Source organism: Podarcis raffonei, chromosome 3 (assembly GCF_027172205.1).
Source record: "Podarcis raffonei isolate rPodRaf1 chromosome 3, rPodRaf1.pri, whole genome shotgun sequence".
NCBI classification, from domain to species: Eukaryota; Metazoa; Chordata; class Lepidosauria; order Squamata; family Lacertidae; genus Podarcis; species Podarcis raffonei.
Genome location: NC_070604.1, coordinates 44099720 through 44160667, shown reverse-complemented (window position 1 = coordinate 44160667; position 60948 = coordinate 44099720). Strand labels below are relative to the sequence as shown.

At 41.3% G+C, this 60948-nt stretch overlaps 1 protein-coding gene across 4 annotated transcripts; it reads right to left on the bottom strand.

Moving 5' to 3' along the window:
* Positions 1-840: 840 nt before the first annotated feature.
* Positions 841-23526, bottom strand: LOC128410307 (hormonally up-regulated neu tumor-associated kinase homolog A-like). 4 transcript variants are annotated; one of them, XM_053381394.1, is made up of 9 exons: positions 23211-23526; positions 22166-22458; positions 20244-20299; positions 18702-18840; positions 16829-16956; positions 14049-14184; positions 12739-12916; positions 4715-4937; positions 841-2782 (listed from the first exon to the last, which is right to left on the bottom strand). In XM_053381394.1, the coding sequence occupies exons 1-9, from the start codon at positions 23454-23456 to the stop codon at positions 2016-2018; spliced, it is 2166 nt and encodes a 721-aa protein (XP_053237369.1). In that variant the 5' UTR covers positions 23457-23526; the 3' UTR covers positions 841-2015. The 4 variants fall into 4 exon arrangements, with proteins under 4 accessions (XP_053237369.1, XP_053237370.1, XP_053237371.1 ...); XM_053381395.1 differs by having other exon boundaries at positions 841-2570; positions 4715-4783; XM_053381396.1 differs by having other exon boundaries at positions 2455-2570.
* Between the last annotated feature and the right edge of the window lie 37422 nt (positions 23527-60948).

The following is a 60948-nucleotide window of genomic DNA, read 5'->3' as shown; positions in this document are numbered from 1 at the left end:
CACCCCCTTGGGGCAACACTTGCGTGGGCAACATCCCACATCCCCAATGGTGACGTGCCACCATGCAAGACCCTCCCTCCGCCACTGGTCTTGCTGGGACAGTAGTGCCTTCCTTTGCAGAAGTGTGAAATTTGAAGGGTGGCTGTGGTTTGGTCCTTGTATTGTGTACGGTGTGAATTAGATAGGTTTGACTTTAAATGGGAATTGAATCAGATTTCTCCCTCATTCCTCCTTCATATGAAAGCCCCCAGAGCTCTCTGCAATGAACAAAAAGGAAGAAAGTCCCACTTCTTTTGGCTTTATTAAAACAATTGTGTAAGGCCAAACCATACAGTCCTTACATCTAAGACACTCAATGTGGGAAGCTCATATATTTCCATTGCCTGCCCCCCTTCCTAGGGAATAAAGTCTCTCTTCATTTGTTAATGACAGTGATTATGGTTATTAATGCCACTGTTGACTGCTGTTCACTTTACATGGTTGAAATATTATTCTGATATACCGGTAGTTTATTAAATAGTTTAGTACAACATTTGATTCAGAATATTTTTTTCTTGTTTTCCTCCTCTAAAAACCAGGTGCGTCTTATGGTCAGGTAAGTCTTATGGAGCGAAAAACACGGTATATTATTTTGGGGGTGGGGTGGTGGGAAAATTGGGGGTGACATCCATGTTGACATTTGAAGTCAAAAGTGGGTCCTGGATCAGGAAAGGTTTGAAATCTATGAGTCTCCGTGTTTATGAGTAAAGGGCAGAGGTGACAGAATATGGACATTACTAGTGCATGAAGTGCCAGAGTCCTAGCAGATGTCACAACGAGTAGAACTTTCATTTTTTAATTTTTAAAAACTATTTATTTTTACAAAAAAAAAACACCCAGTGCAACATATGGTGTATTATATATTCTGATTTGACAGAGGTTGTTACAAATAATTTGCTTATGAAACTTTGTTCATCCTCATTCCAAAAAATTGTGCCATGTGTGCCAGTTCACTTGGTTTCTTTCGTCATTAAATAAAGCCACACCACACAAAATCATCTCCCTAGTCCAGCCACCCCAGTATTCAAATTTGTTTAGACTGTTGTCAGCTAGTGAATTATTCTAAACATAGTTAAACCATTCTTGTACCATACACCCACTCTCATGTTTCCAGTGCTTTGCCTTTACCTCTCTTGAAGTTTACAGTATAAAAGGTTAACATCTCTTTAAATGGTATTGTTTGGGGTAATGTTGGCCAGGGAGTTGCAGTTGAAGTCAATTCATGAGTTCTCCAATATGAGCTAAGATTTTATACCCAGGCTCCCAAGTCCAACTCTGGGATTCATCCAAACTGTGAAGGGATAGATCCACATGGCATAGGAGGAACATGAGCAGTGGTATTGCATTCTTGCTATTAAAAAATATATGCCACAGGCTCACGATTACAATGCAAGTTCTCTGTTGGGAAGTATTCATGCATATGACTTAGATAACTTAGGTGTACCAGAAAGTGCTCACCAATAAATTGTTAGTCTACAGGACACATTTTTGATTTTTAACATGAATATGGATTCTCATAATAACAAAGAAAGAAAGAAACAGTGAATTTCAAGTACCTACAGTTGTGTAAACATTTTTTTTAAAAAAATAAAATAACCACATTTAACTATTTGGCACAGGATTCACAAATGAGTTCTGTGAAAATAGGAATAGAAACAAAAAAACTGCCAGCTATTGAATATTCATTTCCTCCTTTGTGGATGTTAGTTGCATTTTGTTCCATTGAAATCAACCTATTGTGGGTCTTGTGGGGTGTGTGTGAGAGAGTTTTATTCTTTTGTTATAATGTGCACAACTAACTTGGACCCATTTGTTCTGTACTCTGTGTTACCACTTACTCCCACTCCATTTCCCTTCTCCTGTCACAATCTTCCTAGCTATTTGCCAAACACTTTGTCTCTTCATTTTTTTGCACTTTTTTGCACATACACACATACACCCCACTGCTACTCATTTAGTATATTGCATTGCAAACATTATGCAAAATCTAGTCTTAAAATCTCAGGTTTTTTCCCTGACCTTGTTTGATATGGTGGAGATAATACTGGAAGATTCAAGTCCACATCCTTAGGTGTGTGTTTGAGTTGTACAAAGTTCCTCTTAACCTTGCCACTGTTGAAGAAGTCTTTTGACTTTTCTTTGGATTGCCTCAAGCTTCTTACCATAAGTGTTTGTTGTGGGGTCATGGGGAAAATTGGCGGTCTTGACCCGTTGACAAAAAATGGAGATGAGCCATTGGGTTGTTGCTGTGATAGTCCCATCAATGAAATCTTTTTAGTGATGGGGTCCCTCAGGGCAACTTGTCTCAGCCTTGGTAAAGGTGAGAGATGTGGTGATTCCATAATCAAGAGAGCTGAGCTTTCTTTTTCCTGGTATTGCCATGGTAGAGATGGAAGATTCTCATCCATTGCTTTCAGAAGATCCTTGACTCTTGTGTCTGGGCAAACCATAGGACTTTGGTCTACCAGTCTGTTTTCAATTGCTGACCTTGGTGTTAGTCTACTTGCACATGACATTAAGGACCTCTGAGCCTGGTGGTTCATAGAATATGCTGGGTTATTTCCTAAAGCAGAAGGTGGCTTCTCAGATAAATATGATTTTCTCTCTTCTGAAAAACCTTTAACATCTTCTATATTTTCCTGTGGGTCCAGTTGTGTGTAATTTAATGGCTCACATGAAAAATATTTATTTGGAGATTTAGGAGGTTCAAAATGAACCAATTCTCTGTCTGCAAACTTGGAAACTAAATGGAATATAGAGTATATGAAATCAGTTTATGTAGAAATTATAGTTGCAGTAAAGAGTAGAGATATCACTATGTGTTATACTTCAAATTTGTGATTGACATTTGGTATGATGATAAGATTTTTGGACGTTGCTCTTTCAAAATGATAATAAAAGGTAAAAAAATTGGTAAAAATAAGAAGGGGTACACTAAGTGTTGGGGGAATACTGTTTAGCTCTATCTTGCCCCCCATGTCATTCAACATCTACATGAAACCATTGAGTAATGCTAGTAAATACAAACTTGCACTTTATATTTTGCAGAGAATATTACACTCTGACTTGTTTTTGCAATGAAATACTCCCTCTTACAAGCATTAAGGGTGCAATGTATGTCCCTTTAAGATATTTAAAAGTGGGAGCTAAAACCTTTCATAGTTGCCACTTCCAATATTTAAAAAGACACGTGCTGAATTGTATACATATGCACCTTCCAGACTTCATGAGAGGCCCAGTTATATCATCTGCTCATCAAGTTCAGATATAAATTTTATGTCATGACTGGCCATGAGTCACAACACATCTGGGTTAATTGTAGGTGAGAAATGACGACAAGTTGGATCGAGGGTTCCTGTGAGAGTATCTCCACTCATGGGACACTTCTCCTGCAGGAAGAAGGAAGCTAAGGTTTGCTGATTTCTCCTTCTCTTAGTATTCCAAAGGTGTTCTGGAAAGTTAGGGGACACTCTGGAACAGTGTGAAAGGTAGGCAAGGGGGCAAAAGGCAAAAGAGGAACTATAAAAAAACCCTCTCCTTCCTCTTCCAGGAGCTCATACTGGCCTATCCTTTCCCTTTAAAACAATAAGCTAAGGTGCTCTGGTGTAAGTTAAGGTTAAAAACAATTAATTCCCCCCCCCCCAAAAAAAAAGAAAATGAAAGAAAGAAAAAATTCTTAGCATGACATAGATAAAACATATATGCTTTACATATCTGCTTTTCAAATACAATATCTATAAAGCACAAAACCAGATTGATAGAAACCCATACTGTATTTTATGATATATCATACTTTTTCTACAATAAAACAAATACCAGTTTTCATTAAATGGGGAACAGTGGAGATAGATATTTCTATTATTGCTTGCTTGTGAGATTTTAGAGGCATCTGACTGGCCACTGTTAGAGCCAGAGTGCTGTGCTTTCAGTCTGATTCAGCAAGGCACTTTAAACATGTGTGACCATATACCTTTGTTTGATTTTTGGACAAAAGAAACCACTACGCTCTTGCAAGTACCTGTATTGGTTCTCTTGTGCCTCTAAATAAAGTGCTGGAAAAAGGGAGGGGAATTGTTTCATCTTTGTTTTCCTTCTTTCATTCCGACACAACGAATCAGCTTTGCTATTAATGCACACTGATATGCTTTAGCTAGCCACTTGCTCATGGAGGGCATTACCTGCAATTCCCAGGTTTTTTGCATGGAGTGCCCCTACAACAGCAGCAGTAACAGTGCTGCCTACCATGTAACTTTGGGGTAAGAAACCTTTTTTTAGTTTGAGGGCCTCATTCCTTTCTGAGGGCCACATTCCAGTACATTGTGGGGCCAGAGGGGAAGGTGTGTAGAGCACCAAATGCAAACTTTACCTTTTTATTGGAGGCCAGTTTCTAAACACACACTCCCCTCTCTATCTTCCATTCAAACAAGCAAGACATTTCCAGAGTTCAAGGAAACATTCTAGCCAGGCAAAAACATTCAGGGTGTGCAGCAGGGTCATTGAAAGGTATGGCCTGGGGAGAATTCTGAGAGCCACATAGAAGCCTGGGCCTGAAATTCCCCGCTCCTGATGTAACTTATCTCCCTTGGTTACCTTAATTTCAATTAAAGTCCCACTCACCCCAGCCTTTGTACAGTTAACCGCATTCCAGGTTATGAAGATAAACAGCACATATTACCTTCTGGTAAAATTCCTTGGTTTTCCAGAGTGATGGCAATTTCATCTTCCTGGATAGCATATGGCATTTCTGAGTTCAGGACAGAAGGAAACACTTTATTCTCACAGCTTTTCAAGTTTTCTGTTGTAACCTGTTCTGTCTTTTGAGAAGCTGGCATATCATCTGCATCTTGGCTTAGGCTCCCAGGAAGTTTAACATCAAACTTTTCTGAGGTACTTTCCTTCTGTAGACATATCAGACACCGGTAATACTACCATACATGGAAAAGCTGAAGTGATAAGAAACTGCAACGTGGTAAGTTCAGGTATCTAGGTGGGATGTAGACTTTGTTACTAGACTAGGGTAGGCTAAGAAGAGGGGTCCAATGTGAAAAGCTAGTCGTGATCAAGTTAAGTCCCTTTGGTTTCAGAGGGAACTAGGTTCAAAAAACCTAGTCTGCAGCTAAACTGGCTGACTCTAAATCTATGAAGACTGGTATTGTGACTGCAAAGACTATGGAATGGGATGTTTACATTTTTTTGCAATAAATAATCTATGTACAATAAAACCAACAGTATAAAAACAAGGGTTGTTATAAGAAATTCCTTTTCTCCAGCTGCACTTGGTATCTGCTGGTAGAGCCATAACCCAAATACAGGGAACCGTCTTATACTGAGCCAGACCATTAGTCCACTGAGCAGAGTATTGTCTATTGTGACTGGCAGCAGCTCTCCAGGCTCTTTGGCACACGTTTTTCACACCACTTACAGCTGCAGGTACCATGGAATGAAGCTGGGATCTTCTGCATGCAAAACATCTCCTCTACCACTTAACTACATGCCTTGTGTCAGGAGCCGGAGTCAGGGGCAGGTCAGTAACAAAACACCTGGTGTCAGTGAAGTTAACTCGTTATTCAAAGAAACCAAAGCAGTGCGGGCCTAGTGATCGCAGCAACACTTCCCAGGAGGTCTAGTCCCAATGAGGCTCCTCCCCGCTCAGGTCCTACCTTAGCAATCTAAGGCAACTTCATCTTGTCTGTCTTTGCTCTGCCGTATTCATTCCTCTCTGTGTTCTGGGAGACCGGGTGGGAGGGGAACTGATCACAGCAAGGGTAGGAGACTCCCTGGATTCTTCAGCAGCCTGTCTCCTGGCCCCCCTCCTCTCCTGCCTCTGAGTCTGTCCAACTCTCTGCCACAGTTCCCTCCTGCTCACGAAATCCTGCTGCCTCTTCAGCTTCCAACACCTCCTTCTCCCACTCTGTTCCCTCTTCTCCCTCTGATCATTCATCATCGTCCCACCACCAAGCCCCTGGCTCTTCTTCCCTTGAGGGTTCCCCAGCTGAGGCCTCCCCCCACGCTTTTGCATCCAGCCAGTCCATGACACCTTGTTGGACACACCTTTTCATGTAGGTATTCGGGTGAGGACTGTAGGTCGGATTTGGCCCTAAGGGCTGAACTTTTGCAATTGGTTGAATGGCTTTTTTAATTGATGTTTTGATTTTATTTGCTATTTTATGTACTTTTGTGCACCACCTGCCAGATCCTTGCGGATGAAGGGCAGTGTAGAAAAACAGCCTATAACTAAATACATAAACAAATCTTCTGAGTAAAAAAAGCCAAAGATAGCAACGTTGATGTATAATGCTGACATGTCTTAATAGATAGTTGGACACTGAATCCAATATAGTACAATATTAAACCTTGACAGCCACCGTTTTAACAGGAAAAGTTTTCCTTGTTAATCTATCTTATAGAAATCTTTATTCGAAGAAAGTAAAATTTATAGGCTGACTGGCTCTCCCAATGCTTGAATGAATTTTGAGCCTTAGTAGAGTACATTAAAAGACTGAGTCTCTTGGAATCTGAAACACTTTGGGAATCTGAAACTCCTGTGGGTTCATCTGTCCCTATCAAATATTTTCAAAACTTGCAGAAATGCGGTTATATCCGTTATCTTCAAGGACTTTCTGTCCTTGAGCAATTTGGGTAAGTTTTTTTTAAAAAAACCAACAACAACTGTACTGCTAAAACCACACTGCCTCAGTGGGGAATAAGAGATGACATAAGTATTTTAGCCAAAGCAATCAAAGCGTCTCTCAGGATTTTGCACACTCCTGGTTAAGAAAACAAATTTTCATCTTAGATTTTGCAAACTGTCACGTTATATACAGTACATCAGAAAACTTGCCATGGCTCGTTTTTATAGCCAGGCCTCTTAAGAGCTAATTGGTTAAGCACCTGGGCAGGAAGCTTTTTGGCAGGAACACTATTTCTGCAAGGCTTAACTATAAAGTTTTGGATGGCAAATTGTAATCATTAGGCTCTCTTTTCTACAACAAAACACATAAAATGCAAACAGGTTGCTTGGAGAAATCACAGTGTGTAAAAGGACAGGCCATGTTTTATGCTTATCCAATAATTTATGGCTCAAGCCTGATCGTGGAAAAAGGGTTTCGGTTGCCTGTAGTCATTTAAAAGCCAAATTTCCAGTAGGTTTTCCCACCAAACAAAATTACTATCATGCCTAAAACTAAATCTTTTGTGACCAGCTGTTTGCAGTCAGGATTTTAGAAAGTGAGAAGTTAAACTTTAATAAATCGAACCTTTAGGGTCTTTCCAGAAAAGAGTTTTATTGGACAACCAAAGCACAGTTATGACTTAGTTGATGAGGGGGTGGGGAATCAAATCTCTTTCCTCGTGTCTACTGTGGGAAATCACATTCTCTCAATACTCAAACAGCATTTTTTTTGGCAATGAGAAAATGTCACACACACCACTCAGTTAGCCTATCTATTAGAACCTGTAGTGTTCTGTGTAGTATATTTACAGTACATCACTTTCATAGGCACCTACTAGCTAGTTCTTGTGACATCACTGGTGTTGAGCAACACCTAACTCCCAACATGTCTGCACAGGCATTTATAGTGTGTGTGGTGTTTTTTTAATTGTTTTTAGGACAATTATTTTACTAGTTTTTAAAAACTTATGCAGAAGCTGACTGCTATATCATGTCAGTACAGTATTGTTCCTCAGCAATGCCCATATGCATTATTATTATTATTATTATTATTATTATTATTATTATTATTTAAATTTATATACCATCCTTCACCAAAAGATCTCAGGGAGTTGTACAACATTAGAAACACATTGCAAAACATCAATGATAAAACATAATAAAAGCATAGTAAAAAGCATACTGAGAGACAGCCTAATAGTAAAATGGCATCTAAAGACATGTAATGATGGCACCAGGTGAGCCTCTCTAAGGAGAGCATTCCACAATCAGGGAGCCACCACAAAAAAGTCCCAATCTCTTGTTGCCACCCTTTGAACCTCTCTGAGAGAGGGGACATAGAGAAGGGCCTCAGATGACAAGCACAAGGTCTGGGTTTGTTCGTATGGGGAGAGGTGGTCCTTAAGGTATTGAGGTCCTGAGCCATGTAAGGCTTTATAGGTCAACACCAGCACTTGGAATTGGGACTGAAAACTAATCGGCAGCCATTGGAGTTGTGCCAGGATTGGTATTATATGCTCAAACCGTAGACCAAATGGCCCCTCTCTTTCCCCTGAACCCACCATTCCCCAGGGTCTCAGGAATGGATTCTGTTGGGGTTTTTTTTAAAATGTGCAAATGGTTAATGGCTTGATGCAATAGTACATAAAATGCAGCAAAATAAACTTTTCCATTCTCCCCCTCCACTGCCCCAAACAGTTCAATAATATTGAGAACAGCCACTCCAAGACATGTTGCTCTCTGAGTCAAAGGAGACAATGGGATGACCCGATTCAGCTTATAGAAGCCCACTGGACTGACAGTTGACTCTTACTTTGACACTGGCAGTAGGACACCATGGTCCTTAATAATTGTGGGCAGTAGGCTGCATGGAACATAAATCTCTGTCCTTCAGCACCTCACCATTGCTCCCTGCCCCTCAGCATTTGCTGTCTGAGATGGTTGCCCCATTCTACCCAATGGCAGAGCCAGCTCTAATGCTGAAGATCAGTGAATGCTGCTGCCCTCTGCTGAACTGTATTATGCCTAAAGCAATGTGAAGTTGTACAAAAGTTCTGCCTGTGGTTTTTATCACTGATGACCATTTCATATATTCAGTCTTAGCCATCAGATTTTGCATTCGCTGAGTGAGGAACAATAGATGTGCGAACTTGCTGCTATCCTGAGAATTTATTGTAAGACTTGTCCATATATCTTGGATAAACAAAAGTCAAGGGGAAAATAAAGTTAGCTAGATGGCTTTCTTGATGAGCCTAAAAGCCGACGTGAGAGAGAAAGTATTTATGGCAATGTAAAAGAAGTACAACTTGGAATGACAGGTGAAATTCACAAGGGAACTGTTTAGAGTTAATATCAGAAGAATTTATGAAGAGAAGACCTTTTGACTTTTTGGTTAGTGCACAAATGGAGTTGAAAGCACTCATGAAGTCCTCACTAAGCACTAGTTAAAGGACCACAGGGAACAGATCTGCTGGGGTAGCGATACAGAGAACATGAGGATAGTAGAAGATTTCAGCCTTGAACTTCCAAGGTTCTGTTTTTTTCTGTCTGATTCAAATGCAGGTCAAGGGATTCTTAAGTTGCTCCATAGTGTCCCCATCGGAGCATTAAGATGCGCCTTGTTTAAATTCATATTGCATTTTATTTTACAACCCAAACAGGAGGCTAGTGAAAGTATCTGGCTTTCTCCGTTATCCATGTCAATAAATCCCAATGATTTTTTTTTTAATGTTCTCCTTTTTATATAGGATGCATAGCTGCTTGTAAAGCATTTATGAAATCCAATCTAGAGGGAAAATATGACTTCAGCATAGGACTTTACTGGAAAGTTATTTAGCTTATTTGAAGCTTTCAGTTATTTATTCAATAGCACTTTGTTGTAAATTATTTGTTTCGAGTGTTCAGATATCAATGGGTTCATTGTGTCTGCACCTCACTCCAGGCATGGCAGAATGTCAAGAGGATATCAAGCAAAAGTGATATCTGGCTTGTGGTCAACATTTAAACACAACAGAATACTGGCATTTGCAATATCTCTTGCAAAAATTAAGATGGTCATACTGATATCTGCCATGTTTCCAACAAATCTGTCTTGCATTCATCTTGCACCAAGGTGTTTTCATGGTTGTCATGTTTACACATTCATATGAATGAAAATTAGGTATTATTATATTGGTGATCACTTTCACAGCATTTCACCCTTTTTGCCAAATCATCTTCTGCAATTGTGCTAAACTCTGCAACGGGGTTTATATCAACCAATGTGATGGCACTGTTATATTGTGAAATCTTACAGTATCAGTTACAGAATGAACTTCGCATGCAAAATGGTAATCTAGCCTTAAGACTACAAAACCCATGATGCTGTACATCCTGGTGTGAAATAAACATGTGCTTGCTGCAACCACCTCCACCCTACAATGTGTCCATGAGCAAAATCGCATGTAGAGAAATCATAGAATTGTAGTATTGGAAGGGACCATGAGGATCATCTAATCCTGCCCCCTGCAATTCCTCCGGCATATTTCACATGTCACTACATGATCCCTTGGTTGTGTTGGAATACAGGAGAACAGGCAACTATCAAGTGAGTCTTTGAAACAGCTTCATTACAAAATGCCCGAAAGTTCCTATGAGCAAGAATTAAAACCCTAACAAGGCCCATCTAATTTTTGAACCACTCTCCACCTGAGCATATGTAGTAACCATTAGGCAGTAAAAAATAATGAAAAGTGTCTAAAATCTTTGGAGAGGCTGCACACAAACCATAAATTAAAGCATATTTCATGCACCTTTAAACCACAAGACTTTCCCCAAAGAATCATGGGAATTAACAGAGCTACAATTCTGAGTACCCTTAGCAACTTACAGCTCCCAGAAGTCTTTAGGGAAAGTTGCTCACATTGTTCCTTTTGTGACAAGAGCTGTTTCTGGAACTACTCCTGTGAGCTGACTTTATGAAGACAAGAAACTATATTTTGGCCATTGGTCCTTCCAGCTTAGTATTGTCTACCAATTGGCAGTGGCTTTCCAGGGCTTCAGACCAAGAGAAATTGAACCACCCTTGCCCCCAACTGAACTTTAGAGGCACCTGAACTTTCCGGGAAGGTTGCAAAATAATTAAGTATGCCAAAGCAATATACTGAAAATTTGCACAGAGCCATAACTTCATGAGTCAAACTTATCAAAACAAGCTTTCGCCCTGGATTGGACATTCTAATGTGTATTCTAAGAAATGTTGGTTTTGGTCAAATATTTCCAAACCATTTACACTTTTAAAGTTAGATTTTGGCTTCCTGTCTACACAGAGCAAGATGTTTATGACTGAGCTGCTAGCCTCTTAAGAGTGATGGTTACCAGTGAGGGAAAACATAAAGATGCCTAAAGTAATTTGGCTCTAAGCAAGTACGAAGATGTCCCCCTGCCTGTTTATTTGTTTAATAAGCCCTGAATCTCTGCATTAAAAACTCAGGGCTAAAATGAAACATGTACTATATGGCCTTGAAACCTCTCAAAGAAAACAATGAGAAATCCTTAAAATGTTTGAGGTTTCCATTGTGATCTGCTTCACACCTTCCCTGACACTGAGATATTATTGTTTTATTCATTATTTCACTCCAACAAGCGGAGCTCAAAAGAGCTTAAAATGTCCAAAACCAGCACCAAAACATACAACTAACACCAACATAACCCAACAAAAATGATAACGTGACAGCAAGGTAAATTGCCAAGGCAAGGCAGAAGCTTGCATAACATACACAAAAACAACTTTTGTGTCAAGCAAGAATGCTTTTCTAGCTACTAGCAAACACAAGTTAATCTGCTCCAGGTCATTTTAAGCACCTCTTTACTTTCCAAGTGGGAAAGCTACTTGCTTTAAACAAAAAAGATACCAATGAACATGCATAGGCTGTGTGTATACCATACATTTAAAGAACATTGTTTTCTACGTAGAATCCTGGGAACTTGAACTCTGTGAGGGGGTAAGCTACAATCCCCAGGATTCTTTGGCAGAAATGATGTGCTTTAAATGTGTGGCGTGTATGCAGTCTTGGTGCTCAGCACTTTCCAAGTACCAAAGGACAGGGCTTGCAAAGCCCCTTGTGCAGTATTTCCCAAGTGTCTGACAAACAGCTGTTTTTCGTGTGCTCAGAAAATGCTGCACAAGAGGATTTGCAAGTCTTATGCTTGGTGACTGGGCACTAAGTTTTTGATCATACTATAATGTCGGATAACTGACTGGTGGGTGGTCCAACTTACCTGTCAAAGTTGGCCCTTGAGGATGGGGAATTTATTGGTTTTTTTTACTTAAAATCATTTATAAACCATACAATATTTTCAAAATCTCTATTGATCTGGGCCACTGGTCGAAAAAGCTTTCCCACTCCTGCTCTAAGTTAAAGTAGTATTCAGTCTAAGAACCATGATTGTTCCCTAGGACAACTCAGATTCCCCCTCCCGCAACCTCTGTCATCTGACAGACAACTCCCTTAGAAACTGCAGAAAGACCATGTCTATTAACAAGCCAGAATATCTATCCTCTGCTTCTGCCAGATGTTGCCCACTCCATCAATGTAGGATCAAGCTGGGCAGGTGCAGTATCCACAATATTTCATCGCCCTCCATTAGAGATGTTTGGCTTGCAGCATCCTTAGCTCTCACCATTGCCCAAACACCAACCCTTCAATACCAGGAAAAGGAATGATAAAATGCAGCCATATTTACTCTCTGGGATCGAGGACCACCAAATGCGCATTGCAAGCATAGCTCCCCAATAGTTCTGCCACCCCCACCCCCTTCTTGGGATGCAGAAATCTAAACCAGGGAAGGAAGATCTAGTAAACCCAAGGAAGGAAGATCTAGAAACTAATAACCTGACTTACAGCTAGCTAGAAATACATTGACTAAAAATCCACTGAGAACTCGCTTCCCAGGAGTTCTAGAAACGATGCAGGCCCCATGTTTTCAGAACTGCAGGCAAGGTGCAGGCAACATGCAATCACTAATCCAGTCATTGATTCATACCTCACCTTCATTGTCCCGTGTTCTTTCTGATATCTAATTAATTTCTTCAATAGCAAGTAGTATGTTGCCATTATATAAGATGGCTTGTTGTTTATCAAGACACTGACAACATCCGAAAGATTGAGCTCCAGTGTTTCTGTCATGTAACTCAAAACAACAGGATTCAGCTCATCAGGGCGAAGTCTGAAAAACAAGATGCTTTGGTAACAGGGATGGAGGGAATTCTTGGGCTCAATCTGGAACTGAGCTCACTCAACAAAATAACCCTTGTTTTCTTCCTCATCCCAATTTCAAAATTTATCTGAACACCTCCTCCAAATCTCCCTTGAGTCCCCCAACCTGCCTATAAGCGCCTAAACCCTGCCTCACCCACCATTTCTCCAATCTTATTGCTGCAGTAGAGCAACAATGGTAATGGGTTGGATCTCTGTAGAGGTCTACGGGTAAACGTACATATTATGTCACTTGTATAATTACTGCCACTCAGTTATATGTTCAGCCAGTAACACTACATCAATGTAAATTTTTTTGGAGAACAACTGTGTAAATCAATGGCAGAGCATCTGCTTTGCATGCAGAAGGTCCTTAGCTCAATCCCTGGCGTCGCCAGGAAAGGCTGGGAATGTCTCTCTCTGAAATGCAGGTAACCCACTGTCACTCACGTATAGAGTCCCCACCAGCAATCTGAAGTGGAACAGCTCAGACAATGGCTGTTGGCCTCAGTCAGTGAAAGTTCTGTATACAGTGGTACCTCGGGTTACATACGCTTCAGGTTACATACGCTTCAGGTTACAGACTCCGCTAACCCAGAAATAGTGCTTCAGGTTAAGAACTTTGCTTCAGGATAAGAAGAGAAATCGTGCTCCGGCAGCGCAGCAGCAGCAGGAGGCCCCATTAGCTAAAGTGGTGCTTCAGGTTAAGAACAGTTTCAGGTTAAGTACGGACCTCTGGAACGAATTAAGTACTTAACCCGAGGTACCACTGTATTAATTTAAAAAACACACGTTTCAGTCCTAAGCTTAGGCGTAGGACATTTCTCCTGTAGGACAATGTTGTCCTAAGAATGCTATTCAAAATAAATTGGACGGAACCAATTTATTCAAATTCTGCCAGGCTTTAAAAATTTTAAGAGGAACCAGAAAGTGCCTTCAACAGGCTTGGATTGGACTTTATATGTGCCCCATTAAAATGACCCAGTTCCAGTTTTGTTTTGTTTTAAAGGAAGGACGAGAATTAATTGCATTGGCCCTAAGCCTAGGAAATGCTATTCAGAAGGCGAAAATGAACAAAGAAGGCAAAATTTGAAAAGAATTACCTATTTTTATATGTACATGGATTCAGTGGTTTCCTGATATTACCGTCATTCAGCCATTTGTCTTTCATTGCCTCTTTAATAGCAGGTCTCTTAGCTGGATCAGGTTCAAGTAAAGAGTGCATAAAATGAACAGCTCCTGGGCAGAAATTCCAACAAAACAATGTTAGCTATAGCAATAGCCTGCATTACAGTTTGTCTTTCTCTGGCCTTAGACCTCGTACTTGCTAAGTTCACATCAGCAGAGACATGCCCTCAGAGGATTTAATCTTGTTAACTATTTGATAAACAGGTGTTTAATGTCCCAAGTTCAATTCCCAGCATCTCCATGTATGACTGGGAAAGAGACTCCCTACCTAAAAACCTGGAGAGTCAGTGCTAGAAAGGTGTGGTTCAAGGGTTCCCAAAGTGTGGTCTGTGGACCAGCAGTAGTCCATGAGCATCATTCAGACTCATGAATTCATGCATCACACAACAAGCTTTATACTTCCATTTGTACTTTATATATATACTTAAGTTCCTTTTAGAACCCATTGTAGGTGGCCTAATTTTTAATGCTTAAAATAGTAAGCTTTGAAGTTATAAACACTGATACCACAGTATAACCAGAATGAGTCATGGGGTGCTTTTGCAACCCACCTAATTTACCTAAGCTGTTGTAGGGACTCCAAAGCTTAAATCAAGCGCTCTGCAGCCTGTTTAACCAAATGAGAATCCCAGGACAACCTTTGTTGAAATATTAGACCTTCTTTCAGGCACATAAGGAAATAGAAGGGAGAACAATAAAATTCCACAGTTAACAGGCAGTATGTAGCCTCTAGATTGACTATGTTTGGCACACACATTATGAACATGACCTTCATCTGGTCAAAAGAGCAGTGAATTCTGCCAGTGCCTCCCGGCCTGGACTTTAGATCTTCCTTAAGTCTACCTTCAGCAAATTACTTCGAGAACCCTGGGGTAGGGAAGCACATTCCACTCCCAGCCTAAATTTGGGTAGAGCTGTCCAAGTTTGGCCTTGTCTGGACCTGACAACTATAATGTTGCAGGGTGGCAGACAACACTTCCAATAACAGTGGTACTCTATTTGACCTGAGCTGCTTGGTAATTCAATAGGTATAGGAGCAGCAGAAGCATAAAGCTGCCTTGGCAGGTCACTGCCCTGTTTTCAAGTCATGATGGGTGACCTCACTACATGTTGGGTTAGCCAGATTGAGATGCATGCAGAATTGCTGTGAACACAGTAGTAGGAGGAGCCGACTGCTGCTTCACAGGTAAGATTCACCTTTTGTTGTGCGGGCAGGACGGTCCCTCCCCTTACCTAGCCAATCCCCTGGCAACTCCTCCCCAGGTGGGATTGGGTGATTGGCTGAGGTAGGCAGAGACCTCCAGGTATGCAGCCTGGGGAGGATGAAGCCAGCCCGAACTACCAGGAGTCACACTGGGATCTGGAGGCTGCGCGCAACCATGCAAAAGGCGCCCCCATTAGATGTGGGACCGGTTATTCTTTGAACCCCACCCATCTGACTAGGTTGCACGCTTCCAGTATTTACAGAAACATAATAAAGCCACAAACATTTTTTTTAAAAAAACTTTGGTTTTGTAACAAAAACCAACCCAAATCTTTTTTGAAAGGAAGTTGTGCATAAATGGCTTTCCTGTTCTCATCAAGTAACATAGTGACCAGCACAACTTGTCTCTCACTGCAGATGGTGTTTCTGAGTTGTCCCATCCACCTAGTCATAATGATTTCATAATCATTGTCATTAATACATTGCCAAAAAGGAGGAGAAACTGCATCAGCATTCTCTTTCACACAAAACTTTATTAGCATAAAATTTAAATAAGCTTATATATTTAAAATTATGGAAAAGCCATGAAGCAGTGGCAGGTCGTTCAAAATGGTACAGGAAGGTGGTGTTTTAGCTGTGGCTCATTTTGCAAGACACCATGAGTAGCATCCAAAGTGGTACTTGTGACACTAGTGATGCTAGCATAGCTTCCATCCTCAGAGAAACATGCACAATAGTTCTCTTTGCTGGACCAAGCATCACTGTCATTTGACAGCTGTCACTGGTGGACTGAGCATTTGCAAATACTGTTTAATGACAATGAATGCCTGCTGGCTGTGGCTGGGTCACCTGGGAGGATTAACAATGTCTGGGCAGTGTGCTCAGGAAATGCCCTGGGAAGATAGATCCAAAGATGCTTGAAAAGAAAAAAGCCACTCATTTCAAAATAAATCACAAACAAGTGCTTCATAGATGTTGTTACTCCTTAACAAGATTGATGGCAGATGAAATCACAACTTATTTGTGTCACATTTTCGATGAACATTAAGCATTACGAGAACAATCCAGCCAAAGTTAAGTTCAGAGAGTTCAACGGGAGTGTTAAGCATGTACCCACATCTTTTCCAAGGAAGACAAGCAGGGCCGGTTCTACCATTAGACAGAGTTTAGTGGGTGGCTCAGGCAGTTTATTTTGGGTGTCCTGAAAAGGCAACAAATGCCTACAATTTATTATACTATGATTGTAATTTGACCACCAGGGAAAGGTATTTGTGCTTTTGAGTTTTTCTGCTCAGGTGCCAAAATAACTTAGCGGGCCTTGGGTAGTATGTCCCTTAATCTGTAGCTAGGGAGTGGGAGGGTGTGGCATTCACAGCTCTGCCTCTGGCAACAAAATGTCTTGGGCTGACCCTGAAGTCAAAGGAACTCAAAAGTGCTTACTTTGGCTGGATCAAACTCCATGTGTATAATACAAAGCCAGGTATGGTTTACCAGTGGAAATGTCGGATGGAATGGGATTCATTTCACCGTTCACCATCTTGAGGTGCAACTGCTTGATATTAAATGGTTCCACAGTGAAGGGCAACGTGCCGGTTAGCATGGCAAACATGCTAACTCCTCTGCCAGGGAGAAAGATAGTAACAGTCACATCAGTGGAGCAAGAAGAGTTTCATAAAATGCATGTGTGATGCTTGGGAATACAGTGGTACCTCGGGTTACATACGCTTCAGGTTAAAGTCTCCGCTAACCCAGAAATATTACCTAGGGTTAAGAATTTTGCTTCAGGGTGAGAACAGAAATCATGCTCCAGTGGCACAGTGAGAGGCCCCATTAGCTAAAGTGGTGCTTCAGGTTAAGAACAGTTTCAGGTTAAGAACGGACCTCCGGAACGAATTAAGTACTTAACCCGAGGTACCACTGTACAGTGATAGATTGATGTGTGTTAGCATTATATACTTTGTCAACCAAGTTGCTACTATCAGCCAAACTTGATGGTTTCTGCTCACATCCATACACGATAGAATAAGCAAGCAATCTACAACAATCTACTCTAGGCCCTTTCCACACAATTGTTCTTTTTTCTGCGTGCCTGGTGCACCTCCACCCCATTACATACTACATGACTATTTAGAAGCAAGCTGTGCATTTAGTGACTCTTAGAATGGAATCTGCCAGTTGTCAATTGTAGAATATGTTTCCTCCCATTCCCCAGCAGTCTTACCTCATCCCACGCTGTACAGGAGCCTCTGGCCATCCAGAGAGCCCCTCAAGGGTGTGCGGTTGGAAAAAAAATATTCCCTAATTTCCTCACATTAACTTAACTTAGGTTCCAAGCCTAAAGGAAACTGCAGCATCAGATTTAAGACGCTTTGGAGGACTGTAATGTGATTAGCTTTCATCCACCATCAGCTGCATTTACAGAACACCTGTTTTATTCCAGTTTTCATGCCCTCGGTTTCAGAGGGATGGAAGAGCTGTAGCATGTGACAGTCAATAAATCCCCATGCTTCATGTCTTGTCTGTTTCCAGTCACAAGTCAACCTCACAACTTATTGTTGCTCCCTATTAACATCTTGTATACTAACGCCTCTCTCACCCTCAAATTTTCCATGCTTTAGGAATTCCACATTCTGGTAGGGTGTTGAAAAGAGGCCTTGGTAGTCCTAAAGGCACTCACTTTCATATATCACCAACACCAAGTAATTTAACATATACAATGATTGCAGTGTAAAAATCTAATGCTATGTGAGTCTAGAGATCAAAGTATTCTTATTTTTACTCTCATTGTAAAAATCAAGAAACCCACTTGCTGTTTTTGAGGTGCATTTAACTTCATTTAGTATACTGATGTCTAAAGCTCCAACTCAGTTTTTCTGTCTCTCTCACACATTTAAAATTAAAATTATCATCTTCAAGGCCCCCATTCTCTTGAACATTGCTGGGATATAATTGATAAATGTAATTCTTGGAGACTGGATGTGACTAGATATTATCAGCAACGTAAAAAGAAATATCTGAACAGACCAACACAGCTACCTACCTGAAAGTAAAAATAAATAGTTTGATTTATAAATATCTGAGTTTGTTTGTTTGCTTATTTATTTAAGATATCTATACCCCACCCTTCTTTATAAAATTCCAGGGCACTGTACAGAATACTTTTCCCTTACAGGTCCAGATAAAGTACATGTTCGAGTATATAATGTGCATGTAAATTTCTTGAATACTTTCTTTGTGGGGGAAGAAGGGGCTGCCAGGGGAATTGTTCAAAATCACAAGCCCATCATTTGCTGGCAGGAACACCACATGACTAGAACTCTGCTAAAGTGCTGCAGGAGCAATAAAATATTCACAATCTACTTACATGGACCAGACATCGACTTTGGGTCCATATTTTTTATGAGCCAGGAGTTCTGGGGCTGCATAGGCTGGACTCCCACATTGAGTGTTTAGCAGTTCTTGAGAAAGGCCCTCAAACTTCATGATGTTACTCAGTCCAAAATCTGAAGAAACAAACACATAGAAAATTATACATTTTCACACACAAACATACATCTTGGGGATATCTTTAATGTTTAGATTGACCAGTTAACCAAAGCAAGCAACATTCTAATCTAAATGAGACTGGTGCAGCCTGTTTTCATATTATATCACTCCCCACTTTCTCCTGGGTGTCACTAGAGATGGATCTTGGAATAAATCCCAGGGCGCAGCAGCCCAGTGTCCACTATATGAGGGTGGCAGGTAATGAGGACAGTGGCAAGTGTGCACCTTTCTAAGTGATGACTCTTCAAAAGTCAACTTGGGCAGCATCTTACCATTCAAAACATGTGAGGAGAAAAAGAGGGGAATGATTGTTTATAAAAAACATGAAAGAATAGGGCTAAGCAGTGTGGGCTGCCCAGTAACAACACTTGGTCACTGGTTTCATTTTTGTGAAACATGAAGTCTAACCCAACTCCTCTGGAGTTTCTATAGACTGAGGTGGACTTTTGCTTAAAGACTTTTGTTAATATAAAATGTGTTATTTTGGGTATGAGCCTAGTCTGCTCAATTAATTTAAACAAGCAGAAAGAGAGTGTGGCAGAATCCTCCCTGGGTACCAGGGGAAATGAGTAATGTATAAACAGGGGGTGGGGAAGGGAAGGCCGCACCAGGGTCTTTGGCTGTTGATCATGGTGTGCAGTGATGAGGCCATTACCTTGCGCCAGGGCCTGATCTAAGCCCAGCCTGGAGTCCAGAAAACTTTCAGATGTTCAGAAGCATATTGAGCAAATTAATCTGTTTATTATGGATTCTTTCTGGGGTGTATTGTTGTGATGGTGGGAGAGATGTCCTTACACTCCTAGGTCCTTCTGTCCAGAGGGCATACATTTATCTCATGTTGAGTATCCTCTGCAGTAGGAGTGGTGATTTTTTTTCCCATCCGCAAGCCTGCATACCCTTGTGGGAAGCTTTCCAGGGGCCACACGACAGTGGTGGCATTGGGTGGGGCCAGAGGCAAAAGTGGAAGTGTTTAGAGGCCCCCCAAAAGAGTGGGTGAAACAAGACCTGTGACTCATATCATTGCATAGTAAGCTATATTCCAGCCATGCAAAAGTCAGAGGTTTCTATGACAGCCACCCATATCTCTCCACCCAGGCAAGGAAGAAGCACAGTTCAAAAACAGGTCTGGGGAGAGAAAGGGGAGGCCAGGGGAGTGGGCATGGCTGGAAAGAGTTCTGAGGTCCTAGCAGAGAGGCCTGTGGAGCCACTCCCAGCCCCCAGCTTTAGGTTCTCCACTCTGGCCATCACAAACCACAGACACCATAGCTGTTTATTTGGCCACTAGTTGTTATGTATAAGTGCAAGGCAACAAAAAACAATCTCTGTTTTATGTTGTATGTCTGCCATACAGTACACCTACCAACGATTCTGATGTTGTTGTTTTCATCCAGAAGAAAATTTTCAATCTTCAGATCTCTAAACAAAGCAGGAGAGAAAGTAAATGTGTTGTGTTGAAATACATGATTGGATCCAGAGTTTCTGTGAGTAAAATTCCATTCATTGGGCATGGTGGGGAGGTGATTTTCATCAGTTCAGCATGCAATTCCCTTGGACACTCCAGACGTATGGCAACCCATGTTGGCAGTGTCGTTTTTGGCAGAAAAGCTCAACAATTTTGGGATTTTCACTTTTTGAAATATGGCAACCCTAGGTTGGCACTGGGGGATGTGGACAGGAAGTGAATTGGTGGAAATCCAGAGCAAATCTGGATCTAGCACATACTATTTTGCTCTGCAAATAATGTTAAACTAACCTTTCTGAGTGTAATAACTTAATTGCACTAGAGCTCCCCAGAGACTTGTTGCCTTATAACAATATTTTCCAGCACAGTATGCAGCTAATGCTGGACCTTGGCACTGAAGTCCAGAAACCTGAAGCCTCTCTCCCTCCCACCCACCCACCAAGAAAAAATTACCACAGACTGACATATTATGGGGCAGTGGGAAGCAGGCCTGGGATCAGTACCTGGGCTGGCACAGGTATGCCAGGCCCTAACAGGGACTGATGATGGCTTTCTCTATGAGGCCAGAATTAGACTACAAAGCTCATGTTCCAGGGGGAAGAGAAAGTGGGAGTTTCAGGAAGGTGCGTTGGGGGGGATAAACCCCCTCAAACTACAAATTGCTAGTGACTTGAACAAACTAATCCCTTCTATCTCTCAACTCCAGTTTAGCACCTGAGGCAAAAAGTTTCTGCTGGTGGTAGCAGAAGTAGCAGCAGCAGCAATAATAATAATGATAATAGCAACAACAACCAGAAATTTGCTTCCTCTTCACGGCAGCCAAAGTCGGTTGTCTGAGGTAACTACCTCACTCTTTCCTTATTGTTAAACTTAATAAAATATTATTATTAAAAAAAAAACAACTACCTCACACTGCCTAACAGAGGCGCTGACCCTGTGCTCCACATATAATGACCCACTTGTCAAAATGATGGACATTTTTGCTCATTCTCCTAATAAATCCCAGTTTGCATTCAAAACCATACTTGTTTACTTTAACACTGTGTGTGTACACTGAGCTAGCCTGAGACATTTCATTACCTGAAGCAGGAAATCCAAATGTTGTGGGGGGTTTTCTCTCTCTCTCTCTTTCCAACAGTAAGGATGTAATAACAAATTAAATGACAAGGTGCCATGCTTTCATCTGTCCCATGAGATATTCACTTCACCCTAATGGTTTCACTGCCTTAAGGCTGCATGGATGCTCTATGTGAGTAAATAATTTGATATTTCTGAAATACAGTGGTACCTCGGTTTAAGAACAGCCCTGTTTACAAACTATTTGGTATACGAACTCTGCAAAACTGGAAGTAGCGTTCTGGTTAGCGAACTTTACCTTGGTCTAAGAACGGAAGCTGAGCAGTGGAAGGGCGCCGGTGGCAGGAGGCCTCACTAGGGAAAACATACCTAAGTTTAAGAACGGTTTCAGTTTAAGAACGGACTTCCGGAACGGATTAAGTTCATAAACCGAGGTACCACTGTATATACCGGGGTGCCCAAACCTTTTTCAAAGAGGGCCAGATTTGATGAAGTGAACATGTGTGAGTTGTTGGGCTTTTTTAAGGATTGAAGTTGCTGAGGGTTTTTAAGGATTTTTTAGTCCCTGAAACGGACTTTGGACATGCCTGGTATATACATATGGCATAATTGATAAAGTTAAGCACTTAATAATCCCACTAATTTGAATGGAAGACTTCAGCAGATACTTTCATGAAACGAGTGGGGCTGAGTTTTATCATGCCCCCTGAAATATAAATCTGAGGGAAGGAAATCTGCTGTACCTGTGGACAATCCCATGATGATGCAAATGTTCTACTGCAGACATTATCTGCCTGGTATATTTCTTGACTTCCCTTTCTTCCAGTTTCTTTTTTTCGCAGATTCTGTCCATGAGATCTCCCCCTAGGCACAGTTCCATCACCATGTAATAGGAGTTTTCCGTCTCCAATGTTTCATAGAGCTGAACAATATTGGGATGTTTAATCATCTGATGTATCCTAGGTTCCCGCTTCATATTTTTTAAAACATAGGAGTCTTGCTTGGCTTTTTTCTTGTCTATGACTTTTATGGCTACCTAAATAACAAAAATGCTGTCAATACTTTTTTTATAATACAGACAACCCACTTTTCTTTAGCAGCACAGTGTCAAAGACAAAAATGTATTTTATAAATATGTATTATTTACCACTGATGGGATCAAGATGCAGTTTTTCTGCTAGTGGTTTGCATGCAATAAGTCATAATATTCAATGTCGGTAGCTTTGTAAGTTTTTGATTTCAGTTAATATATGCTAAAATTAGATCATGATATAATGATGATCTAATAATTTGTTCCAGCAAAAGTGTTCCTTGTGCAACACACAGTGGAATGTCTGCACGTACAGACATACACCGCCTCCCAAATTCTACACTTCTGCTAGATAACTTGAATGTAGAATTTCTCAAGGAAGATAAGCAGTGTATCCATCAACACATTTACAAAAATGTAGGTGCACAGCCACTTCAGATACTCAGAATCAAACAGGAATCAAACAAGTTTCATTGGTATCACAAATAGCAAAACAGTGATTCATAAAAGTTAGGAAAAACATCTAATTATACACAGCACACAACATACCTAACACAGTAATATTAACATATTAGATCTGGTGCAATATTCCAGAGCATGATAGCAGGTAAATATATTACTATTATGGGCATTGCTGCTTCAGCTAAATAAAGCACCAGGTTGCAGATGAAGAAACAAAGCCCTAAACTTCTTCAGCATACATCACCATGAAATTAGCGGCAAACATTCCTCACTCTGTTCTAGCCTTATTCATTTACCTTCTCCCCAGTGGGGATGTGAAAGCCCTCCATCACTTTGGCAAAGGAGCCCTTGTTGATCATTTTGCCCACTAGGTAATTCCCAACTTGCTTGGTATGGGGGAAATTCTTCCTAGACTCTTGGGACATCTTGCTGAAGCAAAGAGGTATATCCCTATGGTTTGTTCCCCACTCTGGTAATATCCTTTCCTGATTTGCTTGATCCATTCCTCTGTCATCTGGAGCAGCTTTGATTGCCGCAGGCATCCCTGGGGGAGTGAGACTGGCTGATGACACCCCAGTTCCCGAAGACTGCTGCTTCCCAGAGGCAACACAGAATGGTGTGTTGTGCCTGTAGGTCTTGAGGTACAATGGCCAAGTCATTGGCCGCGCCGTGTGTGATCATCCTCCCTTGGAGGCTAGTTTTTCATCACTGATCTCTATCTGCCGGCATGCAGGCCTGCTCAAGCAGAACCAAGCTGGAGATTATTAACCTAACCTGATACACGATGTCAATTAATGCCCCAGAACTGACAGCTCCGATGTCACATAATCTCATGGAACAAACCCTTCCCATTTACAGAGGCCAACATTAGCACCAAGGGCTCTGTTCACCAGCCCTGAACACCAATCAGCTAAATTAGAGTGTCGCTCGCTTTACCTGTATTTCCAGAGATAAACAGCGCGTCCATTCCTCGTGTAAAGGCATCAGGGTATCTCAAGTGAACGCAGAGTTTAGTTAAACAGAAGGTGGTGCTAGCATGTGTTCAGAACGGCTTGACCCCAATGTGCTGCTGGTCCTCTGCCCTCATCCACCTCAAGAATCCTCTGGGGAACTGCACTCTCACCTCACGCTGGGTGAGAGATTCATGCTGTTCTCCCGGACGCCCATGAACTCACTAACTGATTCATACCTCTTAGTAATCGCTGGGAACTAACTACACATGATGTTAACTGCATGGCTTGCAATCACATTTCCGCCCCTTTATTCCAGTGGGTTGAACGTCCCATTTTTGTGTGCTTTGTTGACAATGAACATCACATTGCTCACCCCCACAAAGGGGGGTGGGGGTGGAATGACAAAGAGATCGCAAGCAAGACAATTAAACCCTTAGGCCCTATCTGTGCTCTACATTTGTTTGTTTGTTTGTTTGTTTGTTTGTTTGTTTTGAGCATAAAGTAATAGAATTGTAGAGTTGGAAGGGACCACAAGGGTCATCTCGGCCAACCCCTGCAATACAGGAATTGTTTGTCCAATACGGGACTTGAACCCACAACCTTGAGATTAAGAGTCTCATGCGCTACCGACTGAGCTATCCCAGGAGATATTTAAATCAGGGTCATTCTACTTTAAACAAACATGGCTTCCTGGGAACTGGGTGGAGGATAGAGGGGTGTGTGCAAGTGTAGGAACGTAGCCTTCTGTGCAAAGGTCAAATTCGAATCCGGTGCTTCATCCCCCTTTGCCTATGGCTCCACACACCATTAGCAAGTGCTCTCCTCCAGAAGGTTGAAGTGAAGAGAATGTGGCCTTCAGACTCAAAGCTTTCCAATAATAATAATAATAATAATAATAATAATAATAATAATAATAATTTATTATTTATACCCCACCCATCTGGCTGGGTTTCCCCAGCCACTCTGGGCGGCTTCCAACAAAACACTAAAATGCAATACCTTATTAAACATTAAAAGCGTCCCTAAACAGGGCTGCCTTCAGATGTCTTCTAAAAGTTTGGTAGCTATTTTTCTCTTTGACATTTGGTGGGAGGGCGTTCCACAGGGAGGGCGCCACTACCAAGAAGGCCCTCTGCCTGGTTCCCTGTAACTTGGCTTCTCGCAGCGAGAGAACCACCAGAAGGCCCTCGGCACTGGACCTCAGTGTCCGGGCAGAACGATGGAGGTGGAGATGCTCCTTCACCATGGATCTATTCTTGGTGTTTGCACACTCCCCACCATGCTCCCTGGTTTGAGAAACGCTTGGCAGATCCACACCATACATTCAATGTAAAATTCTCCAAGAAATCCTGGGAACTGTCACTTGTCAAGAGTACATGAATGCAGTGTAGTTTTTAGAGGCTCTGTGGGGGCCGAGGCACTGCAGTGCCAGGATTTTTTGAGGGAAGTCATGTGCATTAAATGTATGCTGCGGATCAGTCCATTCTTCAAGCAAAACAATCACTCACAAATGAAAGGACCATGAGGGAGTGGTGGCTTCTTCTACACATTCTTCCACCCCTCCTAGCACCACCTAATCCATTTGCTCCTCTTCTGAAAACCAAAGTAAAAAAGATGGATGGATGTGAATAGTACCAGTCAATAAAGAAGAAAAAGAAACACAGCATGAAATAGAACCCCCCATATTTTTCGACACATTTCAAAAGAAATCCAGGGAGTGGGGTGGAAGCTTCCTTAAACACAGAACAAACTTTAAAACATGATACACAGCTAAACTAACTATTGCTATGTTTGGGGAAGAGCCCAATCTGACACCTGGGAGGGGGGAACCTGACATTGCACACACTGCCAAATATTTTTAAAGCCTTTTTTTTTTGGGGGGGGGGGAGACGAGAGACTTCAAAAGGAACAAATAAAAATGAACAAATATGCCAAAAGCAGCAAAACTCAGCATTGGGGAGTATATTACAGAATGAATACAGACCAGTTAATGAGGAAATGCTACAGAGGAATCATGCAGCTTAAAATCAAATGCAACAATGATCACATTATTCTTAGAGAGGGGCCTCACCAGATTTAAACAGGTACAACAGACACTCCTTCTTCCCAAAGAGTCTTGGAGGTTGTAGTCCTGCAAAGAGAGCTATGGAACCATAACAGGGAATCCTCAGAGAAACATTGACTTTGGTCTAGACTTTGCTCCCAGTGGCTGACTCTCCCACCTGCACCTCCTTTTGCTCTTCAAAAACCTGCTCCACAGGGCAGTGGGGAATCCTCTGGGATATTGAGGTGGGCATCAGAGGGGGAGGGGGAGGGATCATAAAAATTGCCACCTCCCTCCACCCTTCTGCTAGGGGAATCGCTTCACTGGAACCCATGCTTTCCATAGATGGAAGAAAGGAGCTCTTTCATTGGTGGAAATCTAAGTTTGGATCCAACTGGATGGGTGAACCAGTCTGTTTTGGTTTCTCTCAGCTTTTCATTTTTGCAATCTTTAGCTCAGTCCTTCACATTTCTACATTAGTTTGTGTGTTTTTTAAAGAAGTCCTTATGAAAATTCAGTAGCATTTTAGTTTGGATTTCTTCTAATACATTTTTCTATGGAACTTTGTCTAACTTGGGAGTCTAACCCTGAATCACTCCAGAACCCAGCCTAGAGCAATCCAGGGCTGATTCCACCTGACTTTCTCTGGATCCCTCTGAATTGGCTTTTTCAGAGTCCTAGTGGAAAATTCTGTGCAAAGCCTATTGAAAGGAATGGCTGCCATGCAAGAGTACTGCAGATCCCATTCCTTTCAAGGGGTCTTTTGGGACATCCGTAGACTCAGGTGTGTCCACACATCTCCCTGTGTCCACCCGTGGTCTAAAAAGCACAACTTTAGGTAATATGGTGCAACTTTGCATCCAGTCAGTAGCATTCTATATTGCTCATAGCAAGTGTGCATGAAAGAGTTCTCAATGTCATGTACGAAGGAAATCTATTTTGAGGTTGAGATGGTGTTTGCTTTTTATCTCCCATCCCTGTATTAGCTTGCAGTTCTATGGACAATCCTGGCTTCCCAGCTCTTGAAGTTTCCCTTCCTCTCTGGATCAATAAATTCAGCAACACATCAGTCCTAGATAGCAAATGTGCATCTGCAAAAGATGGCAAATTCCTGTGGGTTTCTGCCCTGGCACAAATAAGTGTTTGATCTGTATGTGATGTCATGGCTGACGAGTGATACATTATCCTCATCTGAGATTGTTAGTTCAATAGCAGATGGCCCAGTCCTTAATTTTAACATCAGACCGAACTGTTTTTGATTCACTGAGAAGCTGGCTTTCCAATGTATTATAAAGTGCCCTTATCTTATCTTTTCATTTTTCTTCTTCCAGCTACTTGTTTTGGGATAGCTGTTGTGCTTTTTCCAGCTGAAACAGTGTTGTTCAATCCATTTCGGATGTGAGAATTTGCAATAACAACAACAACAACAAATGTTTGATACCTTTCAGATTCCAGCCTGTGTAATACATAACGTGCCTGGATTTAATGGTGGAGCTAAACATTTCATGGAGCTCTGTATTTTTGTTCTTTTTCTTTTCTATTATGCAGTGTAACAACTGAGGTTGCAGTTGGAAGGATAGAACGAATGTAGTGAAAAAGAGACATCTTTAAAAAATCATTTAAAAACCCTGGAATTACCCATTCGGTGCAGAAAGATCCTGCAACATCACTGCTGTTTAGGTTTACTTTTAAGAAGTCCACTTTCTTTCCTGAAACTTGGCTGGATGTGACTCTAAGTTTGAGAGAGGAATCTTCCGATATTGGATTCAAAAGTGGGCTAAGCTAATTTGATCCAGGTGGATCATGACCTAGATTAGATCATGAGTCCATTTTATATCACGAGTCCAAAACTATCTTTAAAAGCTCCAGATTATGTTATCCAGCTGCCCTCAGCCTGGAACAGCTCCTGCATGTAGCTCCTTGCTGCCAGACTTTTTTTTATTTACAATAGAGTAAGTCCCCCTGGGAGCAACAGGACTTGCCCTATTGGGGCAACCATGTTTTTTTGTGTCCAATTCCCTCTTTGAGTCATGTAACATCATCAAGTCCCACCACTCCCAGAGAACTTGCTTGCCCTCTGGTGCCACCTATGGCTCTGTTATTAGTGGGTATAGCCAATGAAGTTGTCCCATTAATGCAAGAACTTTTACTTGTGCAACACAACTTCCCCATCATCTCCTGCTCCTGCATGTGTCCCCAAATTTGTTTTGAAGTTTCCCACAATGCTCCAGAGCAGATATGTGGTGTGGCAGGGAGCACGGGAATTGGAGAAAGAGAGAAAGCAACAACTTGAAATTTAATACTGTTCCTAATATATTATATGTATTTGGTAAATAACTCTTGATTTTACTTATATGGTTTCATTTTCCTATGAGTTGACCTGGTTCTTCTTTGGGGCAGACCTTTTTCACCATATTTCCCCACAAGATTGAGCAATATTTACCTAAGCAAAGGCACCACTTGCCTATAGAATGGTCACGTGTATTCACACACACAAAGCTAAAGCTCAACTGTACTGGAAAAAGAGTTTTATTTGAGGCAGTGGGAAAATGGATCTCACAGCCCAGCTGAATCTCTTTCAGGCGTATCTATAAAATTAAAAGATAGAATTTATATCCATAGCTAAACTCTAATACAGTCGTTATGACTTGTTTTTTTTAATAAATGGTTCAATGGCTAACACACAATTCTACAAAAATAAAAATTAAGGACCAAAAACCAAACAATCCCAGAAACATACGAGGCCAAAACAACAGCCCTACATCCTAGGCCTTATTCAGTCATTTGACAAGATGCCAAAAGTGGTCTAGATTTGAAATGGATGGGGGGGAAATCCGACCAAACAAAAATCTTTCTTAAAAAGCAACAAAGCATTTTGACATTTCTGAGGAGCTTTATTTGAAAGAAGGACATTACAACTGTATAAAAGCTGTTTGGTTGTGTGTGTTTTTTTATCAGCCTTCGTAAAACCGAGCAGTGCTTATACATGTGTAAACAGAAATCCCCGAGCTGAGCTGGTGATTTGCTTTATAAATCAGATAATTAAGGATGTGGCTGAGGGAGGCTCAGTATTTACCATTGCCTTTTATTTACTATTTAATAGCTAAACGTGTTATGCTGTATAAATCTTGAAACAGCTTGATTGTAAAACATGTTCTCTAAAGTCAATGGGCCTTCCCTACTGAGTCCTAAAACTCGTGAAAAATGGGCAGTATCAATAAACACCAACCTTTGTACCAATAAATATGTTCCCCTCATTACTTGGTGAGCCAGAGGCATGCAGATATTAAAGGCCCCATTCTCCCTTATATAGCAATTACATGTGCAGTGAGGGAAGAAATCCAGTTTAGGGCAACACTTTGCTAAGTTTCCGGTATTAGTTTCTAGGGTGGAGAGAGAAGACATAATCATCCCATACAAAAGAAGCCAAGTGATTTGCCTCCATTTCATAGGTATTTACCAGAAGAAGATGTGGGTCACTGTTTCATCTTCACCCACGCCCATTGTGCCCCTCCATTGCTCCTGCTATCACTATTTTTTCTCTGCTCTATCTAAGAATGAGGGAGAAATTAGATTTTGTTTTCATTTTAATGAGAAATGGACTAATTCACACTTCTTGAACCAATATTCAAAGCAAAACGCAGTCACCCTTTGAAATTCACATTTCTCTGAATTTTGGGATAGCGTGCTCCAACCACACAGTGTGCACAAAAATCCATATAGTAGAAGAAAAGTATACATAAATTGTATATATTGGTGAAAATAAACAGTCACAAATGCATTGCATTAGAGGAATTACTTGCAAAACTGTGCATATTAGTCAAACTGCATATTAAAAAATGTGTTTATTAGGGGAAATTTGCACTAACATGTTTACAAATTATCATGAAGATGAAAAGAAAAATTACAGAGTGCTGAGGCGATGCACGGAACTGAATTTAAGATGGGAAAAATGAAGATTCAGAGGAACCAAAACTGACAAATTTGCCCATCCGTAATAAATCATCCCCAAAACATGTGTGTGTTTTTGCACAGACATGTAAATTACTAATTCACAATGCCTCCAGACTCAGTTCTGTTACTCAGTAAGTAACATATTCCAGTGCCTTAAAATAAATATGGCAACCCCTCTGCATGTGACTTGTGGCAGTACTGAAACCTTGGACTGACTTTTGAAATGAGCTTGTTGATAAAATTTGACCAACTCGCATTTATTCTTTCATGCTGCATTTGGAGGTTCGTGGGGTAGGATGACAGGTTCAGAAGATCCACATTCATCAGCCATTTTAATTCTGTGCTTTCCCCCACAAACCCATGCTATTTTGGGGTCAGGTAAGTGATTCTGGATTCGCTCAATAACACCACTGTGAGACATTTCGGTTCAATCTCACTTGTTGAAGATCTGAAGGGTGTTTCTGTCTACACTTGTCCTTACAAGGGGATTACCAAGGGTGTTCTCATTTTCTTCTTTATCTCCAATGGGAGCTTCCCTTCTTATGCAAGCAGCAGCCCTGGAAGGCTGTGTGTGTAAAAGGTGGATCAGGACTACGTTGTGAAGGGAAAGTGATTTAACCCTTTATCTCTGCTACAGCCCCAGTCCAGATCTCTCTGATTTATGTGACTATTTACTAAACTTCAAGAAGCACGATTGTTGCCACATCTCGTTTGCCCCTAAGAAGATTCCATTGTCTAGATAAGCCCCCGTGTCATTTTCCATAGGGTATCTGTCTCTTTCCTTGCTACCATAAGATGCATTTCCCCAGAAAGACAACTATAAAACCAAATATGCTGGCTTGATATGAACTGTTGCAAACGTTTGACAAAACTTTGCACCTTACAGCAACTGCTTTAGCCTTAAAAAAATTATCATGATGAAAGCATGCTCATAATTTCATATATCCATATATCCTCAGTTCATCAAAACACACACACACACACAAACACCCTCCCAGTCAAACTGTCAGCAACAGCAAAAAGCTCTTTGGAGAGAGATGGTGGGGTGGAAAGCAGGACTAAATATAAAATGTTATGGCCTAGCAAGAGATTCATCAGGTGAGTTCCTGCTCTTCTGTTTTAGATTTGCTTCCTTTCAGGTAGGACTGGGGCCACTATTATAGGCTTTGGCAACCTGGCATTATTCAGAGATTTTGGACTTCAACTCCCATTAGCCCCAGACAGTAATAATAAGGATGATGATTAATCACCACTATCATCAACTTATTTATACCCCACCCATTTGGCTGGGTAGCAACCTGCTGCTTACCTGACCTCCTGCTGGTGCACCTGCACTGCATTGACCTAACCACTTCCTCCCACTTCCTGGTACGCTACAGTGATGGGTAATGAAAGATCAGGTTACAGGAGGTCAGACAAAGAGCTCTGCCCTGCCAACCACTACTGGTTGCAGCACAGCACAACTAATGGGAAGTGTAGTCCAAAACATTTGGAGGGTTCCAGGCTGATGAAGATTGGATTGGGACCATTTTAGACTTAACACATGATTCCATTCCCTGCATATGAACGAAACAGGTAGTCCATTTTCAGAGGAGGTGTTATTTGCCCATTCTTGAAGAAACAAAGAGCAGCAGCAGAAGAAAGCCCTCACAACCCTCACCACCAAACATTGTCAGTCTTTTGTTTCCCATATGGAGAGCAAGTTTTGCTGCTCAAGCTTCACCTTTGCCCTTTCTATTTTTTATTTCCAGCATGGCTTTCATTCATTCCTTTTTCATATGCTCCATATGGGTGTCTGCCACCAGACAAGGAGCAAGCTTTGCACGTTTGATGAAAAGAACAGCCCTGATCAATTACTCACCGCCAACGGTTTTCACAACAAATATATTATTTGGGGAGGGGTGGGGAGGTTATATATATATGTGAATTATTACTTTGAACAGGCAGAGCCAAATTTCCCTTTGCATTTACAAGAGACGACTTGGTGGACGTCTTGAGGAATTCACCAGTGTACATTAAAGAAGTGTGAGACAGTTTGCATAAATACGCAGGCTTCGTGTTTTGGCTAAATGCATTAAGAATTTATTTTTCAGGTCTTCTCTTGTTTTCTTGAATTACAACATTTGAGCAATATACTATAATTCTGCAAGCAAAATTGGAGAGTTTGACATTATGTCGTCCTTGAAACACTATACATTCATAAAAAATTATTGTGCACTGTTGCAAAAAAGGGAGAAAATTAAGGCACAGGCTGTGGGGTAAAACAACACGAGTCCTTCTTCTATTTTTATTGTTTTACAACAACTACGTTGTTTTCAGCATTACAGCCGGTAAAATAATTTCTGTCTATGGAGGAGTGATATATTGCTCTTTTAAAAGAAGGCTTATGCTTCTCCCCCTCCCCTTCTTCTCCGGGGCCCTGGCGTATGGATGTATGGAGAGGTGCCTACCTAATTGGCCACAAGAGAGGATTAAATTAAATAAAATCACAATCCACAGGGGGGCTCTAAATATGGCTTTTTAATTTGAAAAAAAAAATGTGGGTTACAGTGTAATTCAAGCTTTTCAAGGTTTATTAGTGCATAGCTGTTCACACAGCTTGCAAAGCCCTGGTCTCTGGGTGTGTGATGAGATGCCGGCCAACATTAGCACCAAAAGATGAACCACTTGCCGACAGCTGCAAAACACCCTTTGTTTGTGTGACACAACAACAAAAGTTCTACTGTCAATGGCACATGTCAGAACACTGTGATGAAGGTAGCAATGGACTACATTCGGCAGCTGATCCTTGAGGTGGAAGCCACTGGAGGGGAGGCAGGGGACAGTCTGAAACGACCCCTTCAATGAAGATGTTGCAAAGAGAGACGTGAGCAAATGCCAGCCATTCCCCCCCCCCATGTGTTCTCTGCAATTAAAACCCAAACAGCCGGCTTTGGGGTGACTAATTGCCGTGGAAGGAGAAGGAAGCAAGAGCGTTGGTTGCTGTGAAGCTGTTAATGGAGAACTTATGGAGAGAAAGTCCGAGCCCTCTTGTCCAAATTGGAATGTGATGGAAATCTGTTGGAAGGTGATGACAGAAATGAAGTAAAACAGTTGTTTCCTGATCCGTGTGCCAGATGTGTCACATACTGTGATAAATAAGATCTGCATCTTACACTCCAGAAACTGGGGAATATTATGAGCGTTTATTACAGCAAGGTACTCAAAAAAATAAAATGTACTTGAAATGCGCTGTTACTTCTGGCATCAAGCAGTGCACAATTATTGCTCAATGCCTGGAGCTGCTAATTCTTTTGTTTAGCTTCAAACTAACAAAGCCTATTAAAAGCTTACATTCAATTTATTGTTAAGGTATTTATTAACTGATTATGAAAAGACATTAAAGGGTTCATAATTAAATGGTAACATTGGCCCTTAAGTTGATTATCCTCCCCAAGTCTTCTCCTCTCCTACTGAATGGACATCCATGCAACAAAATATATTTGTTGTTAATTGAAACAGTGCTAGCCTGAGAGTTGACAACCCTATCTACAACTTAAACCAAAATAATTGGGTTTATATAAATTTCCCATCTGGTTGTTCATTAGCTCATTCATATCTATATTTATTTTTCATCTTATTTTATATCCCACCCTTCCACCCAGAGGTGCCCAGGGCAACAAACAACAAATGATGAAACAATAAAAAACATCTTAAAAGCAATTCTAATACAGGTGTAGAATGGGGAAGATCTCAACTTAAAACATTTATGGAGAGAGCAAGTTGGTCAGTAGGTGCCCAAAGGACACAGAGGCTTCTGTCTAATATTCAAAGGAAGCGAATTCCAAAAGGTAAGTGCCACAACATTAGAGGACTGATTCCTACACTGCGCAGAAAGGGCATCTTGATAAAATGGTATACCTGTATGAACCCATTACCTTCAGAGCCCAGTGACTGATTGGCCCAAGCCTGATCCAGGTAAAGGGGATCATTGTTTATGGGGTTCTGTGCCTCCTGCAAGGCAGGAGCCAGAACTGGAGGATGGGGAGGGGTCTGGGAAGTCATAGGTGGTGAAGGAAAGACAGGACATACCTGGAGCTGAGGGCGAGATAGTGCCCGAAGAAGGGGGCAGAATCATATCCGTCCCCTCTCTTGCTGTCTCCTGGACCAGGAAGGGCTTCAAGAGGCAGGCATAGCAAAAACTTCCATGTAGGAGAAATTGCAGGTTGCTTGCACTCATGCCGTCAGACAAAGGTACTTGAATTTGGGCTAGAGGTATGGCCACCCATTGCACCAACAGTCCAGCTCAGAGTACAAGCCCAGGGAGGGGCACCAGCTACCTAGCCACCAGAAGCATGTGTGTTTCGTGCATCTTACAAGCAGGGCTGGGTTTAGATGAAGAGAGGCCCTAGGCTCCTCCACTTGTGAGGCCCCTCCCCATCCCCCACCCTCACGACTAGAAGAAAATGGAAGAGTGTTATAAACAAAATTGTGTGAAGCCAAGGATGATGACGGGTATTTAAAATTCTGCAATTCACAATTTCTGCTCTAAAGGACGTAAGATATTATTGTTAAATACCATGGTCATTTAAAAAGAATGCATAAAATTAACACTGAAAAACTTTTGCAATAGCTGAACTTTGTAAACATTTTGTGAAATAAGCATTATTTTTTAGGAAAATGAAGTTGTAATGTTATCCTGGGCAGGCCGCATGCAATCTCATCCTTTATTTCCACACTATGGCTGCAGACCAAAGCATTCGTCAGGAGAGCTATGAGATTCAGGTGAGGGTTAGATGCCTTGTCAATCCCAGCAGGTATATAACAGAATGGGCAGGCCAGGTCTTCCTGTTATATACCTGCTGGGATTGACAAGGCATCTAAGCCTCACCTGAATCTCATAGCTCTCCTGACGAGTGCTTTGGTCTGCAGCCACAGTGTGGAAATAAAGGATGAAATTTCCCACCAGGCACTCTACTATTCAAATTAGACTCCAGTGTTTTTGTTACAATCCCCTTCTCAATTAAGTAATCGATTTTAATCTAGAATTCATATTCTCAAAACTTTCTTATCTGTTAATTTGAGCAAGTAAACTACTGCTCTCACTTCATTACAAACAGTATTTCTATCTGCAACACACTTGAGCAAACCTGCTCCTCTTCCTTTCATAGATTTTGTTGCCGTTTGCAACTGTAACTACCTGTGATTAGTTATAGTTTAACTCTTGGGGAAAATAATTAGCATCACAAGTCATGTGCATGGAAGTTGCCGTACCAATTAACCAACTAGAAGGATTACTTTTAATTGCACCAGTTTTCCTATAACTTGATGTTGCTGGATAGTTCTGATGTATGCCTCGCTCTTCCCAGGCCTCCTCTCTTTTGGCCTGTATTTTGGAGCTTTATAATTTAGGAAGACTTTGGAAGAACTGGTTGACAAGTCTTACAGGCACTGACGTATGAGCGGATTTTATTTGCTGCTATTCTGGGCTTCTGGTGCACAGGGTTTATACCAGTGTAATAGAGTTGGCCAGGATGCCAGAAGGGATACAATTTATGAGCTTTCTCCATTATCTGCACGGCAGGGGGTGTTCTGTCAACAGTGCAAAGGCTGAGCTGAAGCGTTCTCTGCTGGTTACATGCTTTCAGCAATAGGGGTCGCTGTTTGGTAGTACCCAATTGGTTAGCTGTCAGATTCTAGAGCTTCCTATTGGTGGCTCTTAGGTAATTCACAAAACACAGAGTCCGTTCATAAAACACAGTGTTCATTCATAAAGCAGTAACATAAATATCTATTGCTACATATTGGGTGTATATTTCAGTGGTTGAACGTACAGGTTTATGACCATGCTGTCGTGTAGTGCTTATGCAACTGTGAATAAAAGATGACTGGGCTCGTTTTCTCAGGGTTTGGGGGAGTGACAAAACTGATTTACAATAAGTGCCCCCCCTTATTTCCATAACAAGCCTTGAGTCTGTACTCTGAATAGTGACACCAGGGACCTTCTCAGTCCAACCCCTGCACAGTCTCATCAGGGCTGACCTTAAGGCAATTGGAGCAATTTGGCCAAATTGGGCCCCGTGGGCCACTCCAAAAGGCCCCCCCGCACCAGGGCAATCTAGATGGATTTTATTTATATCTATAAGATTTTGCAGACTTTGACTGCGAACTGGGGCTCTACAAAAAAAAAAAAAAATTCAAGTTCCGCCCCACTGCTTCAAATTGGGCCCCACTGGCTAGCCCTGAGTCTCATAGTTGCTGGGCCTGAGTTGCCCTGTCCTTGCATGAAGTCTTGGGTTTGCAATTTTGGGAGAGAAAAGACTGTGGCACTGGGGAGCGGGCAGGCTGGCGAGGTCCCCTAGATTTAGAGGCCATACATACGGTAAATCCGGCACTGCTTACAAGGTACTGTTAGTTCATGCTTTGCCAGTAAAGAATTAAACTACCAGACTTTTGTCCTCCTTTGGCTGGGTGTGCTCAGCCAAGGACTGAGTTGATCTTTCAGGTATCCTGGTCTCCCAAATTCATACACTAAAATCAGCACCTTGAACTCAGCCATGTAGCTAATTGGCAGCCACTGCAATCCTTTTAACAGAAGGGTAGTGTGTTGGCGATAGACTACCCCAGTGAGAAGTCAACAACTCCATTTTGCACCAACCTCAAGGGCAGCCCCACACAGAGAACATTGTAGTAATCCAGCCTGAAGGTCAGCAGTGCATGGACAGTGGTCAGGCTATCCTGCTCCAGCCCAAGCTGGTAGAAGGCACTTTAGTCACTGATATCATCTGATCCTCAGGAGCACTCCCAGGGCACACACTTTTATTAGTTGTGGGAAGCAATTTTTTTAAAAAAAAATAAGGGAGGGGAGGGGAAATCATTTTAACAGATAATCATGCAGGATGGATTTATAAAATGTAATATTACAAATGTATTTATAAAATGTTTTATTTCCCACCATATAATAACTAGCAATAAACAGATCATTTTGAAGAAATTAAAAATTGCCTCCCATTTATTCTCACAAAGCTGGTTGATTTGGCCATGATTTCCTCCCTTCCTCCCTGTTTCTTCTTCAGTCTGGGTTAGTGCTGGACCTTCCTTTTGTTAACCTCATAACACCATCATGGCCACTTGAAAGCTTGTACTGACAATGGCTTTGTTTGCCAGGAGTAATAAACCCTTAAGTTTCATTATTCTTTCAATCAGCAGCCTTACCAGACTCTGTTTCTGCATTTGGCTGCAATCTATTAACCAAACTCCAGCAATGACATCAGGTCAGACTTGGCCCACTGGGATTTGGGGGAGATAATGATCTGGCCCACCAACTAGATCCTGTTCCCCACTGCTAGAGTAGCATTTCTATGCTCTGAAAATTCATCTTCCCCACTCAGTGATTTTGCAGCACAAGTTTGCCCAAGTCATTAAAAAAATATATTGTGCAGAAACACTGGTGCAGATCAGCTCTGCATGATTTGACAGGAGTAGAGTTTGCACATATACCAGGATTATTGGCCACTTTAAAAAATTTTCCTCTTGCATCACTGCAGGCAATGGAGTCAGGCCATGAACTCTTTCCAAAGTCTATTGGTAAATCTTACGAGTGTGGATTGGAGAGGTACAAATGACTCTTTAAGCCTTCTCACAACTTTCTTTATGATCTCTCCACTTATATTAGATAGAAACGATTAGGAAGGAAAGTGTGGCCGCTGAGCCCTGCTTTGCAAGCTGAGATTTGGGGCTTCACATATGTATAGTCAGGTCTTTGCAAGAAGTTATTTGCTGAGAGGAATAGCAGGTAAGAGAAGCCAAGAACAATTTAATCAAATGTGTATTACTGGAAATATCCAAGAACAAACCACTGGCTCCTCAGCGTCCCTTCGGACCAACACCAGTTTTGGAAGTTTCAAACTTTGCGTAGTTGACATCTTCTTACATTTCTAAGAAAGGGAAGGTGGAGGAGCGAGTGGTTAGCAAAAGGGGAATGGAGCTGCATGTGAGACTAATCTAAGAAACACATTAGGCAATTCACAAGCCTTGTTTTTAACCTTCGTCCAGTAAAAAAGAAAAGAAAAAGAAAAGATGGAGTTTCTATAAAAGCTCTGCAATTTTCACGTTTTCAGAAGAAATCATCTCATGCCAAGTAATGCAGTCAGGCACTTACTTACATTCCACGTACATGTGCCAAGGGTTATATCCCAGGCTTGGTGTGCTAGTAAAATTGGTAGTGTAAATCCAGATAAGGTGTTTAACCACCTCCAAGCTGAGTAATGGGAAGGGATAAAACGCCAGTTTTAAAAGCTTCTATAGAAATGGACTGCCATGGGTTGTGCTGTCACTTACAGAAGCATAGCAAAGCAGGGAGATAAATGATACCGTAGTTGTACTTGGGAAATATTTCAAAGAGGCAACTCTTATGTCAGGGATGGGCGACCTGTGACCCTACAGATGTTGCTAAACCCCACCCCCCATCAGCCCCAGCTAGCATGGCCAATAGTTAAGAATCATGGGATTTGTAGTTCAGCAACATCTGGAGTCCTCCACCCCTGATCTAAGTACTACAGAACCTAGATTTCCTCTTTAAAAGTACCCCGGAGCCAAAATGGACAAGCTCCCTTGTACCAGAATAGCAAAAAGCTTTAGGAATAAGCGTGTTGCAAAAAGGTATAGAGAAATCTACCAGTTTTTGTTTCTGCCCATTTCTCATTTTCCCAGACTTAAGATCAGTTTCCCTAATTAGTACATCAGTTTGACGGTTTATTTGTTTTAAAAAAGTGCTACACAAACATTTGTACAGATTTCTCATAATATGAATATTTTTGTACACATTTCCCCCTGTTATAATGCATTTTCTGTGTTATTTTCACTAATATATTCGCTTTATGTGCACTTCCCCCAATACACACTTTTTGGTATACTTGCCTTGGTTGGAGAACTGCATCACAACATTTTGTGAAGTGCAAATTTCAAAGGATAGCTGTGTTTAAGTTCAAGAAGTGCAAATTAGGTAGGTTTGCATTATAATGTCTGCCCCACCCCTAGTTACAATGGCAGAAAACTCTGCCTGTTGACCTAACTATGGATGGACTGCAGAGGTGATTTCTTTTTGTTTTTAAGACACTGAGATCTGTTGTGTACGATGGGCTTAATAGGAAGGCACCTTTATCCATATAGGGGAATCAACTACTATCATGGAGCTGGATGATGTAATGTGTGTTCAGATCTATGTCCTGCCCCTTGCTTTGATTTTTCCGCAGGGACAGTGCAGCCAACAGAAATGGGAGGCAATAGCAGCGGGGAAGTTTTGTATCAAAGCCAAATAATGCAGCTGCAGAATTCTGATAAATAACACTCAAGGATACCAAGTTATTTATGTCGGCAGGATAAGTATGTATCTCTTCTGTGGTCTCTATCAAGTCAACATATCTATTCCCTTCTATGAAATCTCATATTCAAATGCTGGTATCTGCTTCAAAGCTTCCATACCATATACTCTTATAACTGCTTGAAGAATCATGGCTTCCCACAAAGAACCCTGGGTACTCCAGTGCTGAGAGCTGTTAGGAGGCCCTCCTCACAGAGCTACAATTCTCAACACCCTTAACAAAGTGCCCTCTGCTTACCCCTAACCCCAGCAATCAGGCTGAGGGAAAAACCTTCTGTTGGCTACAATAGAATATTTATTTCAAGGAAGCAGGGTGGGAACCTGTGGGCACAGGAGAAGGCTGCTGTGGGCAGACAAGTCTGTGGGTGCCATGTTGCTGACCTATGGTATTAACCAACCTTCTAAATATTGTCATTTTCAGAATTTCACCACTCATATAGACCGTACCTCATAAGTAGCTGTATATCACGGAACATGTGTTGTAAGGTTAAGCCAAGACAGTCCTATCACAACCAGTTCTGTAGCATGTTCTTTGAGCCTGCCATTATGTGACTTTTTCTCTCTCTCTAGTTGGAGGACAATAAACCTATTGCCTTGCAGCAGGCCAGATGCAGCTGTCTCCTATGGTTACCACAGTTCCTGTCAGAAACAACCATTTTCATGTAGAGCGGCTGATAATACATGCTGTGTAAAATTGTCACTGCTGTGCTTTGGCACCATTTATTTCTCTTCTATTTGCCACACATACACTATATATATATAAAATATCTGTTTATAGCACTCAAATAACTTGGCTCGTGTTGGTGTTACAAAGAGTGTAGAGTGCATGTACTAAGTGATTTGGTCCCACCGGGACAGTGTGTTTCTAACAGTGAGACAAGAAAGGTGAGGGGTTAAAGTAATGAACCACTTTCTGTTGGCTCCGATGCAAGGTGAAGAGAGCTTTTGTTGCTTGGCATCACACCTCTCGGCGCTTTTACTGAGATGTGTTCTGATTTCCAACCAGTGTGGTGTCTCGCAGGCTGCGTTTTGAGAAGTTCATGTTGAGAGTTTAAACAAGACCCCCCCCCAAAAAAAAGCATACCTTTGCAGCATAGCTAAATGACTGGCAACCATCTTTCTTCACTGCTATGGTGATGCAGTTCAGACACTTACTGCCTAGTGACAGGTTTCACATGGTGGAGGAGTGGGTGCATGCTCTCCCCACGCCCCCCCCAGCATACCATGTGACTTAAGTTATTAGTCATGTCGATGCTCCCCATCGAGGCCAGATTTCCATGAAATGTCCATCAAAAAAAGAGGGTGGGCGGGCAAGGGCCAACAAAGAGGTTTTTGTGCATGCAGGCCTGCACATGGTGGGAGGCTATGCACACTCCTTCACTACAGAAAGACTCCAGCATGTCTGAAGCAACCCAACAATACTTCTTGGGCCATGTGTTAAGGCAGACTCCTCCTAAGTGGTTGCTTTCACATGGCAGGCACACCAGATATTGTCACTTCCCCTTTTGGATCCTCAGATTCATGTGAAGAGTCTATTTTCTAAAATATACAAATTACCGTATTTTTCACTCTGTAAGGTGCACCGGACCATAAGGCACACCTAGTTTTTAGAGGGCGGTCCTATGGAGCGAATGCAGGCTCCTTGGCTTCAGTGAAAGGAACCTGAAGCCTGCGGAGCGCAGCAGGAACTCACGCTGCGCTCCAAAGGCTTCAGGCGGCTATCCCTGAAGCCTGGAGAGTGAGAGGGGTTGGTGCGCACCGACCCCTCTCACTCTCCAGGCTTCAGCGAAAGCAACGCGAAGCCTCCAGAGCGCGGAGGGAGGCTTCACGTTGCTATCGCTGAAGTCAAGGAGCCTGCATTCGCTCCATAAGACGCACACACATTTCCCCTTAATTTTGGAGGGGGGAAAGTGCATCCTATAGAGCGAAAAATACGGTATCTCTAAAATCTCAGTATCAAATATTTAAACCCTCAGTGTACATGATAGTTTAGCTGTGTAGCATAGGATCTAGGGGCAAGCATGTTGGAGAATTTCATTAGAAACAGAAGCAGAAATAGCTGCTGTTTGCATTTTCATTCCAGGTCCAGAATGAAAATCAGTCCACAGGATTTGATTGGTATTCTGTCCCATTATTGTGTTAGATTCAGGTAGGTAGCTGTGTTGGTCTGATGCAGTCAAAATATATATAAATTTTTTTTTAATTGTCCAGTAGCACCCTAGTGACCAACTAAGTTTGTTCTGGGTATAAGAAGAAGTGTGCATGCACACAAAAGCTTATACCCAGAACAAACTTAGTTGGTCTCTAAGGTGCCACTGGACAAATTTTTAATTTTTTCATATATTTCGGCCATTATTGTGTGTGTGTGTGTGTGTGTGTGTGTGTGTTTAGAAAAGACTGAAACCAATATTTAATTAATGACTCTTTTTATACACATTGTTTTGATGTTTTCTTTACTCTGAAATGAACAGTGTGGAAATATTTACATCATTAATTACATAAAATTCATAGCCTATGTAAATAATTACACAAACTATGTTAAGTAGCAGACAGAGAGACAAACAATGTAATCTTTGGCAGAAGCCGAAATTCAGCAAAACAAGCAGCACTGATTGTGACAAAGGCAAGTTGGAATAGAAATCGCTGCCTTCTTATGTCCCTGCTTGTTACAATGGGAGCAAATGAGGTTGCTCAATCCAGAAATAGCCAGTTCAGAACCTCAGAAGGTAGAAACGTGGTACACCCACCCCCTTTCTATCCTTACGGTAGTCACGTAATCTGGGGAACCGGGTTCGCGTCTTCGCTCCTCCACCTGCAGCTGCTGGGTGACCTTGGGCCAGTCACACTTCTTTGAAGTCTCTCAGCCCCACTCACCTCACAGAGTGTTTGTTGTGGGGGAGGAAGGGAAAGGAGAATGTTAGCCGCTTTGAGACTCCTGAAGGGGAGTGAAAGGCGGGATATCAAATCCAAACTCTTCTTCTTCTTCTTCTTTCTATCCCCTTTCTATAGAAATAATAATAATAATAATAATAATAATAATAATAATATAGCTGCAATCCAGGCATAGCAGATTAAGGGTGTTATAGAAATAATAATAATAATAATAATAATAATAATAATAATAATAATATAGCTGCAATCCAGGCATAGCAGAGGCATTATCAGAGTTCAGGGACACATTCCAGCCAACCACACTGTTTGCTGCAGGAATAAAAGTGGCAGTTTCTATCACTTGCAGGGCATTCCTATCTATTACGACATGGCAACAGCAAGAGTGGCATCTCCCTTATCAGCAATACTTTCTTCTCATAAAGTGTCGACAATGCAACCTTATACATGCCTACTTAGAAGCCGACCCCTCTGGGTTAAGTGGGACTTGCTCCCAGGCAAATGCATATAGGATTGCCGCCATCAAGGCATCTAAATGAAACCTTCTTAAGCCCATCAGAAAACTGACACATGATCTACAACTCTAGTTATAACATTTAACTCTCAAATCTTATCCTAATCTCTTCGATAGTCATGCATATTAGCCATTCATACTATTATTTTTATTTCCCCTGAAAAAGTGAGAGGTGTTCCGTTCCCTGAAAGAGTAATTTGAAATGTGTTCGAAATAAAGTTTAATGCCTAGTTAAACGTTATGAGTTCTCTTTCATGTGGAGCTTATGATTTATTTCCACAAGATATAAAAATAGAACCCACTGTCTCATTATAAGTAAAAGCGGGGAGAAATCCCGTCCTCATTATGACTAATATCCTATTACAGTACTATTGCCTTATGTTTCAGCATTTTAATAACTTGTCATTGAAAGAAATACCTCAAGTGAATAATACACACTCCCTGATTGACTATGTGGCTATAATTCAATCAAGGGTCTCTACTGACATCATAAGCCAAAAGGGGTCAGCCTGAGGGTTTATGAATGGCAGAAAAACTCTGTGATTGAATTATAACTTTGTTATTCAATCTGAGAACACATTTTCTTATTTATAGTATATAGAAAAATCTTATGAACTCCCCACCCCCACCCCCACCCCATTCAGGTGAAAGCAATATATCAAAATGCAGCAAGGCAACCATTTCTAATATTCAAGATGTGAAATCTCTTATACAGGAGAGAATGATTAATGTGGACATGACAGGAGGTTATTGAAGGTGTGATTGGGAGGAAGAAGGAGCAGAGCATGAGGAAATTAAAAGGAATATTTCATTGAAAAGTAATCAGAGTTTATTTCTTTCCTGGAAATGCTATTAGATAACTATAGTAACACAGAAACACAACCTAAACTGAAATTGTCACAATCCTGCTCCTAGGTTATTTCCAGTTAGTGTAATATTTAGAATTGAGTCAGCATTTTATATCCTTAAGAATAGAAAAAGAGCTGTGCTGGGTCAGACTAAAGGCCCACCTAATTCAGCTTTCTTCTTGCAGTAATAGTCAATGAAACTGGGCATTTCCCCTCGTTGCTGGGATGGGGGAAATGTGGCCTTCCATGTGTTGTTGGACTCCAACTCCCATCAGCCCCATCCAGGGTGGCCAACCACCTGTGATGATGGGCACTGTAGTCCAGCAACATATGGAGGGCCATCGCTTCCCAACCCTGCCCTATGGTATTCAGACTCACATGGAAGTGTCACAGCTAATCTCCACTGATACATCTATCCTATATGAATTTTCTCTCTTTTCAAATCAAAAACTAAGGTAGTGGCAATCACCATTTGTCAGGGGATGGAAAACCTGTGACCCTCCATCATCCCTGATGATTAGCCTTACTGGCTGGACCTGATGGGAGTTGAAGTGCAGCAACATCGGGAGAGGGAGTTATGTTTCTGTTTAAGTTCAAGCATTGGATTTAAATTGTTACAAACAGGCTACTAGTAGGTAGTATCTATCTAGCTACAGTCGTACCTTGGAAGCTGAACAGAATCCATTCCAGAAGTCCGTTCGACTTCCAAAACGTTCGATAACCAAGGTGCGGCTTCTGATTGGCTGCAGGAGCTTCCTGCACGCAATTGGGAGCCACTGAAGCTGCGTTCCAAAGAACGTTCACAAACCAGAACACTCATGTCTGGGTTTGCAGTGTTTGGCAGCCAAAACGTTTGACTTCCAAGGTACGACTGTATTATCTAGCTAGCTATTGATGTAGCTAACATTTATTTAAACACATAAATACCCATCAGGCATCATTCTGATACTACACTATCCTTGTGAATAGTTGGGAGCAAACAAGTTCCTTTCCAGTGTTTTTAATCATACATGGGCATTATGGTTGTTTGTTGCTGTTGTTATTGATATATACATAAAAAGTATGTTCTGTGCGTCTATGCTCCTGATTGTTAGTTCTTAAACAGGGATGTGTACATCCAAATCTGTAGGTTATGGATGATGGGAGTTGCAGGCCACCAATATCCGGAGAGCCTCAGGTTCCACATCCTGTTGTTAGATGTGCACATGGACCTTCATTATACCTGTTTGAACCCAGGTGGGACGTTTTTCCAATCCAGCATCCTTCTCCCATCTTTTTGATACTTTGGATCTCATTTCCAGTGTAGCAGTTAATAAAACATGTGAGCTGGCAAGAATCCCCGCTTCCAAATTTATTAAGGTTTTTGTCTCACAGTGTTACTTTTTTCCCTTTGGTTTTGATGGTCTGTCAGATGCAATGAATCAATTTTCAGAAATAAAAAAGAATGTTGGAAACCAAAGTCTACCCAGTAATTGGAACAAGAGTCTCATAATTTCAAGCTCCCGAGAGAAGCTACATTGGGGTGGGGAATAATATAGGTTTTTAAAAAGTGGTCTATATAAAAATCACAGATCATTGACTGAAAAGAGAGTTGCAATTATTTTTAATATTTACAGTGAAGCAAGACATTTAATAAAAGTATAATAAATCTAAGGGTGGGTTCAAGTCAATACACATGTAATACAGTACCATAACCTTATCTTGAAGGACCTCTTTCTTTTTTTCTAAATCTACGCAGAGGGTTCCTTTCCAAATAATCTTAGTTCTTTTCATAAAAAGCTGAAGTTTGTCCTTTGGAGAACACCTCTGAAATTCCATTACAGCAGGCACAAAACCCCAAAACGAGGAGCAGGGGAGAAAGTGGGAGTCACATGTGAAGCTGCCTTTAGACTGCACCTTCTTAAAAGCCAGGCCATTAGGGATGTCAGACACCAGGTCCATTGGCAGACCAACTCTGCATCACAAAGATGAAGGCTGACAACATCAACCCTGCTATGTGGAATCCCTTGCAGACAACCACAGTGCCTGGAGACAGACAGTCAGGTGGTGTATCCATAGCAGTGACAAGAGAAGGAATGACCTCTGGGAGGAGTGCAGAGAGAAGAAACACCGTGGTGCATCTGCAGCAGCACAACCAGACACCTTCACCTGCCCCAGCTGCAGCAAAACATGTCTCTCCCACATCTACAGCCACAGCAGGTGCAGCAACCTTCCAACAATTTGACCTCACCCCCAAAGATGCACTCCTCCAACAACCAACAACAGAGATTTCCATTCTTAGCCTGGAAACAGCACCCATATATATGCTCTAAGTGGAACTGCAGCCCCTGTGCCTCTCAGTTTGCTGCTCCATCTTCCCTATGGTCTTCTCCTTCAATTGCCAGAGGGTATATTAGATTCATGTGTGGGAGTCATAAAGCCAGGGCAGAGGCTTGTAATATTGCAGGGTGCCCCCTGACCTCGGCTGACCAGCACTCTGAGCTTTACAATGTATTGGAATGTATTGACCTTAAATGGAGTTGTGTTTCCTCTGGGCAGTGATGACCTTATATGGTGATGGGTGTAATAAAAGCCTTGACCGGATGAGGTAACGTGAGACATTGGCAAACGGCCATGCGGCTGGAGAGAACAAAGGAGAATAAATCGGGGGAGAGCAGAGAGAGGATCTGCCCTTACCATCATGAAAATATTGCTGGTTTTCTGTGTCATTTTTCTATGCTAAGCCATCTCATGACGGCTGGATCTCCGTCATTCATGCTAACATGGCAGGGTAGGGTGAAGGATTGGAGATTGGGAGTATAGGGAACCCTGTACAGGGAAGTTGTTAATGTTTGATGTCTTACTGTGTTTTAATTTGTTGGTAGCCACATAGAGTGGCTGGGGCAAACCAGCCAGATGGGTGGCATAATAATAATAATAATAATAATAATAATAATAATAATAATAATAGTTGTTACTAGCTGAAGGACAGAATGGCAATGGCAGGCTCACTCAAAGCATTTAAAGGTATGGGGATCTGGCAACGATATAAACAAATAATGTGGATAATGATGGAGCCAGAAGGGCTTTATCACAGACTCCCTTGAGCTCTTTAGCCATCTCTTCTTGCTCTATCCTCAATGGATCAAATAAACAGTTTATTTTGCCTTTCTGAATTGAATGCTGCCAACAGATCCCCATTTTGCAGTGCAATCCTCTTCCTGTCTGCTTAGAAGTAAATTCCGTCGAGGGCCATGGTACTTACAACCAGGTAAGGGAGTACAAGATACCAGGCCAAGATGCTTGGTACAATCCTAACCATGTCTACTGAGAAGTAGGTCCTACTGAAGTCAATGGAGTTTACTCCCAGTTAAATGGGTTTAGGGGTGCAATCCTAATCACCTTTAGCATATCCTGAAACATACCCAGCATGTCCCTCCAGAAATATGTGAGTTACATTTGATAACTGTTGCTGTGCAATGGTAAGGGTTTGCTTCTCCTTAACGGCACATTTCCTTCCCCCGAGTTGGTAAAATAATAAAAATAAGAAACGAGTTTTCCAATCACAGCTCCCAAATTGGGCCTGAAACTCTGGGTTGGCTCAAGATTTCTGCTGAGGCTCTCCACAGACTTTCCGGCATGATTTTCCCCCTTCGACCTGGAATGTTGCCATTGTTGCCTTGTCAAAGGTCAGCCTTTTGCCATAACTCCTTTTCATTACATGGAACTGGCTTCTGGGAATGCAGAAGCCGTAAGCTGGCTTCCCGCCCCCCTTTCTGGTACTTTCTCCCATTAAGCTGCTGTTCATCTCTGCTCTCTATTTGAGCTAAGGAGGCAGCTGCAAAAGGAGAAGAAAGGAAGTCGTTACTTTGGTGCCTGTGGGAGAGGCATTGATGTTGCAACAGAGCTTATCAACAACTTCCATAGGCCCATGAATTCATGGAATTATTTTGCTCCCTGGGGTTCCACCAGTTTTGTTAAGTTTCCAATCGGCTCTACTTTTCATTTCGACACACTCAACACTGGCTTATGAGAAGGAGAACACCTGAGGAAATTAGGCAAGGGAAGCCATTGTTCCACATAGCCAACAGAACTTCATAGTTTTTGTTTTAATGTGCACATAAATGCAACCGTCCATTCATAATGTGCACTGATTTACAGGAAAAAAATATTTATGTCCTGTCTTTCTATCCATCAGGATCCACATGGTTTAACAATATAAAATTAATACAATTAAAAATGCAATAGGGATAGCAGAATTGTTTTAAATGCCCAGCAACAACAGTGAGTAGCATAATGAGAATCAGTTAGGAAAAATAGCACAAGCCCTTTTAAAGTCTTAGGGTCTGACTGAGGACATTCCTCTCTATGGAAATTTGAGAGGTGCCAATTACATACATACATACATACATACATACATAATATATCATTTTATTTGTATGTCGCCTTTCCATGGTTCAAAACATGCTGAAGGCAGCTTAGATCATAAACAATATATAAAACATCAAAAAGTACACAACCAAATTGAACAGTACCATGTAAATTATGTTGTTGTTGTTGTTGTTTAGTCGTTTAGTCGTGTCCGACTCTTCGTGACCCCATGGACCAGAGCACGCCAGGCACCTCTGTCCTCCACTACCTCCCGCAGTTTGGTCAGACTCATGTTTGTGGCTTCGAGAACACTATCCAACCATCTCATCCTCTGTCGCCCCCTTCTCCTTGTGCCCTCCATCTTTCCCAGCATCAGTGTCTTCTCCAGGGAGTCTTCTCTTCTCATGAGGTGGCCAAAGTACTGGAGCCTCAGCTTCACGATCTGTCCTTCCAGTGAGCACTCAGGGCTGATTTCATTAAGAATGGATGCGTTTGATCTTCTTGCAGTCCATGGGACTCTCAAGAGTCTTCTCCAGCACCATAATTCAAAAGCATCAATTCTTCGGCGATCAGCCTTCTTTATGGTCCAGCTCTCACTTCCATACATCACTACTGGGAAAACCATGGCTTTAACTATACGGACCTTTGTTGGCAAGGTGACGTCTCTACTTCTCAAGATGCTGTCTAGGCCTGTCATTGCCCTTCTCCCAAGAAGCAGGCGTCTTTTAATTTCGTGGCTGCTGTCACCATCTGCAGTGATCATGGAGCCCAAGAAAGTAAAATCTCTCACTGCCTCCATTTCTTCCCCTTCTATTTGCCAGGAGGTGATGGGACCAGTGGCCATGATCTTCGTTTTTTTGATGTTGAGCCTCAGACCATATTTTGCGCTCTCCTCTTTCACCCTCATTAAAAGGTTCCCCTTCATGGATCACTGCCTTGCCGTGGCGAAGGGGCTTGAAGAACTCAGAGAAGCTATGAACTACGCCGAGCAGGGCACACAAGATGTAAATTATAGTAAGATCTAAAATAAATATACTAAAAATATCAATAACAGCAACAGCCACTTGCCAACAAAACTCCATAAATAACACTCAGCCCCAGGGCCTTGCTCTCCCAAGCCAGATGGAAAAGGCCTGCAAGGCAGGGAACATGACTTTCAGGACTCACAGACAAGATCGTCTATACTAAATTTCTGATGCCTTCTGAACACTTTTTTCCCCTCTAGACAAGCTTTCTCAGAAAATTGATCCCATCCATGTACAGCTAAATTCTTATACTGTTTCATTGCATATTGATATTTTAAATTCTGTATATCACTCTGAACATTTCTAAATACAAAGTTATTAATGAGTGTTCATAAATAAATTACAAAGAGAGAGAGAGCAAGCATGATGGTTGACTCTGTTTCTCTACTGACTCTATTTCACTACTGGCGCTATGCCTCATAGTGTTTTCCGTCCTCCTGCTTCTCCTTTGAAACATGGGTAGGTCAGGGCCTAGCCTTTTAATATCTTATGAGAACTATCAAACTCTGGGAACAGGATGAAACATTGCTCCGAACTGCTAAAATCACAGCTTGTAATGCCTTGCTGTAGTCTCTCAAATGTTAACAAATTCTACCACTTTCACACATCTGCCTTAGGTGAAATCACACCTTTCTGTGGTGAAAGCAACGTAGTGTAGTAGATTGATGTTTTCACAGAGAAAACCACAAAAGGCAATGAATACTTCGGGGTGGGGGGGAACCACACCTGTATTGCATCAACACCACACTTTTTTATTTCAAGCAAAACGTACTGTAATGCCATATGATGAAGGTAAAATGTGAGGAAATCCCACTATTGGATGGGTGGACCCAACCACCTCCTGCTTCTCCAAAGAACGTCAAGATTTGTACAGTGCCTGTGAATTTAATTGCTTCATTCTAATCTTCTGCTCCCACCCTTTTCCTTTTCCTGTTAAGCCCTTCTCAGCCAAAGCACGTTTCACTATTCTGAAATGATTCATCTCTCCTTCCAGCTTTCCAGTTATCTGTTTCTCTTCTCCACTTCCTAACATTCCCTGTTATATACGCTCTCCTGGTCTCCAAATGTTGCTCCAGTTACTGTTTGATGGTGGAATTTCCCAGGAAATCTAGGCCAAAGGGTTTGTACATGGATCTGGATTAATATCCTTTTGCCTTATTTGTATTATATTTGATATCAAAGCCAACACTCTATAAAAGCTGTATAAAAAGGCTGGTTCAGTATCTTCACCCCTGAAGGGCTTTCTTAAAAGCAATTGGATAGAAGGATGTTTCCAATCTTCCACTAAAATGTTTATGAAACATCCTGTGGATCCAACAGCCTACATTTTGAAGAGAACGTTATAAGGTCAACAACAGCAAAAACTGGAAGGAGATAAATTTTCTGGTGGTGTTATCTTTCTCAGTAGCTAGAGAAATGACGCAGCAGGTGAGATGTTGCTTTAAATCTCTGCTAAACAAACCCAGAGGAGGAGACCTTGAAAACCTTTTCTTTGGCTGCTTCACTTCACAGTATCTTTCCACATATAAAATGTTAGAGATTTAAAAAAAACTGGCTCCCAAGACCCAAGACTTAGATCTCAGGACCCTTTAAATAATAAGATCTGGGTAAAATTGGTGAAGTAGTATAATTTTATTAAAGGAAAAACATCATTGCGCAAGGATGGGTGACCAATACAGGCACACTTGGATCAGGAAAAACACAGGTTATAAAGTCCCTTGTCCGGCCGAAAGTCCCTCCTCTACACGCCCACAGGAAAAGGCTGAAGAGTTTACAGCGTATCCCGTCCCCCTTATTAACATATTAACATCCTACTTTCTTCGTTACTCATTGTACAAATATGGTCAAAGCCCCCCTAATATAAATTGATTGATGCATAAGCAGTATATTTTTATTGCAAGATTGCCCTACTTATATACGTGTTGACCGCAGGCTGCCCTAGTTACTAAGTGTTAACCACCATTTGTTTCTAATGCAAGCATAAGCCAGTTCCTTATCTGATAAAGTTAAGAAGACAAACCCCAATTTGACCACCAGTCACAGGTACATGCAGCCTTCGTATCTGGGTTCCTTACCACAAGCTACAGGCCTTTCGGGTGTGAGATGGTTTTGTGTCTAGGCTCCTAACCGCAGGCTACATACTTCCTGTGTATCCTTTAGGTGAGAGCTGCTTCCATGTCTAAGGCTAACCCTCATGGCTACCTTATCAGCTATAAGCTATCAAATTCTATGTTCACTAATATCCTAGCATACAGCTGCTCTTTAGACCTTTAGACTTTTATGAAAAAGCAAACAGAAGCATCATGTAATGATGCTAAGAGCATCATTAAAATGACGAAGTCTTAGAAAGGCAAAAAGTTGCTTAGGAACATCCTATTCAAAAATGGTCAAACTATAGATTGAGATAGGTGTATAATAATAAGAAGCATTAATAAAACATTCTTATAATAAGAAGCATGAATAAAAGTATCCTTATCCTAGGGAAATAATGAAAAGGCAACATATTGGCAACATACTTCTTACATGAAATAGCATCTAAACAACAATAAAAATAAAAATAATACACATTAACTTTTTCCAGGCCTTCAGAGCCTGCAAAATGTTACCTGCAATATTTATTGCTGGTTATTTTTCTGTGTTTTATTGTGCATTTGTGCTTTTAACTGTGATTTAAAGTTGTTTTAATGTTATTTCATGATAATTGCAAACTGGCTTAAAAGAATAATTGACGAAAGAAAGAAAGAAAGAAAGAAAGAAAGAAAGAAAGGAAGGAAGGAAGGAAGGAAGGAAGGAAGGAAGGAATCCAAAGATCACCACAGCTTCCCTTCAAATCTACCATCTTTAGTCACTGTGTTTCCATTGTAGAACCAATATAACTCCACTTCATGTTAAACACTTTTCAGAATTTTCTGTTTATGGTCTATGAATGGACTTCCCCCCTTTCCTTCCCCCCCCCTTTGCTATGGAGGGCTTATTAGAGCAGTTTTATTGGTACTTTCACACATTTTCTTTGTTAAAGTCTAGTTTAGAAGCTAGTTTCAGAAGCTTGTAAACAGGAGGTGTAGCAATTTGTTTGGCAGTCATTTCATACACCCCTCCTGGTGAAAACAATTGGGTTACATGGGTGGCTTCTTCACTCGAGCAAAAAGCACGTGCACCTCCTCCATTTTGAAAGGAAGCCAAAGTGGAAGGCAGCTGCCCTGTTGCCACCAGCATATTGAGCCTGTGGTTTCAGAGCACGATTAGAGGTGCCTGAAATATGTTAGAAGAGCCAAAGGGGAAATGCTAGGGTCCAAACCTTACTTGAAAGAGCTGAGCCCTTCAGAAATCACTGATGTAATGGAAGGGCATTTTTATACAAGTTTAAATTGGCTTTCTCCCAACGTGTGAATGTTAAACCAATACATTAATTCAATATACATTTGATTTTTTTCTTCTGCAAACTGACCTACGTCAACAACATTCACACATGGTCCAAGTAGCAAGAGAAGAACTCAGCTGCACTTTGGGTGTGAAGGAACGTCAGATCTACATTATTGCAATTTATGTATAGAATGGTACCATCTGGGATAGGGAGGTGGGTGGCCAAGGATGATGTGATACTTCGTGTTTTGTTTGTTGTTCTAACTTAATTGTCTTCTTGTATAATTAATAATAAAATCCAATAAAATATTTTAATATAAAAGAAACATCATATTTAATATAGGGTGAACCTTTCAAAAGTGGAATAGAAATAGGAGAGTTTTCAAAACAGTAAGATACTTGAAACTGTGTGATTCTTTCTTTCTTGCACTTATATAGGGATAGGTGGTTTCTCTAGGTTTCTCGTTTTTCCAGGCTTCAGTTCTTGACATTTCTGCATCAGTTTGCATTTTCAAAAGATGTCTCAGTGAAAATTCGCCAGCATTTTAGTGCAACTTTTCTCCACATATACACATATTTCTATGCCGTTTTGCCTGCTCAACATATTTTTGCAGGCAATTTCCTCATATGCTCTTTAAATGTTATTTTCACTAGTATATGCATTATTATGCATACTTCTCCCAATATACTCATTTTTGTACACATTGTTTGGTTGGAAAGCTGCATCACAAATGTCTGAGTAGTGTGAATTTCAAAGGATAGCTGGGCTTCTGTTCATGTATTGTTTTGGAAAGTACGCTTATTTTTAAAATTCTATTTCTATACCGCCCTTCTCCCGAGGATCACAGGGTGGTTTACAACATAAAAACACAAAAATACGTAACATGGTAACAAACAAAAACCAGGTAGGTTGACATTAATATCAGGTAGGCTCACATTAAAATTCTAACGAAATCGAATTTCTCCTTCATCCCTACTCACATATTCAGTTATATCTCCACAATAGCTATGTAGATGATGACTTTGGTGTAAGCAGAAAGGGAAATGGTATCTGGGGGAGAGAATACTGCAGGATTGTCCAGTCTTTTTTGATCCTGCAATTTTCCCCACATAGACTATCAAGGGGGAAAGATCAATACAGAAATCATGTGTTGTTGTGTGCTGGGTGGACATTGCAGAAAGTGACTAATGAGGGCTTATCCAATAGAAATTATCATTAAAATATAAATTTTGATTATGATGATGATGGAATCAAATCCGTAGCTTTTTCTGCAGAGCCCTCTGATTTCTTAAGCAAGACTCACTGAGAGTCATGGCCCTCAGAGGCTGTAAGCCTGAGGTTGTTAGCTTTCTTCTATAACTCTCCAGATAGTATATGTATGTATTTAGAATATGTATATATTTATTCAGGTTGGAGAGAGCAGCCTTCTCTGTTAATAGCTATGGTATTGTATAACAAGTCGACAAGCATCAAATTGCTCCTATGTTGAAATATGTTGTTCTTAGAGCTACTGAGAGTGAGTTTCCCTTGACAAGAAACACAGATGTTTGAAACACAGAGGGAATTCTGGGAGATTTAAACATAGTATCCCCCCCCCAATAAGTTGTTCTGCACAAGATCTTCAAGTTTAAGGCTCCAAAAGGTATACGTAAGTGCACTCAGAGAAATCAATGGATCCAATAGCACAATACATATGCTTGGAGTAAGCTGAGTTCAATGGGGCTTACTCTCAGGTAAGCATGTATAGGATTGCAGCCTAAGGATGTTTAGGACTCTCTATCTCCCTCTCTTCAACTGCTTCTCTTAGTATTGGGCAAACTCCCTATAACAGGCACAATCCATCAAGCGTTATTTCTCATTAAATCCAATCTGAAATCAGTTTGAATCCCATTTGAAATGTCTTATTTGTAATTAACCATGTGCTAACCATGTCAGTATTAACCATGTTAAGCCTCATTCCACTTTCAACAGGATGGGAGTCATAGCAAACTTTAAATATGATCTTCAAACTAAAACTGTCTGTGTGCCTGTAACATACACATAGCATATGTACAGAATTATAGGCAAAAGTTTTCTCCAACACATACTTTTAAGAGGTGATTTCGAGACTATTTTTTGGGAAGAAGAAAAAAAGTTAGCGGCATAAGCGAAAAGTTAAAAACATTTTTTAAACTGTTCCAAGCCAACACCTTTTTGGGGCTTTTATCATGGCTTCCTCACCATTTGAGACATTTATTTAAGTTATTAAAAATTCCCTAAAATTCACAGCTGAAAAGTTGGCTTCTGTTTTTTCTACCAAGCTAACTCACCTGATTTGTCAGAACAGCTTGAAAATGAAGTGCTAACTGGTGGATTTTATTGAAAGGAAACCAAGTGGAACAACATATGTATTTTCTTAGGAAACTAAAAAGCTCACAGTCCTGTGCCATTCCTTGGGGTAAATTCTTTGTTATGAATTACAACCTGCTTACTGATGAGTTGTTAATAAAAAGTAGAGCTGCTGGGCCATTATTTTTTTCCACACAGTATACCTAGCATTGTTGGGTTTTTTATTTTATTTTTTTAAAAAATGGGGTTTCATTAATGCACTGAGTGTGAATAAATCTGTTTCCCATTTGTAATTGTTTTCCCTTCAACTAGACATTAATTTACTGCCAGATCTAACACTCTTCTATTTTCTAGTACCCAAGCAAACTGAAGATTTAAAAAACAAAAACAAAACAAATCTCAAAGAGATTGTGCTGCATGGGAGATTAAAATGATAGACACAAGACATCCAAGTGTCTTTTGTTTCCTCACAGACCATCCAAGGGTCCAGGATCATGAGAAAGGGGCAGCGGGGTTCTTGTGAGGCCCCAGCCATGTTTGGCATAAAGAGACGCCAGCTGGCCTCGCACACAGCCAAGAAAACGGGCCGAAGGAAAACGTCAAGGGAAAGTAGAAACAGATGGTAACCTGAGGTGGCAGTATGGCTTTATTTACTGTGGCGGCTTTCTTATTTATTTATTTGGCTTTATTTATTTATTTAATTCGAGAAATGCATCTGCTCCCACTGGGGAGTCTCTTCAGTTTTACTCATTACTGCTGGCTAATCAAGTTCTCCAAATGAGGGAGGGGAAATATATCAGGTTGGTTTTGAGCGCTTTGGGTTTATCAAATGATAACTTTATGTGCTGCCCAATGGAGGTTAAAGTGAGTCTGGAAAACATATGCTCAAAATCTCTTGGTGTTACTCTATTCCGGTGGTTGGTTGGGAGTGGGGCGGAGGGTGGTGGGGCAGAACAGGGGCAGGAGGTTTTAGACAGATATTTTAGACTGAAATTGCAACCTCCTTCCAGGCCCGTCTGAGGGATTCCATATTTCAGAAGAGTGAAGATTTTAGAAAGAAGAAATATGGAGTGCCATTTTCCATGATTCCTGAAAGAAAACAAATGGCCACCTATGGCCTTAATGTGGTATCCAATGGACAAGTTGTTGTTTTGCTACTTGAAGCCATGATTCAGAATCTTGAGAATCATCAGCTTTCAATAAAAGAGAGGGAAATGGCATGTTTCTTTACTTAACATTTTACTAAATATCACTCTCTCACTTCATAAAGTGAAGTGTCTCACATACAGATGCACTGGGCACAAAAATGGAGATGAGACAGGGATGGAGGCCTCAGAGAAAGGAGAGATCCAAGGTTTTTCAAAAAGGAAGGCCTACCTCCTCACAAAAACACATCCACACTACAAACCAAGTCATACGTAGGTGGAAATTTGCTTTTATCCCTGTGGATGAATTGTGCACGACAGTGCAGGATGGGTTGGAGAGGGAAGGGACAAGGAGTGGTGGCATGAGCAAGTTTTTATCAGGATGCATAAAGAATTCCTTTTTGAAAAGCCTAGGAGTTCCTCCTTTCTCTGATGCCTCACAAGCCAAATGAGAAGCCCTGGTGGACCTAATTAGGCCCGAGAGATGGAGGTTTCATACTGTTCATTAAAAGTAAGGAGAGGGAATCGAAGGGATGAGTGTTTTGGTGACTAGCAGGAGTGAGATTACTCCAAGCCCTCTGACTGGCTTTTTACTATTCATAAAGTGGCTGTGTCCTACACGTGAATGTACTGGGCACGAAAATGAAGAAAGAGAGAGGGACAGAGTAAGAAGAAATCAAAAGGGAAGGCACACCAGAGGCAGGGATGGAGGACTGTACATGCACACTGCCCTCATGAAAACATTGATATGTCAGAGAATTGGGTATGAGGCTGAAGAGAACACTATTTGCTTCTCTTGAGTCTTGAATCTAAAGGCAAGGGAGTCTGGAGTCTTCACACACTCCTTGATGCAATCCTCACCAACCCCAAAGTGTAGGAGCTAGAGGCTGCAGAATTGGACAATGGCATTTTAAGAAACAGATAGTTCCTCATAGTTTCTCACCATCTCATCTGATGCAGACCAGCCTTTATAAGGCCTAAAAATGTTATTGAGGCAACACTCTCCTTGGATAATTTAATTCCAGTCAGAAGGTGCCACAGTGACCTGTCCAGGGTCCTGACAGGCCTGGCCTACCTTCATTGGATATTAAAATACATACATACGATGGCTTAAAAGAATTGAAACCAAAAACCCATTGTAGTTTGTCTAAGATGAAATGCAATGCTTGGACATTCTGAAACTTGCCTAATAATTAAAAGAAAAAGGAAAAAAAGCCCCCAATAAAATTCTCAAGAGGCACTCTGAAGATTGTTCTGGGAACCTTATTAGAGGTTCTCTAGCCTTCTGATAAAATCTTCATTGAAACAAATATGTGACACTGTAGTAGCCAAACAGCCCAGAAGGAAAGGGTTCTCTCTCCTCCCTGCACACACACTGCATACCACGGACTTCACTTAAAAAAAAGGGGGGGGATGGCTGATTGATATTCCACATTCCTCTCACCCACATTTAGTGTGACCAATAAATATGCTTTATTATGAGCAAACCCCCCCAACCACTTATACTGCATTGGCACACCCTATAATGGTAGCCTGTTTCGGTTCCATAGCTTTTGGTGTCCTTTTGATATAAGAATTAATAGCAAAAGGACCTCAGAGGGCTTCTTGGGTGGGCATGTATATATTTCTCCAGTCCACTGCTGTTGTTTTCATATTTTGGCAAATGGAACGTACTAATCCTTAAACCCATTTCAAATTATTTCCAAAATTTGGGTAGATGGGATTACCAATATGCATTCTCTGGGAAAAGTGAAACCGGGTAAGTGTTTGTGTTGGAGGGGGTGAAGCGGGGAAAGGAAATGCTTTCAAATCACACGACTCCATTGTAGACCAAGGTAGAGTTTGGTATGAATTGCTTTTACTCCAGAGGCCTACCCTATCCCCATCTGCTGTGTCTTTAATAGGTAACACAACAAATCCCGTTCTTTCTTCCTCTCTGTCTTGGGAGCTGCTGCCTTGACTTCCCCAAAGGTGCTGGGCTTCACACGGCTTGTAAAAAGCTGTTTGGCAGCTAAGAGAAAATGATGCAGACACATTTTTCATCCTGACCTCCTCCCACCCCCTAGTCCCCCACTCCTAACCACAGTTAATTCTTCCCTTTTGCCCTGTGTTATAGGACTTACGTCCGGAAACAATAGGAGCCTAGCACCTTCCCATATGATCTCCTTCTTCGTTTTAGCTGCTTGTAAAAACCTATCCCAGTCCCTGGAGTCCCGACGAGTAATAAGTACAGTGCCTCCAGCATTGCCTTCTCCAGATGGGATTCTCATCGGGATTGAGTCTGCAAACTGAACTCAAACGAGGAGCTTCGGAAAAAACAACAGCCAACCTGTCTGGCAATAGTTTACTGCACGATATCTGTATCCAGCTTCCTGACTGGATCTCTTCAAAACAGGGATATTCCATTGTTTCAGTAGTTTTTCAGGGTTACCAGCCAGATCCCTGATGCAAAGGGAACATTTTCAGTTAAGAGCTGCCACTCATGGTTTTGGCTGAAGGGAAATCTCATCATACACCACCTGTGTTATTAGGCCAGGCAGGGCACATTGGCAGGAAGAGAGCAGATGCCAAAGGAGGCTTTGGGGGCCTAGGAAAGCAGGGAGGCTACACAGACTGAAGGGGGTTTGGAAGAGAGATAGAAACTGTTTGGTGGCCGAGCCAAAATTTATCAGAAAGGAATGCTCAGACTTTTGAAATTATATATTTCCCCCTTCAAACTCCTGTAATCCTATTGAAGAATTTCACTCCTCCCCTGGGGAACATTTTGCAGAAAGGCCCCCACACCCGCAATTACATTTTAATATTGATGGAGGAAACGATGGACTGGACCCCTGCTTCTTCCAGCCCTCCTCTGTTAGCCCATACCTACCTGGGAACTTCATGGGCTTTGAGCAACAATAAGGGAGTGAAAATTTCTCAGAAGAAAATTTCTGAGAAAAAAACTGCTGGTGAATTTATCATCATCATTATTATTTTGCTGAATTGTGACACGGTTGGCAAGGGCAGGTGAATTGGCATGAGAAGTGAAAGGCAGGACTAGGCGCCAAGCAGGGACAACTTGCCATGCAGTCATTTCAGCCCCTGCCTCTGATGGCAACAGCATCACAAGAGGTAAAACCTCACAAGAGCCATAACTGTCTATTTAAAACCTGGGTGGGACTTAGATCGAGGTTACTCACCCCTATCAGGTTTGGCCCTTTCAAAAGCTATTGAGTATATATTGCTTAATTGAAATGGTAGAGTCCTAGCCACTGTGAGGCATGAACAAATCTGGTATGAATGCACTGCATTCTGAGACATGAGCACACAGGGCAATGGGCTTTCAAATATTACATCAAATATATGCAGGTCTGCCATGTGGAGACACTTTCCAGCTTCCTTCATGCTGGAGCTGTGAAACTATAAAACTTAAAACTACCGCCAGGTTCAAGTGAATGCATGGCAAATGAGTGAGGTTATGCAAATTAATTTCTGTATATGATGATGGTTAGATTTCGTATTCACCCTTTAACCATAATGGCAGGTGGGTTACAGCCATTTAAAAATACAACATTAAAATCGGTTTCAAGCAAGTTACAGTGAAAAGTATGTCTCTCAGCTGTCGAAGAACAGGATAAAGAGGTTTGCCTATATTTTGGAGTGCATCAAGAATTCTTTGACTAAAAGACAGATTTTTTTAATGCAAAATGTGGACGCTGACCCCATGCATCCACTTGCATTTGCACCTATATGTAAAAAGGCCTGTTTAAGGTATTTTATAATCACTCAGGACCAGTTCCTCTTCCCTTTTTCTTATTTTTGCAGAAAAGATCCTTAAGCAGGGTACTAAACTCCAGCCACTTTCTACTTGTGCAACTCTCTGTTATTGTGTAACATTTTCTGGGTGTATTTTTCCAAGAGGGAAAACAGTTCTATGAGGATGAGAGCTACGCAGAGAAGAACACAAGAATTCAGAGCTTGTGATCCCAATAAAGAAACCTCAGAATAGTCAGAAATGCACCTGCAACCTTTACAGTCATCTTGGGTGTTTTTGATCTGGGATGACTTTGTGTAATGTTGTTTGACATGATGCAGTCCCATGTAGTGTGGGTGGCAAAATATGTGTCTGCAGCTACCTTGACCCTGTAGAAGATGCCATGGAGGGAAAAAGTGGAGAACCCTCTATCTTGCTGTAATTGTCTCTACTCCAAGCTATATTTTCATGCATATGTCTTATTCTTTTTGTCACTAGATGGCAGCATGATGGATACATTCACAGCATTTCTCAACCATTGATGCTTGGGGAGGCAAATATTTTAAGTGATGTAATCTGTTTAGGACATAGCACATAGCAATGAGTGAAAACATAATCACCAGCTCACCTCATGTTCATTTCTGAAGATTTATTACAGTGCTGCTGTCATTTGCAATGTAGCATCTGTGTTGTATGTGTGCTGTATTGCAAATAGGTGAATGCACGAATACTATGGGAGGCTGCTTGGTTTGTCTGGCCCGGGAATGTCACTCCAGATGTTGTTGATGTTGCCCCATTTCCCATCAATTTCAATCAGTGAGGTCTATGAGTCAGGAATGCTGGAGTCAGCAACATCTAGAGAGCAGTGGCGCCATGTCCTAGGGGCTGAGTTCATTTGCCCCCCCCCATAATTTTTTTGGGGGGCGGGCAGGAGGAGGAGGAGGAAACCAAATGCCAGAAAAGAGTAGCTGCTGGCTATTGAGGCTGCACTGGAGCCATGTTCAGTTCTGCTCCTGGCTCCTCCCAACTCTCTCTCTCTCTCTCTCTATATATATATATATGGGCAATTCAAGAGATTACATTGGATAAATTACCGGTAATTTGAGCACCAAAAATATGAGTTCTTGAATGGAATTAGCTTTTGCATAAAATGAAATACTAAAATATGACTGGCAATATGATAGCAGCTGCAAAAATTATTATAACTAAGAAGTAAAAAAGAATGAGCAACCCATCCATAGAAAACTGGCTTCAGAAAGTCTGGTATATAAATGCTCATGTGTAAAATTATTCCTATGGTACATGAGTGCTTGGGGGGAAGAAAAAAAAGCAATTCAAAGGTTTGTGGAAAAATGGCAGTGATTTGTAGAACGTTGGAACTCAACAGAGGACTGATGACAATCCACGCTCAGATTTTTCAGATGTTTACATTCTGGAGTGATGTACATTGGCTACATATATTTTTGTACTTGATCTTTTTTTTTTATAAAAAAAATGCATTATATAATTCTCTTAGCCCTGCATAA

Coding starts and splice junctions, on each gene's coding strand:
- LOC128410307 (XM_053381394.1), bottom strand. CDS start 23,456: ATGCCTGCGGCAATCAAAGCTGCTCCAGATGACAGAGGAATGGATCAA. Junction 20,300..22,165: donor CATCATGGGATTGTCCACAG/GTACAGCAGATT, acceptor TGCTTTGTTTAG/AGATCTGAAGATTGAAAATT. Junction 14,185..16,828: donor TCCATCCGACATTTCCACTG/GTAAACCATACC, acceptor ATTTCTGCCCAG/GAGCTGTTCATTTTATGCAC.